The sequence below is a fragment of the Condylostylus longicornis genome, unplaced genomic scaffold, assembly GCF_029603195.1.
Source record: "Condylostylus longicornis isolate FDR11 unplaced genomic scaffold, ASM2960319v2 ptg000001l, whole genome shotgun sequence".
NCBI classification, from domain to species: domain Eukaryota; kingdom Metazoa; phylum Arthropoda; class Insecta; order Diptera; family Dolichopodidae; genus Condylostylus; species Condylostylus longicornis.
The window spans coordinates 4,788,384-4,840,668 of NW_026577970.1; the positions used below are offsets into that span (position 1 = coordinate 4,788,384).

Below are 52,285 nucleotides of genomic sequence, written 5' to 3' on the forward strand. Positions count from 1 at the left end.
TTTGTCGATTAATTTCAAATTTTTTGTTAAATTTAAGTTTTTAGTTGGTTAATCTTATTAATTTTTTACTGGTTTCATTTAAATTTTTAATTACTTTTGTTTTATTTTTTGTATTAAATATTTATTGGTTAAATTTTAATTTTTCAATTTATTATCGGTTAATTGATTAATTTTTCAAATTTTCAATTTAATTTTCATTTATCACTTCAATTTTTTTTAAATCTTAATTTTTTTAAAATTAACGAAGCTTCTATATTTTTAAAGCTTATTCAGTGAGATGCAGTTAGTTTCCCTCAGTTAAGTTTTTAAGATTAAGTGTAATGAAAAACTACTTACAGGAAAAAAACGTAATTCATCTGTTTGAGTCTTGGTGAGTAATGCGAATAGCGGTTGAGTTGTGTTTGTCCTTTTTAGACGTGAACTTTTATTCTCGTAAACGTCCTACTGCGGCACAATCTTCAACACTTTTTTGTAAGTACGGTTTGCTTCAGTTCCTTTTTCTTTTTATTTCACTTCGGATTTCCACAATACGCGCACTATAGTTGGGTACACTTTTATCGCGATATGCTTATTTTTCTTCTTTTCTTTTAAAATTTAACGAAGAGTTTTGCGATTTCACGATTCAAGTCACGTTGGGCGCCAGTTATTAAACTATCTTGATTCGATTATAAAAAAATAATTTTATTTCACACAATGTCACAACTATTACTTAAAAATTAAATTTTACAATTACTTAAATTCGAATTGATAGTTTAATTATAATATTCTATTCTTATTAACACCAATTTTAGACTAAATCATATCTTAAAATCTAACAGTATTTATAGTAATTAAAATTAAGTTCATTTCCGGCCTCGTGCAAAATTATAGACGTTTCGTCAGCATTTTTGATGGGAACGATAATTTCGTAATTTCTTCATGTTTAAACATGTTCGATTGCAGACGCTGTGTCAGCAATTTTCATGTGAACAGAAATTAGTATCGTACTGAAGATGTAATTTGATACCACTTGAATATGTAACTAAAGACGGTGATAACTTACATGTATAAATACATTATGTATATACATGTTTATTTATTTTGTTATATGTTTACGAACGAATTTACTAAAATAATAAAGCTATAATAAGGAGAAGAAGTGAAAATTCACCATATATTATTGGTAATTTTAATTATATTATTGTTGATATATACTAAATTTTCTACGTAGATTTATATATATAATGTCATATATATATAGATTTTTAATATGTATGTTGTTTTGTGAACATATAATAAATATATCGTGTACGTATATATTTATACGTACACGATATATTTATTATATATATAAGCATTCTTATACTTACACTCTTATGTATATCCATTTTACTTTCTATATGCGTTTAAATTTCATTTATAAAAAAGTGTACACACTTTTGAGAGGAAAGGTAGGATACTGCACCAAATTATATGTATGTGAATACATGTGAATACATATATAAATATATATAAAAGAAATATTCTTTTACTATACTATAGTTGTAAATATATATGTATATACAAACACAATAGATTTTACCATTTACACAACATAGTTAATTATTATTATATGTATAACAAAAGCAAAACACAACAAGTAAAAACGTTTCAGTCGGTATAAACCGATTGAATTATACCCTGCACCTTTCGTTATTATGTAGCAATTACACGAACCCGTGAAGTCATTCTATAGAAACTTCACGGATATGTCTGACTTTATAATTTTTCCAAATATTTAAAATTAGCTTTAGGAGTTGTATGGCAAGTACCTGAACCTGTCAAGCAATTCCATCAAAACTTCATATATCTGATCTACAATCGGACACACAACTGCCAAGTTTCATGAATCTGACTTTATTATTTTTCCAAATATTTAAAATAAGCTTTTAGAGTTGTATGGCAAGTACCCGAACCTGTCAAGCAATTCCACTAAAACTTCACAAATATATCTGATCTACAATCGGACACACAACTGCCAAGTTTCATGAATCTCACTTTATTGTTTTTCCAAATATTTAAAATTAGCTTCTGGAGTTGTATGGCAGGTACCCGAACCTGTCAAGCAATTCTTCTAAAACTTCAGAAATACATTTGACCTATAATTGGACACATGACTACCAAGTTTCACGAATCTGACTTTATTATTTTGCCAAATATAAAAAATTTGCTGTTGGAGTTGTATGGCAGCCACCCGAACCGATGCAGCTATCCCATTATAATTTTTAGAGCATGTGTAGAATATAATTGGACACATGTATACAAAATTTTATATTTATAGCTTTATTAGTTTTCGAAATATTTAAAATAAACTCCTTGAGTTGTATGGCAGCTACCCGAACCCGTTGTCCGAATTAGTTCAATAACAATAGGGTTCGTCCTTGGCACAAAAGAAAAAACTTGTGAAAGTTTGGTGTCGATAGCATTATTCGTTTTTGAGTTATCGTGCGATCGGATGGACGGACGGACGGACGGACGGACGGACGGACGGACGGACATGTCTAAATCGACGCAGAATTTTACGCTGAGCAAGAATATATATATATATGTCCATACCGCAGATGACTCCTTCAAGTAGTTACAAACTCCATACCAAAGTTAATATACCCTTCACGAAGTGCAGGGTATAATAAGGTGGTTTTTTAATCGATTGTTAATGATGAAACAAAAAAATAAATGAAACTCAAACCAATACGAGTATATATCATCTACCTAAACCTTTATACTCGTACATATTTATTTATACCACACTTTATATTTTAGAATAAATTTGCTAGCAATTTATTTGCATAACTTAGCCAAATATTTGATATTTTATGGGGACGTCAATAGATAATTTGTATGAGGAAATCATTTTAGAAAATACTGATTTTTAAGTAAGTTTAAATTTTACACATTACATAATGTACAGGTTAATATAAATTGGTTAATATAAGTATATATCTAACATCATAACATAAATGTATACATAGGTTCTTACTCAAATGCATTTCTAGATATTTTGAAATTTTTTTATTGGTAAACATTGGTAAATTTTGTAAAATTTGTAAAATTTTTCGTTTTTTACATACAAATTCTTAAAAGCCAAAAATAACGCTGAATGTTAAGCCCCTAAACTTAAATTATGGACCAACACAACAATGAAGCTTGTTTTAAAAAAATTTACCTATTACTCTGTCTGTCGGTTGGTGTGTTTACAAAATTTTTATATATCATTTTTTTCTATTCTTTTTTGCTCTAATTTTTTTTCTATAATAAAATTTCATTGTTTTATTCTTTCTATGCAAGTTATAGCTCTCCAAATCAATGGAATTACAATTGTTTTTACAAAATACTATAACCAAATTAAAAGCAAACTCAAGCTTTATAATTGTATTAGTCTAGACTTTTACAAATTTTTTCGGAAATCATTTCTCAAATATTCTGCAAAAATGTATGAAAAGTAATACGGTAATAATATACGGTATTAAAACAATCTATTATTTCAATAGATTGTGCTAATTTCAATAAAATTTTGAAAAAATTCTTATTAGATTCTGACTATCCATCCGTCCTTCCGTGACCCCGTCTGTAAAATTTTCTACACCCTTGAAGACAGAAATAGATTTTTGCTAGAAACCTATTTCCGTAGAAGAAAATTTTAACCTATCTCTAAAGTTATAGAGTTCTCCACTTTTAAGTTTATAGCCCCTCAAAAACCTAAAAATTCCATTTTCAACTATTTATTGTAACGACACCACAGCCATTTTTTAAAATTCTAGAAACGTAAAAAATAGAGAATGGTTTCTTCTACCTGATCATATAAAAATTAATCATTATTTGTAGGTCGTTTTTTTCAAGATTTTGATTTCTTTTTTCTTTTTTTGAAAACATGTAGAAACTTGAAGTTTTTGCAGCTTTTAGATACGTATTAATAGATAGTTCATTTCGTTAGAAGAAAAATTTTTCTACCTCCACCCCAAAGTTATTATCTCTCGAAGTTTGTAAAATTTGAATATTCGGTACCATATATTTCCAAAACTGCAAGCTTTTGCAAACTTTTGCAAATGCAGAAAGGTAACTATAAATGACATGAAATCAAAAGACATAAATATTTTTCTTAACTCATGCAATTAGCCTTTCAATTCTCAATGAAACCTTGAATTATATTAACGCTTCATTCAATTTTTGTTTTTGCTTCATCCGAAGCGTACACAATCTTTGAGACAGCATTTTCACCATTGGTTTGATCAAACTAAAATCTTGACTTAAATTCAAAAAGGTAAATTTTACCAATCATAGTTTAATCAACTTCATTTATTTTCTAAGTTTTTCAAATGCTCCTCAACTTCAATATGAAAATTTATAAATAATTTTCAAATTACTCTCTCGTGTATTGTGATCTGATGAATTGTTGGGGATTAGATAAATACATAAACATATTTTAAATATGTGCTTCTTAAAATAATAGAAAAAAATTTATTATGTTCAATTTTTAATTTAATTTCTAAATAAATTTTTAAATATTTTTAATGGAAATAAAATAATTATTTTACAATCAACCAAAGAATAATTTCAAAATAAAATTAAAAATTAAAATATTATTTACTTGAATAAAGAACATAGTATTGCAATATTAAAAATTTAATACCCCCTCTTTTTTACCAAAAAGGTATTTTTTATTTAAAAAAATACTAAATAAATGTCCTTTTTTTATACAAAAAGGATATAAAAACAAAAATAAATACACTTTAATAAAATATTTTTAATTTTTCAATTTATTTTTTTATTATTCTATTAAATTATATAAATATTATATAAGAAATATGACACAAAAAAATTTCTATTAAACAAATATTATAATAATTAAAAATATAACCCTTTTTAAACAAAAAAAAAGAGGAACAAATTGATAATTTTGCTATAAAATAATTAAAATAAGATGTCATAATTAAGATCCTCATTTACAACATTTTATATATATACAAATGTAATATAGATAGGACGTATAAATATGTATGGAAATATTATATTTTATTATCATATACAACATACTATATGCATAATATCTATGTTTTGTATAAGAAGAATAATTTTCATTTATAAAGGCACAATATCACATTTTAGAATGTAATTGTACCAAAATATTATAGAATATTTAGTATAAATGGAAATATGTAGATCTATCTATGAATATTAAAATATATATTTATATATAAAATTTATGAGGCAATCTGAGGTTAACATTTAATAAAAGAAATCATAAACCATATAAACAAAAAAAGGAAAAAAACAGACAATATATCAAACATTTGACATTTTATTCTAAAGATTTTACTTTTGATATTTTATAAAGAATATATGCAAAGAATATAACAAGGGAATATTACAATGATTATGGTACTTATTATGTATTGTGCTGTATCAATAACATGCATATATATATAAAAATATATTTTCTGTCCCATATAGCTATAGGTCCCATATAGCTTTTCATTTTTATCCTGTGTGTATACCATTCCCCTTTTTTGTTAAAAAATAACTAAAAGAAACCTACAATATTAATACATGTATATGTATGTTTCTTTAAAATAAGTTAAACAAATTTTTTTTTAATTTATATAAACTACAATTATATTATATTTACCCATTGAACTATAAATATATATTAAAACTTATAATCTATATCAAAGAATTTAATTATAGTATATATTATGTATTCCTATTTAATTACATATTATATGTCTAATATATGTATTTAGTTTTACTTATATACACTTTTACTTATTCACCTATGTATATTATAATTATATTATGATATTTTCCATAAAATAAAGTAATATTTTGTATATATGTATACATGTATATACACAAATAAAAAAATAATATACTTATGTAATTAGATTTAAAAAAAGGTATAATGTAAGATTTAACATACATGTGATCTTAAAATGCTAGTACATATTATATACATAATAATATATGAATTTAATATATAGTATAATTTAAAAACGTTGCATATCCTTTTATTAGTATAAAACAAAAAAAAAAAAAGAAAATTTCTTACAATATGGAAAAGAAAATCATTGAAAACCGGTATGTTTCATATATGTATATATGTATATATATAACATTATTTAACAATATATATTTCACATATTTCATATATATATATATACATATAACATTATTATATCTACCTCGTCATGTATACATAAATATTTATTCATCTTATAAATATATATGCATATACACATACAACTATGCGAATATTATATACATACGCATATATTATTCAAATTTATAATTATTTATTTAATAATGTGTACATTGATAACCCAAAACCTTGAAGAATTATCCTGCATTGAAGCATCTGGAATGAAAATTCCAGAATAAACGAATTTTGAAAATTTTTCTCCACAAAAAAAAAAGCAAAAATTTCTTCCTTCATAAATAAAACCCCTATTTTCCAAAGAAATAAAAACAAAACAAAAAAAAATTAGGATGAAAAAGAAAATTTTTTCATCTCTTCAACATTTTTTTTCTTACATTAACTTCTAAATCCACAAATTTAAGATGAACTTGCGCACAAATTCATTTTCCACAATAATAAGAGCTTTATTCAAGTATCAAAAAATTGTTTACATTCCTTTTTATCTTAAAAATTTATAATTTCGAATTTTAAAGTGATGCTAAAATTTTTCGAAATTTACGTACTAACAAACACATATATAATATGTTTATAATATATGCACATATATATGTATACGTATTAATAAATTATTTGAACAATTGTACACACTCTTATATTAAAATATGTGTGCATAATTATATGTGAAAATATTTAAGGACGATAATAATGATGCTTTTAAGCCACTGATGATGATGATGCTATTATAGTGCTAATAGTATATTGAAGGGTAATATTATTTTCTTTATACAAAAATTATTTCAAGTATATATAGGTGTTCCTTCGTTATTATATATTTATATAAAAGATTAATCAACGTTCTTATCGTTTTATAATATTTTCATTCTTACACAAATCTAGTGTACTAATTACGCCACATACTATACCATAATACGAGAATAAGACCACTGTATCACACTTATAATTATATAGAACATACTATACATACCATACATATGAACTCAAATATTATTTCATGTAATTTGCTTAGAGTAGTTGACTAAACGTAAATGGTATATATAACGTACATTTATGTGTATGTACATATCTACATACACTTAATATGGACATGCAATAGTATAAACCGTAATATGTATACGAAATATTACCTCTCACAAAAAGTCTCAGTCTCCCACGAAACTCGTTATTCTCCTTGTTATTTTTATACAAGCTTATATTCATTACTTTTACCAAAATATATTAAAATTTTTTATATACATACATTATGTATAATTCTTTTTTTTCTGATTCTATAATGTGCTTTAAAATATTTGACTTTTTATCTTTGAATCGCTGATGAATTAAAGACAAATGAAAAGTTACTATAGTGCGTCATTTTTTCGCTGAATTTAAATTCGACCTACTTTTGTTTTTTTCTTTATACATATATTTTAAGTGTAGCATTAACTACTCTTTAGGAATTTATAATGCATAATAATATGTTCGCCATTCCTTTTTTTTTAACTTCTTACGTAAACTGTATTCGTATTTTTATATACCAAATTTTTTTTTTTGTATTCGTGCTTAATTTAAATTCAAGATTTATATTCAAGATTTTTAAAAACTGAATTGAATTTCAATTTAAAATTTATTATAAAAACAACATATATGAGCACGTAGGAAAAGCAGCTCTGCTAATATGCATGTATTTAAATCTCGGAAACTACTGAAATGTACAAGTACTTATGCGTGTATTTTAGTTATGTACTTATGTAGGAGTACTAATAAAATTGGGATTCAGGTACAATAAAAAATATATATTAAGTCTTAATTAGATTAAAAAATAATTAACTTTTAGATTACTGTGCTCGATTAGAAAATTGTTTAATTAGAATGTGCAAGGATTAAACTAATTAGAGGAAATTTTTCCTTTCATTTAAAAATTTGTTTAAGAAAAATTTTGTATGATTTATACATAAATTTTTATTTAATTGTGTAGTTTAAGTTTTTCTTATTTAAAATATTAAGGACACTACTGACAAAAAGATTACTCACATTTATACAAGTATGTATGTATGTACATTTTATGAACAAAAATATGCATTATTTTTTTAATTAAATTCTGAAATTTTTCAAAATACGTTAAATGCATAATATCGATTATCGTTTAATGACAAAAATGTCACAAAGTTCGTTTGGAGAACAATCTTCCAATTTGTATTAGTCAATTTGCTTGGTTAATACAAATTTTAATTTTAGAATAAACTTTAAATAAATGGAATGCATGTAAATAAAAAAAAAATGAATTATTGCAAGTAAATCATACAAATGGCTAAAATTTTGCAAAATATAATTGCATATACATAAAAGATTTTTACTATTTTTACATTTCGTCAAAATAATTTATTAACAATTCTCTGTGCCACTTCAAAAGAATTCAAAGTAAAAAGATGAACACCATTACAATATGATTTTTTATTGAAAACTAGTTCCTTTATCATATTTTCGAAAGTTTTTGTTGAAAATTCTTTGAAACGTTCATCATCAGCCTTATATGACTCAAATTGTTTAAGTAAGCTCGTTTCCATTGATACTTTTGTTATTTTCACCATTTTTTCAAGATTTGACCATGAAGTTGGGACAAATACACCTGGAATTACTGGTTGATATATTCCAATTTCACGACATTTTTTAATAAAATTTATAATGCTATCAGTAGAAAAACACAATTGTGTTATAATGAAATCAGCACCAGAATCAACCTAATAAATGAAAATATTATTAATTATCTAATATCCCTGTATGTTTATATAAATACCTTAAACTTCAGGTTTTTTAAATCTTCTTCCATAGATTTTGCTTCAGGATGAATATCTGGATAGCCGCAGACTCCAATTGAGATATCTAAAACAAAATAAAACGTTTTAACAAAAATGTACATATTAGTACATACGTACATATATATGCATATACTTATGTATATACCATTTTTAATTTCTTTCAGCTTTCTAACCATATCACTGGCATATTTAAATTCTTGTTCCTTATCAACTAAATCTCCTCGGATTATTAAAACGTTTTTAACATTTGTTGTTCGCACTATATTCTTTAGCCTTTCTGTAGTCATTTGATAACAACTCAAATGCAATAAATATGCTTTATTCTTCAATTCTAATGATTTAATTAATGAAAAGGTCAAATCAGAAAAATTATCCCATAATACCGATACGAAGAGCGGATTTATTTTAAAATTTTTAAAATTTAATAATTCAATATGTTTTGCTGAAATTTCAATGCCATAAAATTTTTGACAATTTTGAAATTTTTCAATGATTTTTTTATTATTTTTACTATCATTTTCTTCACAGCTTTGCATTTTATTCTGATTCTAACTAAATGCTCAATTCTATTAATATTAATTTTTGAGATTCGTAATCTAAACGTGGTCTCTCTTCTGAGTAAAATAAACATCATTCAAAACTAGTTTTCTACATAAGTTAATTTTTTTTAATAAAAACAAAAAAAAAATTAAGAGGAGCGATTGAATCTGAAACATCCGAGAAGTTACACTGTGATAATACTGAGCAAACTACCTCTTATGATGCGTAATATAAATTGGACTTATTTACATGCATATAGTACATATTTTATTTACATGCAATACATACATACACATTATTTAACATTATAATGGGTGACGGGTGCTGATAGGGTTGGATTTCGCTCTTCAACACAATGTTTTTATTGAGACAATATGGGAAAATAAAATTAAAATATATAGCTAAATACTTTACATATGTTTTATTTTATTTATTTTTTATAATTTAATCGACTTTTAACTGAGTTTTACTAAAATCACTTTTTTCGGTAAACTATTTCTCTCATTTCTTACCAGTTTGATTTTTCCTATACTCAAACCTTGAAGTACATATGTAGAACAATGAAATGAATATTTTGCCGACAATATCGAAACCTTATAAATTTAATTCTTTATGCATGCATTATGAAAGAAAAAATACTGTTTTTAGTCATTATATTTTATTTTTCATTAAATAGGTACAATGTTTTTAATTTAAATTATTTTGAGATTTGTTTAACCTGTTTCTTTGCGTTTACCCTCTCAACTAACTCTTTCACTCTCCTTAAGCAATCCTTCTTTGTTCTATTAGGTACGCATTCGGCTATTTTATCCCATCTATCAGGTGTTGATATTGGATATGTTTTGATTGCCTGTTCTAATAACGCCTGCTCTTCTTTAGTCCAAACTTTAAACGTTTCATTTACATTGTTTTTGTTGATGTCTACCGAAGATTTATTGTTTTCTTGATGAGATATATCGCCTGAAATTTCGTCACTTACAGTTATATCAGCTTTATCCACTTTTTTTAAATCCTTTTTTTGCTTTTCAAAAGATTCAAATGCTGCTTGATTAACATGTTGCTTAAGCAGAGACTGGGAAAAGTCGGCACTTTGCAAATTTTTAGCTTTATTTAGGACATCTTTGGCTTGAAATTTTCTAGTTCCTGCAGTTAATGAATGTTGATTCATGAAGGTAGCGATAACCTCCCATCTCTGAGCAGTCCCAGCCGGAAAAAGATTTACAGATTTAATAAGAAGCTGCGTATTATCATTATTCCAAATATCGTTTTTATCATTAAGTCTGGAAGTTTCTTCCAAAGAATTACTATTTTTCTGCTTTAAAGATGAAAGCCTCTCTTCTTCTATTTTCTTGTTAAGGTCTGTCAAAATTTTATAGAAAGCTTCCGAACCATTTTCCTCTATTAACTTATTTGCGTCCTGTAATTCGGTCAATTTCAATAATTCACATATTTTTTCTACGTTTTCCATATTTCTAACCCTTTCATTTTCATCATTTGAAAAAAAATTTGATTCTTTAGCTTTGTCTCTTAAAGATTTTCTTTCTTTTTTGAGAGCTCTTTTTTGCTGTTCTTTTTCTATTCGTATTTGTTCTATACGTTTTTGCTCAGCCAAATCTAATTTCGCTTTTAATAACTGTGCTTCTTTTAATATTTTTTCTTCTTGGGCTTTAACTGCTTGTACAGCATCCATTTTAGCTCGTTTTGCAGCCAATTTTCTATCCTTGTCTTCTTTTTTGAATTTCAAAATTCTTGGGTCATTATTATAGCACAGGTCTACTAATGATCTTATACGAGCCATTTCCTCTTTTTTCCTTTTTATTCGTAGTATCTTATTTTGTTTTTCTATCCACCGACGTTCTTCCCTATCCTGTCCTTTCTCTTTGTCTTCTTCATCTAAATAGCTGAATTCCCTCCAAGATTCGAAATCGTACCAAAATGAATAAAAAGCATCAACCTCTTCTCTTGATGAGTTTTCGTTTCCTAATGATGGAACATTTTTTCTTTGGCTCCATCTGGAATTTAAGCTGAAATATTTTTGAAAAGTTTCATAAAAATTTTTCTCTATTTGTTGCAATGTTGGAAGTGAATTGTCAAATTCTGGATCTATAGAATCATAAGCTTTCCTAGTTTTTGTTGTTCCTAAAACTTCATACGCCTTTGTTATACATGTAAAATAATCATCTTCAATTTTGATTTCTTCACCCTTAGCTTTTCTTTTATCAGGATGATGAAGCAACACAATTTTCCGATATGCTCGTCTTATGTCTTCTTCAGTTGCGAAAAAACGTTTGTGTTTTAACCCTAAAACCGCGTAATGATCTTGGTCTTTCCATTCTTTTGGATCTAAACTTTTTAAATAACCTTCATCAATTTCAAAGTTATCTTCCAAAAATATAACCTCTTCTTCTCCACCAACGCAAGAAAAAGAATTTTTCAAGTCCAATTTTTGCTTTAATTTCAAATAAGTATAACCAACACGTTGGATTTTTCTTGTTACTAATGCAAGTGGAACGCAAATCGGATGCATTTTCTCTTTTGAATGAAAAACTAGTAAATTTAAAATATGGTTAAAGTTATATTTCAAAAATATTTCTTTGCGATTTAAAATTATTAATATCAATAATATACATAATTAATAATTACATACATTTATCAAATCAATAACGCACTGGCGGTTACGTGAGTAAAAAAAACTAAATGTATATGAAGTTTGACACTTTCAAGTGTTATCAGATCATGACAAATTTTGCTTTTTATGGAAATTTCGTGAGGCAGTGTTTACAAATCAAACAAAATTGTACGATTTGAGTAGCGATCAAAATTTGAAACACATTTCATTGTAAACAACCAATCTATTCAAACTAAATCATATAAAAAATAATCTATTGAATCTTGTCCTATTTACCATTAAATCTTTTACAGCTGCAATAGTTAAAAATGATGACTAATAAAATTTTTGATGTTTTGTAGATGTGATCAGCTGATTATTATTATTTTTAATCACAATAGCAAAAAACCAACTAAAGTAACAGAAACCATGGTAAATTAGAAGATTTGACCTAATCAAATTTGATTTGTAAACAATAATTCTATTGGTTCAATTCGATTTTTAGTCCAATTTTATTTGACTTTTAAACTCTGCCAGATATTTCTTTGAAGAATCAAGATACTGAAAATCGTCTGTAATTCTTTCACTTTTGTAACTATAGTCCGCTTTACGAGTCCGTATTTTTTAATTGATCTTAGTAAAAAATAGTATATTTTTTTCAGCAAGAATTCTTTTTTGATTCTTTTCATAAATATTTATGTTCCATTTACATTTTGAAACTTTGCAAATCGTCTTTTTCGGTTTATGAATAAAACATAATCTTACCGACCATGCCGAATTTTCGATAAATAAAATGCTTTTAAAGAGATTGATGGAATTTCTTAAAATTTAATATTTGGGTTTTGGTTGTTACCGAAACTAACTGGCGAGCGTTTCAGACTGAAATTCTACTAAGAACCAAAGCACAAGGCGAAATTCTAGTAAGAGCCAAATTTACACTTTTCTAGGTATGTTAGCTAAAAGCTCGCTTCTTAAAAATGAAAGGAAGTGATCAAAATGCATTTTCATAATCTTCCGTAACACTTTCGCTGAACTAGGCAATATACACTGCGGTCGGGCATGTGCTGTTACAGATTTTTTTATCTTTCAAATGTCAATTTAATAACAAAAGATATTTCAAATATTATAATGAAATGCGAAAATATCTTCGAAAACTAACGATCTATCTATCATAAATCAAGAACATGTTCTCCCCATCTAATAACGTAGGTCGCAGATAGTTTACGCATTTTTTCGTTATAATGTAATTGTGCTCAGTTTAACTGCTTATAAATATCTTGAACATGTAATTGGATGGCAAATATTAAATTAACATATTTTGACCTTGTCAAAAAATAACTCAATTATTTTTTAATCAAGTTTCTTTAAAACCAGTCTGTTAGCATATTTTTATTAAAATATAACTAAGTTATTTTTCATTTTTTAAAATCGTCACGCTGTACATATTTTTGAAATATACTTATGCGTTTGGTTAGAAGAAATAATTTTGTTCTTAACGTATTCATTAACTTTTGTAACCAATCTTAAAAACAAATTTTTTAAAATAAATTCAAATTTTATTTTTCTTTTATTTTAACTACTTATAAAAGGATATTCCATCTTTTAAACTTTATATTCATTCAAAATTAAAATTTGTTTTTTTTTTCAAATGATCTTTATTTTCATAATTTATCTTTTCAAGGTATTTCAATATTGAACGACTGAATCACTTGGCAACACCGTTTGCTGTACATTGTTCTATTCATTTGGCAGCTTCTAATATGACAATTAACTTGACAAATTGACAGCTTCTGTAAATTAAAATTAAAAATTGAGGAATTACTACAATAAATTGTTTTTATTTTAAGTAAAATGGCAGGATCAGCCTTAAGACGTTTAATGGCAGAATACAGACAACTGGCACTAAACCCCCCAGAAGGGATAGTTGCTGGACCTATTAGTGAAGATAATTTTTTCGAATGGGAAGCTTTAATTCAAGGCCCAGAAGGTACGTGTTTTGAAGGCGGTGTTTTTCCAGCAAAATTGGTTTTTCCACCAGATTATCCTTTAAGTCCCCCAAAAATGAGATTTACTTGTGAAATGTTTCATCCAAATGTTTTTACGGATGGTCGAGTTTGTATTTCAATTCTTCATGCACCTGGAGATGATCCAATGGGGTACGAATTGTCAGCTGAAAGATGGAGTCCAGTCCAAAGTGTCGAAAAAATATTGTTAAGCGTGGTCTCCATGCTAGCCGAGCCAAATGACGAATCCGGAGCAAATGTTGATGCCGCTATTATGTGGAGGGAGCAGAGAGATGAATTTAATAAAATTGCGAAAGGAATTGTGAGAAAGACATTGGGACTAAACTCTTAGCAAAAATTCAAATAAAGTCAAATTTTTAAATTTAATATTTTTGTGGATTGGATGTTGATTTAAGATTATTGACGTTTTGTTACTTTTCAAAATAAATATCTATTATAAATTTAGTATTTAAATTTATTAAATAAATTTACAAACTTAATGTTTTTGTAAAAATAAATGCAAACAGGTATTCATATCAAAATCACGTTATATCCAAAGTATTGGAAGACACTAATTATTTGAGGCACAAACGACAGTAACGGTTAATTTATTGTAGGCATTGCAACAGCTGGTTTTGAGTGCGTTACATCAGATTCACGCCATAATTGTGTAACAGTTTTTGTTTGTGTATAGAACTTGATTCCTTGTTTTCCATAAAAATGATGATCTCCCAAAAAACTTCCACGCGTGCCTGTGAAGGAAAACATTGGAAGAGGCACAGGAATGGGGACGTTAACACCCACTTGACCAACATCGATTTCGTTAATATATTTTCTAGCTGTAGCACCATTTGTTGTGAAAACAGCAGTCCCATTTCCATAGGGATTTTTATTTATCAAATCAATTGCTTCTTCGATTGTGTCTACAGAAAGACAAACAAGAACTGGGCCGAAAATCTCCTGTTTATAGCATTGCATGTTAGGTTTGACATCTGTAATAATAGTAGGACCAACGAAATTTCCTTTTTCGAATCCTGGAACTTTTATATTACGACCATCTAGGATAACTTTTGCACCTTCTTTTGTGCTTGATTCAATCAGATTATGTATTCTTTCTTTAGAATCTGGACTTATAACAGGCCCTACATCAGTGTCGGGGAGATGACCGGCGTTAACTTTTAGTTTTTTTGCGCGCTCAACTAAATCAGGTATCCAATTTTTTGCCTCCCCAACGAATACAGCTGTCGAAAGTGCCATACAACGTTGTCCAGCAGCTCCAAACGCTGCGCCTGCTAATTGATTTAAAGTATTTTCTTTATTAGCGTCAGCCATTACAACGCCATGATTTTTCGCACCCATATTACTTTGAACACGTTTACCATTACGTCCAGCTCTTTCATAAATATGTTTTCCTGCTTTATCCGACCCAACAAAGGATACTGCTTTTATATCTGGATTATCACAAATAAAATTTACAGCATCTTGTGATCCATGAATAACATTAACTACACCTGGAGGACAGCCTGCTTCGTTCAACAGTTCCATCAGTAACATGGTAGCCCCTGGTACTCTTTCAGATGGTTTTATTATACTTGTATTTCCACATGTAATTGCAACAGGAAACATCCATAAAGGAATCATTGCAGGAAAATTAAAAGGAGCTATTCCGGCAGTTACTCCAAGTGGTAAAATTAACGAATAAGTATCCATATCCTTTGCTACGTTGTGAACAGTTTCTCCCATTTGCAACGAGGGTATACTGCAACAATGCTCTACTACCTCTGCCAAATAAAAGGAAAATTTAATTTAAGCAAAAACATTAAATGTAACTCAAAAATTTACGTAATCCTCTTTGTACGTCCCCCCTAGCGTCGACTAAAGTTTTTCCTTGCTCTAATGTAATATTGCTTGCTAGCCTTTCCATATTATCTTTAATAAGAGATTGCAATTTAAACATAATCTGTTGTCTAGTTATTATAGATGTTTTATTCCAAGATTTAAAAGCCCTTTTAGATGAATCAACAGCAGCTTGCATTTCATCATGGGAGCATTTTGGCACACGAGAAATTACTTCATTTGTTGCTGGATTATGTAAGTCAATCCAATCTGATGTCTTAGATTCTATAAATTTTCCATCAATGAACAATTTTGTTGTCGAAGGTCCAGATGAATATAGTCTCTTAGAGAAGTGTTGAAACTGAAATAACATTTTTTTTATCTAAACATTTTACGAAAAAATAGGCAAGAACATCATATCTACAATTTGCATTAACATAACATGAATGTTGTATGCAAACATATACTGTTTAAATAAAATAATCCTTTATATATGCATGTATATGTTAAAAATATCTTTCTCATATCCATTAAAGTTTCGCAATATTTTCTTCAACATGTATTTAAATACCTATTTACATTCTACATATTTGCATAAGAGGATTTTCTGATTAATGATTTAGAATGAAAGGTAGCAGTGATAAATTTATAAAGCGGGTAGGTATGTACTATAAAATTATATTACCCTAGTCAATTAAAACAAATTGATTTGACCTTCAAGATTTTTTTAATAAATCTATACGTTCATATTTCATTCTTAATAAATACATATTAGAAAAACACATACTTTTTGTTTACATTTTAAAATTAGTTACAAAACCTCTTATGAAAATAAACAATATTGAAAATTAACTAAATTAAATCTTATGAAAGTTTAAATTGTTTGCGGATACGTATGTACTTAGATATACCTATCTATTAATTTTATGCATGACGACAGGCATATGGAATTAAAACGTGAAATGTACATTTCAAGATTTAATACGTTAATATTGTAGGTAAATACTACAATTTAAAGAATGCTCTTACGTAAGTTTATTGAAAAAATAATCGTTTTTTTTATCCAAAATTTACTTACATTTTTTGATAATAAATAAAAAGCCGACATTTCTTCTGATTTAAATATTCGATTTTAATAAAAAAACACACTTGACACCACCGAAGAATTTCTAAATGTTGCCAAATAAGAACTAAAAGCCACTACTGATAACACGCAAAATGATAATAGGACACCGTTTTTAGTACACTTTTGACTAATGCAACCAGATGGTAAATGTGATACCTTCTCATTTTGTTATTAAGTAGTAAATTGAAGTATTACAATAATTCGTAAAAAATATATTTTGATTTTCATTTATTTAATTTAATAATAATATTGAATTCGTTGGTTTATTTTGCATATGCTCAACTACTGAAAGCACATTTTCGTATGAATATTTGAAATTTAAATTTCTTAAATTTTCCTACATATCTCTCTCTGAAAAATTTAAACCAATTTGAAATTTAAGCTAAAAACAGAACAAGCTCAACTTGCCGCGGCGAAATGTCAAAATTCATGTAGAATACACATATATATTTTTAAATGGCAATGGCCAGAATCAAACGAAATTCCCGTCGCGAATTTAATCACTAGCGGGAAAATATTCTTAATTCCCATCTTACAACTGGCGGTTTTTTGAACATACTCTGTTTTATTTTAATGTTGACAGTTCATATTCCCGTTCCGCTGTTGTTCTGAATTAACAACGGAAATTACTCGCCTTTGCCGTTAACCGTTTTGATTCTGTTTTAATTATTAGTGTGGAATTATTGAATATTTCACGAAAATGGAGGGAACAAAAAAAATATGAAAAGTTTCAACTGTCAGATAAACAAAAATGTCCCGATTAGTTTTCCAAAAAAAAAAGAAAGTTGTTCACACAGTTGTTCGCTATTGTTACACATGTCAGAAAAAAAGAAACACACAGTTATTCGTTATTGTAACACATGCTAGACTGCCAATGTTTTTAGCTGAAGTATAAATACTTTGCTTTTTAGTAAGTATTGTTTTATTTTTAGTATATGGTTTATTTTGTATTTTGTATTTAAAAATAAAAGCACACCTACCATAACTATTATAAATAAATATTTTAAATATTTTTCTACGATTTTTAATAAAACTTATGGGATCAAATAAGCGAATTTTGAAAAATGGTGTAAAACAGTTTCCCTTTATCACAAATTGACAGATTTGTAGTCCTACAAAAAAATTACGATCTATTAAAAAAACATATAATCCGATCTATTATATTCTTGTTTTTACTATTACTGCGTTTATATCATCACGACTTCAAATAGTTATTTCTTTCGCAGACTTTGAGGGTTATTCAGCATACAAACGAAGTGTATGTGAGCTTAAAGGCCCGAAAGTGACGTTTGGCTATTACATTTCAAACAAAATTTTTTGATTGACTTGAGTAAAGCCGACTTCAAAGCAAGTAACGTTTATGCACATAACATATTTTACTACGCTTGAAGCTGACATGTAAACAGGGTAGAGCTATTTATGAGGTAAAGATTTATATATATAAGGATCGAACCACAATTCAAACAAACACAAGAAAAGACAATTTTATGTTGTTTTGTTTTTCTTTAACATTAATTTTTGGGCCAATAGTGTTAATAGTCGTCAAACATGCTCATAATATGTGCTCAACTTTTTGGTTCGTGTAAAATCAACTTTAAAGTCTGCAAACATTACTGCTAATGAAAATTTTATCTGCAAGAAGAAAGAATAATCAAAAATTAAATCTCTATATGCAAGGAATTTAAACCGTTTATCGATTTTTCTCAATCCATTTTGCAAATATTTTGAGATAATATAAAAACTGTTAATATTTATTTATCGTGCTCAAGAGAGTGGCCCATGAATTTATTTTGAATATTTAAATTAAATATGATAAGTTTTTTGTGAAAGTGCTCAAACACGAAGAATTGTGTATGAAAACAATATTAATTACAATGTTATCAATAAGTAGTAACAAAGCTTAAAAATATTTGACTCAAATTAAAATAATTTCATAAACGATTTATAAAATATATCTTTACCGTACGAAAAATTAACAATAAAAAAAACAAAATAATTTCAGAGTTCAAAAAGTAGACATAACTTTGTGAAATACATTAGGTACATACATACCTACACAAAAACTTTTCGACGGATTCTTCCGCTATGTATAAGACTATTAGGCACGGTGAAAATAGTCTTCAATATACAATATTACCACAAAACGACGATTTTCGAGTAGAAAATGGTAAAATAAGTAATGGTAATGGCATCAAAGGCAAATACAAAAATAAAGGCGAAAAACGTAAATCAATCTTTGCATATTTTGGCCTTCTATTCATTTGTACCGTTATTATTGGTGCAATTTTAATACCATTTTTAGTTTCAACACAGTGTTTACCAAACCCAACCGATTGGTTTACAAAAAATAAAAATTTATTGACAAATAAAAATCTTGATGATTATCATCTAAACAGTTCTCATCCAAACGGCAAGGCTCCTTCGTCTTCCATTTTGAGTAAAACTTTATTAGTCCCCTCGAAATTCAGTCAAACATCTGACAACACAATTTCAGAAAAAACTTTTTTGGAAAGGCAAATAGCAAATGATCCATATTCCAAGAAAAGTAATGGAGACGACTATAATTATGGGAAATACACCAAACAAAAAGAAGATCCCACCGTTAATATTGGCGCTGCCAATATTCCGCAAAGGCATTCAACCGACAAAAATAAAATGCATCAGGAATTCGAAGACGATTATAAAAAGGTTGAACAAAAAGTGTTTGAAGTAAAACCTAATTTTCATGAAACTGAAAGGAATACACAGCCAAATATACTCAAGAAAGTACAATCAATCACAGAAATGCAATCACAGAAAGAGTCGCTCCTTGATACACAGCAAAATGTTAACACAAATATAAAAAATGAAAAACAAATTTATTCGCCAGAAATGAATTTTACACAATATTTAACTACTTTAACGCCCTTAAGCATAAAAGTAAGTGTTCAACCCTATGTGGAAAATAAAGAAGTTCCTGTTCTTTCGAATTTGACCAAAAAAACAATTATTCTTCCAATTTTGGCCAAAACAAATTCAGTTTCTAAAAATAATAAAAATTTAGAGGAGCAAGGAGAATCTGAAAGCTGGATCAAATCTCATTGGCCTTTTATAGACCCATCAACATACTTTCAATGGACGGTAAGCTAAAAGAGAGGATTATTAAAATTTTATGTTGCGTACATTGTTTCAAAAATATATTTATAACATTTTAGGGATATAAGACGGAGGATAGTATTATTTTGCCTGCCATTTTAGGTGCGGCTTTAGTTAGTATAATATTATTCGCTTCACTCTGTTTTATTACACGAAATAAAAAAAATAGTAAATCAAAAGGAAGGAAAAGGAATCGGATAGTAAAGTTTTTTAACTATTTAATTATAGTTTAACTTAAAAAATTTCTTTCTGCAGGTTAAAATTGAAGAATCAGGTGATGACAATGCTACTTTACTTACAACATCAAACTTATCCGATGATGAATAAGCCCTTAATATACGTAATGTACAAATTTGATGAAAATCATATTTTTTTAGTGTAACATAAATAGTACTACATTTTGATCAATACATAAGAAACTTAAAATCAGTGTAAGGGTAGTTCCAGTTATATTTTTTTGTACTAAGAAATTTCATGAATGCATTTGTGCATACACATACACATATAATGCATTTAAAAAATGCAAAAAAAAATTTATAGATTTTTGTACATTATAAATATTATATGAATGATTTGATTTTATTGCGACATAGCGGCATTTTTATGTCCGGCGATTATCTGACATTTGTTATTAATCTGTTGGGAAAGCACATTAAATTAAGAACAACGCTTAATTGTAATTTTCATCCCAAATATTGTGGCAATGCAGGCTTTTGGAGTGTGTAGCATGAGCAAAAACTATTGAAGTTTTAATATAAATAATTATTGTAATAAATTATAATTTGAATGTATATACATATATGTACATATAATAAAAATCTTTAAATGATGAGTTGGGGAAATCAAAGGATATGGAATTGTGATATCTATAGTATTTATAAAATGAGGCACACGAAAAAGACTTAAAAAAAAAAGTTTAATTTGCGTTATTTAAATTTAACTGAAATTATCGGTGGAAAAAGAAAAAATTGGCTTTTATGGAATATATAATAATTTAGCGTAATAGATTGCTAATAAACTTCTTAAGCAATAAATAAACTGAAGTAAACAATTATATTAAATACATTTGTAAACGAAAATAGTAATAATTAAATAAAGTTTATTGTAGGATATTACTTATAATGTCAAGTATTTGTTTTTAACATTCTAATTCTACCTTAAAAAGCATGTAAATTATAACTTATTTTTTTTTTCAAAAATATATGTATTATATTTAAATAAATATGTAACTATTCATATCAAAAATGTTTAGACTTGGAAAAACTCTTCATATATCGTTATTGTCTTGTAACAGGGATAATTGACTCGTTATCTATAACGATAACTATTACTATGTTGGGCGAATCACATAATTATACAAATTTTCATTTCAGCTTTAGTTGTAATTAGTAAATTATTTAGCAATAATAGTTTTTGCTACATTTTTACTTACTGCAGCTTTCCTTTTATGAGTGATAGTTGCTTTTTATCACTTCATACTGTGCATTCAATAAGTATTCACCCAAAGATTTCTCACTTTATAAGTATAATAAAATAAACAATTCACTGAGTAGAAAAAGAAATTTTCAATTATTTTTTATCCGGTTGCAATAAAGATTGTTGTACATAAAACTATAAAAAGTAATAATCTTTTTTTAAATGATACACGTTATTAAAGAGATACTGATTTTCCTTTAAAGAAATAAAAGCTCAAAATGTTTGAGAAAGAAATGTAATTGTTAATTATTCTAGTTACTCTGTAAACATTTATAATGATCTAAAGATTCATAGTCATTTGTATCATATTTATATGATAAATAAAAAGGTTAAAATCTCCCATTTAATTAGGTAGGTACCTACCTACCTACATATATTGAAACAATATCATCAATATGTTTGAAATCAAGAAACAAGTTTGAGATCCTTATTTTAAGTTAAAAAGGAAATTAAATTGCTAATCAAGAGTTGTAGTAAATAACTCAATTAAAATCGCTTTTGAATTAAATTATTTGAACTTATTTTAGAACTCCTTCTTTTGTAGTAAAATGAGATATACAATTTTTCATAATTGTCAATTGTTCGTTAACTGTATGGTGGTTTAAAATTTATAGTTCATGTTTCTGTACTTGTAAATTAACTTTAGATAATTTATTACGTATATAATTTTTAACCTATATAAATATATATTTACCACTTGCAATTATTTATATGACCAAAGTTTCAATACACAAGATATAAAATTTTCCTGAGTAATATAATAATGCAAAAATTATATGCTTGATCTTTGAAGTACAAAAGTTCTATATATTTTTTTTGAACATTTCCAGAAATTTAGTTAACCAAGTTAAATTTAAAATTGGGTTTTCAATGTCCATTTGTTGTTGGCTCAAATAATGATAATTTTATTTTATAGTATTGATTTCCATTAAAACTTCTATTAAAAAGAAAATTTTATGTTGAAATCATTTCAACACCAATCAAAATTTGATTTGATTCGGCTAGGTAATTTATTTGTATGTACTAAAGAAGGTAATGTTTTTGGATCTGTTGTAATATGGCGAAATTTTAACATTGTATTTCGACTTTTGGCAATTTGTACTTCATTTTCAAAACGAAATGTTTTTTTTTTGCGCATCTCATTATATTTTATTAAATAAAAAATTTTCTGCAATTCTTCATCAGTGAAATGGCTGTACTGACAATAAGCTTCAAATCGACAATTTTTTCTTAAATAAAAAGCACATTTCCTTTTTGATTTCTCTTGTTTTAAAACTTCTTCCGGGTCTAAGTTTCGAAGCCAATAATTTGCATATGCTAAAAATTTAAAATCAATATCATCAATTATTACTATACTATTAATTGTTTTTACCTATTTTATGTATGAGTCCATCATTATGAGTTTTTCGTAAATGCAGCATCATTGCTTTATTGCAATATTCGCAAAAGTAAACCATTTTCTAAAAAATTCGTAAGTGTAGTTAGAAATTCCAAAGACAAAAATCAAACATTACAAGAAACGAAAAATGAATTTAAGGAAAACTGATGAGCCAATAACCAATAAAGGTAATAAACATTCACAAAACCATCAATGTTTTTGTTGTCTACTTATCAATCAGCATATGCTGCAGCAGCAAATTAGAAATACTAAAAGAAGGAGCATCATTGCTTTTATCTCGCTTGCACTCCTTAAAAGATCGTATTTTGAAAAAAAAGTAGTGAACTCAAAAACTTCGGAAGTCTCTTTCTTTGCTCTAAACATTGTCAAATTGAAATTGACATTAAATGCCAAATGTTGTTTATTTCTTCTTGGAAGAATACGCTGCATTGATATAAATAGTAAACAATGAAAGTTTTGTGATTTTAGTTGTAACATTTGCGTGAATTATAAATTAACTCTTGAAAAAAAATATTAAAAATATACAAATATATCGTTGCTTTAAAAAAAATTTTAAAAATGGAAAAAGTAAAAAAAAATGTTGCAAGAAGAAAGAAGTGCATTGTTCCAAAGTGTTGTTCTCATTTGAAAAAACAAAAGGACGTTTCCCTCCATATGTATGTGAATTAATATTCAATTACTTTATTTACTTTAATAATTTGAACAAATATTTATTCAATAGTAGAATATTAAGTAGAATTCGTAAATTTATTAAGTGTTTAATTATGGAAAGAAAACATTTGTTTTTGTTTTGTTTTGAACTTAAATTACATCGGATGATGTAATTCTAAGCAAAATCAATTTGAGTTTAATAAAATGTACTTACATACAATATTTAAAATGAACTATTTCATATATATTTACAGTTTTCCTAAAAATGAGGAGATAAAAAGAAAGTGGATTGCACTTATCAGTACAGAAGATTTCATTCCAAATGTTTTACCAAATAGTACAATATGTTCAGAACACTTTGATTCAAATTTTAAACAGAAATTACCCGGTAAAATTTATTTAACCCCAGATGCCTTACCTAATTTTGATGTAATAAATATACATCTGATTTTTTAAATGTTTTGTTAATATTTCTCTTTATAGAGTCAATATTTAGACAAAGAAATTTCTGAAAATGAGTCGGTGTCGTTGAATGCAGTAAGTAAAGTAAAATATTAGTATAAATGATACATAAAATTTATTGTTTTAGAATGAGTTAGTCAATGAGGAAGAATACGACAACACACCATCTATTTCAGTGAGTAATAACCAAAAAATTAATTAAAATTTGTTAAGTTATTTTTTTTTTAGAATCACTTTGTATCTGCAATTCAAAAAATTAATGAAACGCCATCAACAACCAATACATTGCAAGCAGAAACCAACGCAGTAAAGAATATCAGAAAACAATTCAAGAAACAAAAACTTGAAGCTAATGAATCAAAAACAATTTGCAAGAAAAAAATTAAAAATTTAAAAGTAATACAGCAAACAAGCCGTAAATATAAAAAAAGGGTAGAAAGCTTTTATAAGCTGCTTACGGAGCTTGAAGAAAAAAAGTTAATTACTCCAGACGTCAATAAAATTATCTCCTCCAGCTTACAAAAGATTATTGATTCGTTATAAAATCTTAATTAAATGAATACCAAATTTCCAATGAAAATCTAATACGTTATTTTTTTTTTAATTCAAATACTCATACGATATTAAACAATATTGCACCAACCACTTTAAGTTTATAATTCAATAAAATATTATATTAAGCACAAAATCGTATATTAAACCCCGTGACACAAATCGCTTTTAATTTTAGTTTTCTAACTTTTTAAAAAAAGCTATTAGTATAGTTTGTTAATTTTTTGACTCTTGATGGAACAGCAACATATAGAATATTTTGATTAATGGGTTAAAAAAAAGGAAAGAATTGTTGGTGCAATAGGAGCCTGGAACAATATGCAATCATTTTGCTTTACTTTTTAAATTAATGTGCCATACATATTTTAATATTAGATTAAAGCATGAACTAAAATTGTCAAAACTGATCATTTGAATTTTTTAACAAAGTACGTACATATGTTTTCAGGGATAGGAAAGAAAGTTAAAAAATTTTTTTAACTTATCTTGCTTACAAATTACACACATTTCATAGTTGAGGTCAAATCAAAATATGAAATAAATACGCTCCTGGTACGAGAGGCTTCATTATTTTTTCAAGATGTCCCTTTCTTTAGTATTTCGAATTCATTAGATTATAGAGTTTATAGTCTACAGAATTTTTGTTTTAATTTATATATGTATGTAAGTATGACATTCAAAATTTATTGCCAAAATAAAAGATTCAAACCATGGTCTAATAATTTACAACATCTGGTAAGCCGTATATATGGATAATGGATATGGAAGCCAAGTGCCAATTTTAATAAATTCAGAATTTCAGGTGCTGTTTACATAATACGAAAAAATCTAAGATAAAAATTATGTCAAACTTTACGTCAAAATTTAACAAATTGGTACTAAAATTATAAAAAGAAAAAAATCAGATGATTGGTGCTAAAAACTTTGCAAAATTAATTACATTTTACTTTTCGAAAATCTGACAGTAAAACTGAGAAGAATAGAGTAAATTTGTTATTTCCCGTGGAACAAAGTTTGATATCAAATAGGGTTTGCATATACGACTTTCGTCAGAATCAGAATCAACCGTATCTTATATGAAACTAATTTGTCTAATTTGCTGTCAGACAGCGATCAGCTGGTTGTTTGTTTACCGCTGTCGGTTTTTTTGACATTATTTGCTTCCATATGTGTGCAACATTATATGCAAAATACTGTACAGTTGATTTCGAGTGAAGCTCTTGTCTGCGTCGACACAGAAGTCGTTCTCCCTTGCCGTTTATCGCTTTGATTATTGTTTTACAACTAATCGTTGGTTTAATTTTAGATTTTGTCGTATTACAAACATTACAAGTCTTTAGAAGTAACATTTTGATTGACAAAACGTTTTTTTTTTTTTAGTTAATGTTTCTTCTTGTTACTTATTATTCTTTAATTGGTTAAAAACGCTCAAAGTATTATTTTCTTTTACACATATTTCCTTTCACGATTTCGTTGACCAATATTCCTCGAAACAGATTGAACAAACTATTAATAAAACATGTGTTTTCGCCACAAATGACTTCTAGAACTGTAAATAAAGGTAGTTTTTTCTAACAATATATGTATGTATAAAATTGACGTGTCAAAAGTTTTAAATAAAAATAATCAAATAAGATTTTTTTCGGAAAATTATTTTTTAAATATGTCTATCGAATATTTAAATAAACCGGACCAGTCAGAAAGTGATAAAAAGGATTATAGGTAGCACTTTAATTTAATAATTTTAAAATTGGTTCATTTTTTATTGACGAAATAAAAATCTAATTAAAGGCTTATTCGGTTATCAAATGGTATAAAAATTCTTCTGGTGTCCGATCCATCTCCCGTACCAGAATGCGACACAAGTGATTCATCTGATTCGAATTCAAGCGAAGGTAAGTAAATAAAACTACTATCTATTGTTAAATTATATTTATCTAGATCTAGAAAAATATACGTAAGTATACATAATATAATATGTTATAAGTAGTATATCTAGTCTATGAACTGAAGCAAATTAAATATTCAAAAAATCAAAAAACATTTAAAATATGTAAATGTATTTAGATTCTTTAGATGAAAGCGAAGAAGAAATGTCAATAAATTCCACGTCAACTGAAAGCGAACAGTCTGATGAGGATGACGATTCTGACGATGAAGGTGACGAAAGACTGGCAGCTTGTGCCCTCATGGTTGACGTTGGCTCGTTCTCAGATCCTCGACATATACAGGGCTTGTCCCATTTTTTGGAACACATGATTTTTATGGGATCAGAAGCATTTCCAGAAGAAAATGCGTACGATTCGCATATAAAGAAATGTGGTGGCTTCGATAACGCTGATACTGATTGTGAAGAAACCTCCTTTTATTTTGAAGTACCCGATGAACATTTGGAAAGTTCTATCGAGGTAAAATGGAAAAAAAGAAATTTTCAATTTAATGACGTAATTATGTAGGTAAGTAAGTATTTACCTACATAACAAATAAGTAATAAAGTTTTTAAATTAATATATTTCGTCTTTAGAGGTTTGTTTCCTTATTTGAAGCGCCTTTAATGAAAAAGGAAGCAATTACAAGAGAAAGAGATGCTGTTGAATCGGAATTCCAGCAATCGCTGCAGGATGATGAGCAAAGACGAAGTCAAATCTTAGCGAGTGAAATGGGAAATTCAAGTCATCCTTGCAGTATATTTACTTGGGGAAACTCAAAAACACTTAAAGATGATATTGATGAAGAAAAATTGTTTGAAGAGCTTCATGACTACAGAAAACGTCATTACAGCGCCCACAGAATGTATTGCTGCATCCAAGCCAGATTACCTTTGGATGAGTTAGAGCGCATGGCGTCCAAATATTTTTCCAAGATTCACAATAATAATCTTTCTGGTACTTACAATGGTACTTTTAATGAAAAGAACGCTTTTAAAAATGAATTTTACGAAAATGTGATATTCATTAAACCAGTTTCAAACATTATTAGGATTGATTTTACGTGGTGCTTACCACCTCTTATTGAGGTAATTATTAATTTAACATTATTATTTTTTTGGAAGAAAGTCAAGTATTTCTTATTGTGTTCTACATACTGTATATTGTACAATTTTTCAAATATTTCAGGAATATAAAACGAAACCTCACCACTACTTGGCTTATCTATTTGGTTACGAAGGAGTCGGAAGTTTATGTGCTTATTTACGCAAAAAGTATTTTTGTTATATAAATAATTTTTGGTTTAATTCTACATTTCTTTTGTTTCAGGTTATGGGCTTTAGAAATGATAGCTGGTGTTGACGATTCAGGATTTGAATTTAATTCCATGTACTCTTTGTTTAATGTTTGTATTTCTTTAACAGAAAACGGATTCGAAAATATAGAAAAAGTATTATCTGCTATGTATTCTTACATTAAACTTATTGCGAATGTTGGATGTAGCAGAAACCTTTTCAAAGAATTAAAAACTATTGAGGAAATTGATTTCCGTTATCAAACAGAGAGGTGCGCTTTTGATAATGTACAAGACTTGGTTATAAATATGAAATATTATTCTGCAAAAGATATATTAACTGGTCCAAATTTATACTTTGAATATAATGAAAATTCTATCAATAAACTAATAGAATTAATTTCAACTAGTAAATTTAATATAACTGTAACATCCTATTTAAAATATGATGGAATTTGTTATGATAAATGTGAAAAGTGGTTTGGAACAGAATATTGCAGTATGAAAATGCCTCAATCGTGGATTGATTTATATGATAATGCTCCGATTATGTCTGAATTACATTTTCCATTGCCGAACCAATTTATATCAACAGATTTTCGCATATTTTGGAAAGAAATGAATTGTCCAAACTTATCAGTTTATCCAAAAAAAATAGTGCATTCCGATACTTGCGAGCTTTGGTTTCGACAAGATAATAAATTTCTTCTACCAGAAGCCTATATGTATTTTTATTTTATAACACCTTTAGTTTTGCAGAATAGTAAAAAGTAAGTGTCAATATACATATATGGACTAGAGAATTTATAACATTTAATTTATTTTAGTGCTGTTTTATTAACACTATATAGTCACATTGTTAAATTTGAATTGGTGGAACAATTGTATCCAGCTACTATTGCGAGTCTAAATTATCAATATTATTGCTCAGATAAAGGCATAGTACTAAAGGTATATTTCAGATAAATGTAAAACAACTTGTTGCAGTATATTATATAATATGTAGTTATTTGAATGTGATGTATATGTACATATATATTTATAAATATTAGGTACCCATTTCCAATGTTTCATATACATACATATTTCATAACATAAATACATATTTAAATATAATTTTGATTTTCTTAAATTTTTTTATCTTAGTTACACATATAGTATATAGAAAATATTTATGCATGATAATTATGCAAGTTCTTAAAAGTGTCGTTGCTGTATAATTGGGTGTTATATCAAAAAATATGCATTTTTTCATAGTAACTTCTTATTTAGGTAAGTGGATATAACGAAAAACTTCACCTGATTGTAGACATCATAACAAAAACTATGTCAAATATTAACGAATACTTCACCTTGGAACAGTTGAATGTATACAAGAAGTATCAACAGAAAAACTATTTCAATTTTTTGATGAAACCTAAAAGTTTGAATAAGTAAGATTCTTTAGATGATTTAAATATATCTGCTCATAATCAGAATAATTCCTACCTATTTTTCTAGAGATATAAGGTTAAAAATTTTGGAAAAAATTCGTTGGTCAGTTCATGAAAAATACAACTTAATTGAAAGTATATCTTTAGAGGATATTAAGGAATTTGCTTCGAATTTGTTTAAAGAAATGAAAATACAAGCACTTATTCAAGGAAATTTAAAGGAAGAAGCAGCTCATAATGTAATGAATTCCGTGCTTACAAATTTAAAGTGTTCAAAAATTCAAAACGTTAGTAATTTTAATCTTTTTAAATGTAAATATTTTTATGTATTACGAACATATGTTTGTTTTAAATTATAGATTAAACAAATAGAGTCTTTGACTTGTCAATTACCAATAGGATCAAATTATGTTATTTGCAATGCAGTTAATAATAATGATTGTAACACAGTCGTAACAAATTTTTATCAAATGGGCCCTTGCACTTTAAAATTAGAGTGTTTATTAGACCTATTATTAATGCTGGTAGAAGAACCACTCTTTGACATTTTGCGAACAAAAGAACAATTGGGATACGATATTTCAGCCACAGTTCGCAATAATTCTGGCATATTAGGATATTCAATAACAGTTAATTCTCAGGAAAACAAATTTTCTTGTTCTTTTGTACAAACAAGAATTGAAACGTTTCGAGTTAAAATGATGACAATTTTGGAAGACATGGAAGATGAAGAATTTGAACATGTTAAACAATCTTTAATAAAAACAAAACAAGTTTCGGATACCGAATTGAAGTAAAATATTCTAAATTCAACTTTAAATTTTTAATTTTATACAAACAGAGTTTCTTTAATTTTTAGAGATGAAGTTTCTCGTAATTGGAGTGAAATTACTTCTGAAGAATATATTTTTGATCGTTTAAAGCAAGAAATTGAATGCCTTCGAAATATTACAAAGCAAGATATTATCAATTTCTGCTTAAACTATGAGAAAAATAACCTACGTAAATTATCAGTACAGGTAAATTCTTTATATTGAAAAACAATCACATATACTTTTTCGGAAGCATCACTTGAATTTATGGGTATTTCGTGGTCATTTTAATAAAAAGTAAAATTAAATTTGAAATTTGAGATTTTATATTCAATACCGAACGTCTAGATTATATTGCGTTTTTTAAGAGAATTCGTCGTTAGGACTCTACTAAATACATAGAAACATTTTTTGTAGCAATTTACAAATTTAGAACATACAAAAACAATGTTAATTTTTTAGGTTATTGGAAGTACGTCGTCAAACGCAGTTTCCGAAAATGAAATTGAAGCAATAGACAACAGAATCGAATTAAAATTGATCAAGAATGAAAGTTCAACTATTTTCGATATTGAAGATTTTAAGAAGAATTTAAACGTATATCCAGTAACAAAAACTTTAATTGATTTTCCAAATTAGTTCTTTATAAGTAGGTATATCAATTTATAGCAATAAATTGAATTACATACAACTATAAAATTAGAAGCAATTTATTTTATTTTAAATTTAAAATTTTTTAAAGCTTCATTTTGTCTTTTTGTATTAATTTTCTTTTTTCAAGGTAATCATTAAAATTTTCTTCTTCTAATTGATCATCAGCATAGGCTACCGGCTTATTCTCAACTCCTTCCTCGTCGTCAGAGCTTTCATTCCCAGGATGCTTAAGGTACACCTCACTGACATTTGAATTCGGATACTAAAATTATGATTGAGTACATGAAAAACATTTGTGTCATATAATATTGTAATATAAAACTAACATTTTCCACAAAAGAAGCCATGGGCACTTCCGCCCCTATCGACGAATTTTTTGTTACATCTGATACAAGTTGTTTTGCAAATTTATGTGATTTTTCCAATTCGAGTTTTTTAAGCTCCTTTTTGTAATCGCTAAAAATAAAATTAATAAATCGAAAGTCTTTTACAAAGCTTAAATTTTAGAATGTAAAAGTTTCCAATGATCACTTAAGGCAAAAAATTAAACTAGGATTATTAGTGGGTTCATCTGAACAATGTTACACTAACAGTTGAAAGCAATCATACCGAAAAAAAAGTATTATTGAACATTACTAGACAATTACTAGAATATTACTAAAAAGACTGACAGAAATTACTAGACAATTGGGTACCTACATGGTACATACCTTTCATATTCTTTGGAACATTCAGTTATCAATTCAAAAAGTTTATCAAAACCAATTCCAGTTTTTGATGACAAGCCACAAGATTTTAAATCACGATAGAATTCGTCTAAGGTTAATGACATTGTTCTAGCTAAATTACTAACGAACGTTTGTTCTTTCTCTAACGCTTCGTGAAAAACTTCAAAATCTTTCATCCATTCAATAGCAAAACTACAATCTTCAATATCAATCTAGAATTTTTTAAATTTTATTACAAAACTTTTTTAGTCAATTTGTATTATTAATACGTACCTTGTTAAGAACAATTATGAATGGTAATCTGGCTTTATACAAGATAGAACAAGCATATAACATGTTTGAAATGAAAGTAACTGGATTTCGTGATCTAACAACATCCATAACATAGACAATGATGGTGCAAAATGATGTGGCTAGGGCTTCTGTTATAATAGTTCCCGATGCTGACCACGTAAATACTTCTACCTGGCCTGGTGTATCAACTATACAAAGTTTTTGTCCGTTTTCAAAAGCTTTTCCTAATAATTCGATTACTTTATCAAATTTAGTTGCGAACAGATTTAAAGAAGTAACTATTCCGCCATTCGGACCCAATTTATATTGACTCATTACTTCTTTATAATTTACTGTATCACGAATATCTGCAAATAATTTGAAACCTTACTTAAAAACCCTTAGCTAAAAAAATATAATGATTACCTATATTTGCATGATAAGGTGTTTCAAGGCATGCCGGATCCAAATTAATAACATAAGGTTTATAGGAGTCATAGACAAGCTGGTGTAGTTTTTTGACGAAGGTTGTTTTACCCGACCCAGCCATTCCTAAAACTATAATGCAAACAGGGCTATTTTTTGAAATACTTTCTTCTGACATATTCGACCGTTCTCAAGTTTTACGTATAATATTATAATTACTTTTTTACGTATAATATTAACTACAAAAAAAAATTTGTTTTTGTTTACTAATACTTTCCTAAAAAAATGCTTTGTTTTGCAAAAGAACTTTAATGGAAATTAATGATATATTTTAAAGTTTCAAATTGACTGCAAAGAACAATAGTCATAATGAAAAATATGTATATGTATGTAGAAAATACAACTGACAACAGCAATACATATACGGGTAATAGACTATTTAAGCCTAGACGGGTAGCACAAAAATATTTTTAGTCCAAAATTGAGAAACAGCTGACCTTTTAGGAAAATTCACTGCCAGAAAAATTGAGTATTTTATAATGAAATTTCTTTCTCATTATTAACTGTATTTTTATTTTTGATATGAGTAAAGTGGTTCGTGAAAATAAAAATTAATGCAAGAAAAAACTTACAATTAAAATCAATAAACTAAAATAATACAAAAGCAAACATTTGAATAAGTGAAATATTTGAAATATAAACATCAAAAACTGATTATTAATACATCAAACAAAAAAAATATGATAAACATCAAAAAATGATTATAATTTTGTTTTAGATAGGCAAGTATGTTTCATATAATTACGTACAAAATTATGGACATATAAAATACAGCAAACTTTCACCTTATTAAATACCGTAAATGTATACATATTAGATGTTCTAGAATAGTTCTATAAAATTATCTAATAAAATTAATTATTGGAACAACAGAAATAAAACAGAACTTTCAAAAAAGTCAGACTATTTGTCTATTATTTATAGTTTTATTTGTATTTCTAATTTCGTTCCTATATTATAATATTTTTTCATGAAATCTGTTCTAGTAGTCTTTTTTCAAATTATATTTCTTTCCAACTAACTTAGAAAAAATATATATACAAATAGGATCTAAAAATGTCATGTCTAGCTCTATGGTAAGAACATAAATTCAAATTTCGAAGCACAGATTTAAATAAATTAGACCAAATATCTTAATTTTTTTGAAACAAAATCTTCAATTTAGAGATTCGATAAAAAAAAAAATCGTCTTGAACTCTTCGATATCTTCAATTGAATTTAAATTAAAAAAAGTAGGAAGCCAAAATATCGCAATTTCCAAATCAGACAGACACAAGCAAAAAAAAACCAATGACATGAATTTCTGCCATGGAAGTAGCGTCACCAACTAAATTTATCTATTATTTATTTTGTTCAAAATATTTTTTTGTGAACTTTGGAAAATATGGAAAAAAGTGTAAAAATTTCCAACTCAGAAAAACTTTATTCAATATTTATATATACAAGAATTTCAATAATTTCTAGTTTTACACAATCTTATTAAACCTTTTCATCAAATTTCAATTTTATTTAACTTCAATTGCTCAATGAATCAATTTTTAATATAAAGTCTATTTTCATTTTGTTTTTTAATTTTGTAGTTATTAATCCAAGACTTGGCTCCAATTTGGTTACCCCATTGACCAGCTTGAATATGTACGATTTCCCTCATATTTAAAAATTTATTTTTTTTTAATAACTTATTAAATTTACTTTCATACTTAAAACAACGTTTTTGCAAGGAGTTTCTCTAGTGAAAATCTTATTTTGAAATTTAGCACAAAAAATATTACTAAAAAAATTTCATTTTGAAGATAAATCTTCTCCTTTGGCAGCGCCGGGCAGACATATGATTTTCAATGTTTGACAATTCATCATATATTACAACTAGCATTACCATATTTTCTCTGAAAATTTCAAAAAATCTGAGAAGTCTGGCAACATAGAAAAATAAAACTGGAATAAGACCTGATAAACAAACCAGTTTTATATTTAAATTAAGCACATTTTTATTGTCATATACTAGATTGTGTTTATCAAAATCTATTCTTATTAGAGTCTAATTTTCAAAAAAAATTGATTTAAATACTTTTAAAAATGTATAATTTTCACTGATTCTAATTTTCTTTTTGTTGATGCTCTAAAAAAAAATTAATTATTTTGCTGGCTAATTATTTCTAAAATAAAGCTTATATGCTTTTTTTAACCAATTCTCCATTTCATTGTTGGCTTATCAGTACAAAGTTGCATATTACATGAAGCTTAATTTTTATGTCATAATAAGATAAACCTCATTGCACAAATAATATCAAAATATAGAAATAAGTATTCGGTTAGTCAAGAAGACCGTCGCCGTCTACCGATTTTCACAATAATATAATTAATATCCACCTTCAGCATCACCTAGATGTTAATTCATTTAAAATACATACATGCTTTTATATCTTGACTTTACAAAAAATATATATTTCTGTCAGCCTTGTTTTATATACCATTTTATACACTAGATTACCGTTTCAGTAATAATAATTCACAAAACAAGAAATTTAAAGTAATTTCACTTGGAAAAATTTCGGCATTTTTGGTCAGAAATCAGGTCATCTGGCAGACTTTTGCAAAATCTGAAAAATCAGACAGATCTGGCAATATGGGCACTTATTCAAATATTTAGTCACTTTCTTTAGTGAAAATTAAATGATTTTCGAAAGCAAGTTATTATTATTTTAATTCAGAAAACTTTTGTTTAAAATTTTAATAATGCCACTTTATGGGAGTGTGATGCAAGAAAAACTTCCTGTGGTGCTGGATATTGGAACGGTCTATACAAAGTAAGAAATTAACAAAACGTTTGCATTAAGAATGTGTGAAATCCCATTTTTTAGAATTGGTTTTGCAGCTGAAGCATATCCGAGACATATAATCCCAACGAAGGTTTTTGTGTCTACAAATGGAAAAACAAAAAATTTATTTGAATATGAGAAGCTTTCTGAATTTTACGATCAAATGGTTGATTTCTTGCAGGAAGTATTTTTTAAGTATTTAAGAAAAATATAAATCAGCAATTTCTTTATTACATACATATGCATATATTTTAGATATGTTCTCGTTAGCCCCAAAGATCGAAAGGTAGTTTTAGTTGAGAGCAGCTTTAACCCTACTGCCATAAGGGAAACCATTGCCAAAGTATTATTTAGACATTTTGAAGTTTCTTCATTGTTATTTGTACCAACTCACTTGGTGTCCTTATCTTGTTTAGCTGTTGATACTGCGGTTGTAGTAGATTTGGGATATAAGGAAACAACTATACTACCAGTTTATTGCGGTGTTCAAATATTAAATGCATTTAATTCACAAGAATATGGCGGCGAAAAAATACATGCAGAAATTAAAAAGCAACTTTTAGAAACAGGAGTTGAAGAAGAATATTTAACTGAAGAAGTTTTGGAAGATATAAAAGTTCGAACTTGTTTTGTAACTACTTTCGAAAGAGCTCAACAATATAGGGAAGAAAAACCACCTACCGCCCCGCCAGATGTTGAATATCCAGTTCATGGCAAAGAAATAATTAAAATACCAGGAAAATTGCGGGAGACAGTAATGGAAATATTTTTTGCAGAAGATAATGACAATTCCAGTTTACCCCATCAGATTTTAGATGCGATTTTAAAATGTAATATGGATATGAGAAAGATTTTAGCCGAAAATATATTTCTTATTGGAGGAACATCTATGATAATGGGATTAATGGCTAGATTAAAAAGTGAGCTATTGTACTTAAAGGATTCGAATATATATAAAGATAAGTTATATATTAAAACGATGAAATTTCACAAAGCTCCAGCAAAATCAAATTTTACCGCTTGGTTAGGTGGTTCCATTTACGGTGGCACAGAATCAGTTTTGAACAAATATTTATGTAAAGCAGATTATTCAAAATGTCCAAGGGTACCCGATTTCATAAATCTTGATGATAATAAGGCATGTTCTTGGTGATCTTCATTTTATATAATGAAATTAATTTTAACATGTATGTAAGTACGTGTGATATGGTAGATATACGAGTATATAAATGTATCCAATATATCACCCAATAATGAATTTAACTTTTTAAATGACACAATAATGAATTAAACATTCAATCAAATTTGTAGTTTTTTAAGTAAAACCAAGAGAAGAAACTTAAATTTTTTTTATTCAATCTTATAAAAAAACTAATATTTTTTGCAATTCAAAATTTCAAATATTGAAATTTTCTTATTTTATCTAAATAATTTCTATAAAGTCATACTATTATATTTATATCAATTATTTTTTTGTCTTGTTTAATCTGCAAATTTTGCAAGCAATATGAAACTTTGATTTACAAATCTACATTGGATAAGTAACAAAACTTTATTTAAATTTGTTATAAAATCAATCAACCTTTAAGAAAACACTAAAAAAAAAATGAAAAATATAAAAATTAATTTAAACTTTTTTGTGCTTATTAATCATATGAACTTTATATCCCTTTTCATTAGGGAAGATTATTAAACATTCTTTACAATATCTATTATTCCTCTGTGCTGCTGCTCTGTGACTTGTTAAATGTTTACCATATCCTTTTATGTTATTAAAATTCTTATGACAAATATCGCAATTAATTTTCATACTAAAAATTTTTAAAAAATAAATAAATTTATTGTAAAATTTAAATTTCTCACCCTTTCCTTGCAACAATATGACGTTTGGTGTGAACTTTCAAATGAGAATTCCCAAAAAACCATTTATAACAACCTAAACATTGAAACAAATGGTTATTGGTTCTTTGTTGTTCGTATTCTTTTAATTTATCACGATGACGCGTTCTTGTATGTTTACGCAAACTGTTTCTGTTATCAAATATGCTCGGACATATGAGACACTTATGTGCTTGGTCAATATTTTCAATGTCTGAACAATTTAAAGGTTTATTGGAGCTTGAGGAAGACGTATTCTGAGTTGATTCACTTTCCACATCTGTTGAAGTTGATAATTTCCGATTTACGTTGGTGTCAGTGTTTACAATAATTATTTTTTTGTGTGTTTTTATATGATTCTTTAAACTGCTTAATCGTAAAAATGTTTTACCACAATTTTCACATTCAAATATATTGTTTAAGTTAGAGTTATGTTTTGTAAAATTATGACTATTCCAACTAAATAGTGTTAAAAATGTATCTCCACAAATTTTACAATTGTATGCCGGCTCATCTCTACAATAATAGTAATATTTTTTACCTAAATTTGTTACTAACGTTTGATAAATAATTATGGATACTTACATTTTATTATCCAACTTTCTAACAGGCTTTGAAGGTGACCTTGTATACAAATGCAACATATAAATTATTGAGTGAATAAAATAAATAATATTTAGGTATATGTAGATAAAATTATGTTAAAGCTAAAACTCACTTATCATGTTTCTCTTCATGAACAATGAGGGATTTCTGATCAAAGAAAGTAGCAGGACATTGTCGGCATTTCCAAACACTTGCACGTTTTTCTACTGAATTATGAGCAGCTTTTTGTTTGCTTTCGACATAGCTTTAACAGTAATATTTATTGAAAAAAAATTCACATTTATTTTTTTAACTATGCAAATAAGTGGGTACCTTAATTTTTTATTATGTTTCATCTTTAAGTGCGTCCCAAAATCAGCTCGGCGAGCATAATGCGATGGACAATATATGCAATAAAATCTTCCATTGATCCTATAATTGCTGAATTAAGTTACATTTACAAATACTTTTGAAAGAATACCTACATCAGGTTGTCAGAGTTAGATTTTAAATGTGAATCTGCGTTTTTTCCATCTTTTTCAGCAGGTTCAGTTTCAGCGTTTGTCCTGGTAATATTTTTTTCAGGTTCTTTTTCAGTTCTTGTAATATTGATTGTTTGATTCCCATTATGAGATACCACGTTTTGTTGAATTACGTCACTAAACAATAAAATGTTATTAAGTGTTTTATTTATTAAAAATTCAGAGCAAACATTTTTTAGTAGATTTTATAAGATATTGTTGAAATTGAATATTTTTCACTTACTTTACTGATTTAGTATGATAACGACGCCGATGTCTAGCAACCTCCAAATATTGTTTAAATTTCTTGTGACAAATTGAACACGAGTAACTTTCCCTAGAATATTTATATTCATTTAAAGATCTACAACTGTTTTATAAATATTATAATTTATACTTAGACAATTCGCTCTTATGCTTCTTTCTTGTGTGTTTTTTCACATTTTGTTTATATTTATAATGGGCAGGACAATATGAACAATAAAATCTCTGTTCAACGCTATAAGTAAGAATTATTTTAAACGGCAAAAAAATTAAAATAATACCAGCATACCTAACTTGCGGGTACGGAGTTAAAATAGGCATTTCTTGCTCAGATAATACATTTAATTTTATATCATTAAGCTGCGAGGATTCTGCATTTATATCAGATCTAATAAATAAAATTCTTAAAATTTGCTCAGAAAATTAATATCTCATATTTACGTATTTTTTTCAAGATTTTGTAAATCAATGTCAAAATCTCTCTGCGATGTAAGTTCTTCTGAATATTCATTTTTATCCTTTAGATTCTCCTCCAGCGAAACATCAAACTTCGGTGATTCGCTAAAAATTATGGGTGAAAAATAAGTTATCTACAAGTTAAATTTTGAGGATTAAAATATATACAATTACCTCCTTAGATGTCCGTAATTATTTTGAATTTTATGCTGAACAATATGCTTCCCCAAATCGGACCAGGTATCAAAACAGTTCTTACAAAAAGTACAAATAAATTTACTTTGACCCTTGTCATTATCTTGATTATGTTGCAGTACTTTGTTCTTGCTAAATATAAATTAAATTAATAATTGAAATTTTTAAGGATTACATTTATTTTACCTAGGAAAGGTTTCAAATATTTCATTAGATAATTGACTTGAACTCTTGTTACAAGAATCTTTCAGATTTATATAGTCCTCTTTCTCTTGTATTGATCTTATTTCCTGACTGCACCGATTTTCTTGTTGTTGATGGGACTGGTTTTTGTCATTTAACGTAACAGTCATTGAAACTGATACTTGTTTTTCTTTATCCTCCAAAATAGAAACTACAATATCAGAGATTGAACTTTTATTTCCAGCACCATTATTTGTACAATCACTTAATTCCAGCTCATAATTTTCTGAAGATTTTTTTAAATCGATTTCAGAAAAACCAACTAGCGAAGAATCCAATTTCTCCGTTTTTAAAGCAAGTTCTTTCACGAACTCTGTTTCTTTATCTAATGGACTTGAAATTAAATTATTTGGTTCTGTCTTTAGAGTAATTATTTGCTTATTCAATGTATTTTTTAGTTTTATATCTGTTTCTATACATTTCAATTGAAAGCTAAATATTTCTATCAAACGAGTAAGACACTTTCGGCATACGTGTTTTGGCAATTTATCTTCAGGGCTAGTTTTAACTCTGCCACCTAAAATTAATACCATTAATTTTTTCATATCATATTAATATTATTATTGCGAATAAAATGACATTTTTGTATACCTAGAAATAAAATTTCAGAAATGGTAAAACATTTTTCTCCAAATTTTATTTTCGCGCCTCCGAAAAGAGGAAACAGTTCTCTATTTTTTTTCATGCAAGCTCTGCAAATTCCACGAAAAATTGTTGGCAAATCTGTTACTTTATCTTCATCCATTATATTTGCAACGCGTTTTTATTTTACATATAAAATGTTGTAATATTAACAACAATTAACAAGAATTAATTTGCTCGTAGCTAAACAGTTGGCATAATTTTAAATTTTAATTTTGAAAGCTATTTTTTTAACTCAAATACAAGCTGACATAATATACAAAAGCTATCTGCAGTAAACACGAAATTGACAGTTATAATCGTACTTAGCTTTTTTTTTTTGTTTTAGCTAGTTTGGAAATTTTTTCTTTGGCAAAGGAAAAATTTGGGATTTTGAAATACCTATTTTTTTCATCTCAGCAAATTTTTTTATAGAAAATATTAGTCAAAAACTTTTTTAGTATCCTTCACAATATTTTAATAAGTACCTATTAGAAATATATTTTTTTGAACCATAAAGGGATTCAAATTTTTTAATAAGCAAGAACGATTTTTTCTTTATTAATGACCTATCCGTATGATTTAAAAAGAGTTGTTAATATATTTATGTGTAAACATATTGAACATTTTCTACTGCTTACGTCTTTCTTCAAAATCTTTGGAATTCAATTTGACCTAAAAAATTAACATTAAATTTGAATCACAATGTAAGTTTCTTATTGCATCACAGCATGTAGAGGAGAAGTGGAAACGTGTAAATATTACGCGTTTGTATTTCTGCTTCAAACTTGTTATAAGATTGAAAAAAACCTCCTGCTTAGGCATAATTTAATTAAATTTTTTGAGACAAAAAGAAAAAAAGGTGGATCTAAAATAAATTTCATTTTCATTTCATACAAAATACATCAGCTCGTCACGAAACCGACACCAGCTTTATCTGAATAGTTACAATTTTCCCCGCACTGAAATCGGACAACATATTTTGACGTTTATAAAATTTATAATGGCACACTTTAAGCCATTTTGACACATTCATAAATTTAAATTTAAAGACCCATCTCTATGTCATTGTTTTGAAAGTGTCAAAATTATTTCATTGGTTTCATATTCCCCAGCTTTCGGTTTTGGTTTTGTCACATTTTACCTTCAGCAGTTATTAAAGTTTTAAAAAAAGGAAATTTCTCAGTAAAATATAAAGAAAATGTCGTCAATTAGCTTGTTGAATCCTAAAGCGGAATTTGCCAGAGCAGCTCAAGCTTTGGCCATTAACATTTCAGCAGGAAAAGGTTTACAAGATGTGATGAAAACCAACCTGGGACCTAAAGGAACTATGAAAATGTAAGTAATTACAGATTAAAGATTCTTATATTTTTAACAAAAAATGGCTTATCTGAAGAAATTTTATATGTGAAATAATTATACAATCGGACTTGAAAGATTTTAAAATTCAAACTTAGTACAATTGAAGTATAATACACCATTTGTTATTTTTGAGGTTAAGTTAATGATTACTCATTATTAGGTTGGTTTCGGGTGCAGGTGATATAAAAATTACCAAGGACGGCAATGTTTTATTACACGAAATGCAAATTCAACATCCAACTGCATCTATGATTGCAAGAACCAGTACAGCTCAAGATGACATAACCGGTGATGGAACTACAACTACGGTTTTATTGATAGGGGAGCTTTTAAAACAAGCAGATATATACTTAAGCGAAGGATTACATCCTCGTATATTAACAGAGGGATTTGATCAAGCCAGATCGAAAGCACTGGAGATTTTAGATGCAATGAAAATACCTATTGAAATAAATAAAAAAAATTTGACTGAAATCGCTAGAACAAGTTTAACCACAAAAGTTCACCAGTCTTTAGCTAATTTACTTACTGATGTTTGTGTGGAAGCAATTTTAGCTATTCGGCAGGATGAAAAACAAGTTGATTTGCATATGGTTGAAATTATGGAAATGCAACATAAAACTGATACGGATACAACGTTAATTCGCGGTATTGTCATGGATCATGGTTCTAGACATCCTGACATGCCAAAAAGATTAGAAAAATGTTACATATTAACATGCAATGTCTCCTTAGAATATGAAAAATCTGAAGTTAATTCTGGATTCTTTTATAAAACCGCTGAGGAACGCGAAAAGTTTGTTAAAGCAGAAAGGGATTTCATAGATCAGCGAGTACAAAAAATTATTGCGTTGAAAAAAAAATTATGCGATGGGACTGATAAAAATTTTGTCGTTATCAATCAGAAAGGAATCGATCCAATGTCTTTAGATGCTTTAGCTAAAGAAGGAATTATAGCATTGCGGAGAGCAAAAAGGAGAAATATGGAGCGATTATCTTTAGCTTGCGGTGGAATAGCTCTTAATTCATTGGAAGATATTCAGGAATCCAATTTAGGGTAAAAAATATAAAATAATTTCTAGTAAAACCAATTTGAATTATAAATATATTTTACTTCAGGTATGCTGGAGTTGTTTATGAACATGTTCTAGGAGAGGATAAATTTACGTTTGTCGAAGAATGTTTAAATCCGCGGTCTGTTACAATTTTGATTAAAGGGCCAAATAAATATACTTTACTTCAAATAAAAGACGCTATTCATGATGGTCTTAGAGCTATTAATAATGCACTTGAAGATAAATGTTTGATTCCTGGCGCTGGTGCTTTTGAAATTCGTGCATACAATCAATTAATGAAATACAAGGATACAGTTAAAGGAAAAACTCGGCTTGGTATTCAAGCCTTCGCTGAAGCATTACTTATTGTTCCAAAAACTTTGGCTATTAATAGTGGATATGATGCACAGGATACAATAGTTAAACTGACGGAAGAAGATCGTCTTAATCCTGATCCAGTAGGAATCGATCTAGCTTCGGGGGAAGCAATGAATCTTAAAAATGCAGGAATTTGTGACAATTATATTGTAAAGAAACAAATTCTGAATTCTTGTGCAGTCATAGCAAGTAATCTCTTACTGGTTGATGAAATCATGAGAGCTGGTATGACAAGCCTTAAAGGGTAAATTATCAATAGCAATAAAAAGCTATGGTAATTTTCCCTTACATTATTTTCAGAATAATGTAAATCTTAAATAATAAACTTATTTTCAAATTCAAACAAAACTTCATCTAATGTATTAACTTTCATAAAACTTTCTATTTTCACCCATTAATAATAAAAGTTTTTGAAACTAGCCGTTGTTTTATTTTTTGAATTATTCTTTATTGTTTTAATAAATTTTAAACTTTTTATATAAGCTACTCAAAACCGCAAATTCTACATAAAATAAAATTATTAAAACCTAAATTAAAGAAATTGGAGAAATAAATCCTAGTGTTCTGTGTGATGCTATTTTTAAATTTAAATTTAAAAAGGGATTTTCGATAATTCAGATACGTACACAAAGTTCTAACTTAAATCTAAAAGAAACTTTTGCATCATTAGAGATCTGCGGAAACTAATTATTTTGCTTTTTCAGATTTTTAGTATTTTACACTTCTTTATTCTCATTCATATTTAAAATATTTTTGCAGTAAAAAAATATTTAAAAACGCTTAGAAATTTTCATTCTTCGATTTTTGAAAGTGCTTCTTTTGTAGTAAAGATTTATCGAACATGTTAACATCTAGGGTGGAATTAATTTTGAAATTTCGATACAATGTGTGCAAAACATCTTACTAGGAGTATAGAACGGGCAACAGATAGAATAATAGAATTGTTCTAAAGACAAAAATATCTAACTATCCCGAGTAAGAGCTGGAAATAAGTTGAAATTTTAAAATATTTTGAATAATTATTATAAACTTAATAAAATATTTCCATTGATACATGTACAAATCTTTAACACAATTTATGTTTCTGTAATAACTAAAAGGACACAAATTGTTATATGTATTGTCTGGTAATTAACTGAGTTTAATTGGTTTAATAAATTTCAAGTTTTAAAATGTTAATAATTTATGATATTGAAGGAAAGACTGAGCAGATCAATTTTTGATTATTTTTTTAATATAATGTAAATAGGAAAAAAATAACAACAATAAAATTATGAAATAAATTCTCTTTATTATTTTTTTTTGTTTTAAGTTATTTAATAAATATATATACTTTTATAGTGATTATATAATATTTAAGTAATATATATATATATATATATATATATATATATATATATATATATATATATATATATATATACCATTTTTTTTCATCAATATGTATGTATATATGCATTTTGATATTTTTTTATTTTATTTTTAATACAATATTATTATTTATATTATATATTATGTAAATTTTACAACACTCTGCAACAACATACATTCGTACCCGCATAAATATGCATATATATATATATATATATACATATGTATATGTACATAGTATATATAAATATGTATTACAAACATAGTTAAATGACTATTTATATATACTTATGTATATATATTTTAAAATATACTCTTTTTTTTCAAGAAATCTATTGATATACCACCATATATATACGTCAAATACTTATATATATATATATATATATATATATATATATATATATACATATATATATATATATATAGGTATTTTATATTCCATGAATAATATTGTATGTACGTTTATACCAATAAAAATATAAATGCATGTAAGTATGTATGTAGGTTATAGGATATTTTATGATTAGTTTTTTTATTTATTTTATTTTATTTTATTTAATACGTACACAACATTTTATCAATTTATTTTTATATAAGTATCATTTTATTATTATTTCTTTCAATTTTTTTAATTTTAATTTAATTGTTATTATAATTTTTATTTACTTTATACATATGCATAAGTATTTTTAACATAATATACATATATTGGAGTACAATATAATATTTACAATACATGCTCTTTAAATTATTTTACTTTAGAAATGTTCTGTAATTTAGCTCGAACACATGCTTATGATTTGACAAATTAGCGATTTTACATCGGCTAACAACAAAATATTGTAACTAAAAAAAAATCAAAATTGATTTGCTATTCAAGAAAATGACCAAAAAATAGAACCACATTTTTAACATAAAATGGAGAATTAAAATAACACAATTTCATAATATTGTATAAGTATAATTAAAAATAAAATATGTATAAAATAGATTATTGCATCATCACCCTGTAATTTATAATTCAGTCAGGAAATTACTGTTTAATACAAAATTCAATTTACTGAATTAATTCGGCAATGCGAATTTAATTTCATTAACATCCCTAATTTTCAAAATTGCAGTAATGCGCTGTATTAATACACAATTAAGCTTATAAGTTGCCAATTACTGAATAATATACTAATACAGTTTTAATGAAATTTTGGAATTCATGATATATTTGTCAGTTAGTATTTAAATATTTTTAGTAGACATGGACTGTTCTTTTTTTTTATCATTCTAATTAACTATCATAAGATTAGATTAGATAAGATTTTTCAGGGAACCAAGTGGAGCAGTAGCAACCCCTCGAGCCACCGCAGTCATTCTCGACTTATTGTAATATCCCCACTATCATAAAATACCATAAAATTCCCTTTTAAATTTTCTTTAAAATTTTATAATACAAGGTAATGTCAAATACCGGCCGACAACAATTATTGCATTTGACGGTCATCAATCGGCAATATTAACAATTCATGCTAATAAAATTTTTGTATATCAACTTTCGTATAATTTTTGCATGCAACCGGTTGACAACCGCTTTAGAAACAAATTATTTTTGATAATTTGGGTTTACCATATTTTACTTTAATGTTATTTAACTAAATAAAATTAACTTATCCTCTTCAAAATTTTCCATTTTTGTACAAAAAACAAAATTGGAAGTTAAAATTTTTTTTATTACAAAAATGCAAAAAAAAAAAAAAATTAACAATACACGACAGGCAATTATCATTATTAATTATTACGTGACGTATGTCTTTTGCATTATCGTAAACACTACAAAATATAAAATACCTCTGACAATATTAAAAGTTAAAAAACTACAATATCGATTAAAATGCAAAAGAGTTCAATGCGCATTTTACATTGTCGATTACATCTACAGAGTTTTAAAATTTTTTTTTTTTAATATTTATATTTCTTTATGCTCGGAATAAGTTTATAATAGAAAATGTAATGAGAAAATATTCAATACATAATATCGAGGTTTATATAAGTTAGATTTTGTATATAATATGTAGGTCAAGAAGAATTCAATAATTTTATTTTACTTATAATTTTTGTTTAAGTAGTTTTTTTTAAAATCCTGCTTTTTCTTTTTTATTAAATTTTTTTTTATAAATAATAGTAAATTTTGTGTAACATATGAAATGGTAATATACATACATACATACATAATTATGTATCTATATATATGTGAAATAATTTTATATAATATTTATGTAATAAAGTATATATTTAAATAAACAAAAAAAGAGTTGATATTTCTTTATCTTTATTTAATTTTTTAAATATTTACCAAGGCATCATAGTTTTTTGTGTGTTATATAAATACTTAGGCTTTATTATTTATTTATTTTTTTTTTTTTTTGGTTTTTATTATAATTTAAATTTATTCTAATTCTCATATTATATGTATGTATGTACATATATGTATATATTATTTTTCTATTATATATTTCATCTTTTACACTATTTTTTTGATTTCATCATTTATATTTATAAAAATTTTTTTAATTGCTATACTCTTGCTTTTTTTTCAAATAGTTTTTGTTTTTATTCTCGTTTTGTTTCGTTCATTTATTATTTATTTATTTTTTTTTTGATTTTAATGTTTTTACTATGTGAAAAATTTAGAAAGAGAATCTAATAATATTGCAAGTATTGATTGTTGAAGAAAAAATAATTATTTGATTTTTGTTCCTTTTTTTAAAAATTTTGGGTAACAATAGATTAATTAGTGTTATATAAGCATTAGCCATTGTCATCATTGTCGCAAAAAAGGAAAGAAAAATTAGTCAATAATAAAAGGGCCATATCTCATTCAAATTGCTGTTATCGATGTCACCGATATTTTTTTCCATATAAAAAATTACAATGCACAATGGCAACTACTTTTTTGACAGTTCATTTTTTAATGATGACACAAAAAAATTAATGATACCGCTTACAAAAATGTGAATAATAAAACAACGACGACAAGCCGGGCCCCTTTAATGTTTTAGCTAATTTACCATTTTTTTTTGAGTATTGTTAATAGCATTTTTTTTTGTTTCTAAATATTGGGTATGTATAAAATTAATAATATTATGTAAACAATTAAAATATGTGATTCGAAAATTTTTTTCTGGTTAAAATTTTAATATCACTAAAATTGTTATTAGTTTTTGTTTTTTTTCATAAACAAGTCTGTGTTACAAGCTTAAATTATGATCCCGAAATAGCGTGTTACCATTGATACATAACTACATACTTATTCAAATTATAAATTACTACTATTATATGTATATACATATTTATATTTTTTTATATAATATAAATCCATACTGTATTTATAATATACAAATGTACTGTATTAAATTTAATTAAAAATATATATATATATATGTACATAATATGGAATCTATGGAGATATGTATATGTATATACATATATACATATTATAGTTTTTACAGGACATGACTATTTTTTTTATTTTAGTAATTCTTATTTTTATTATTTTGAAAAGCAAGTCATTTAAAAAAATAAAAGAATTTTTTTTTTGTTTTTGAAATTTTTATCATAATATTATGTAAATGTATGTATATTTATGTAAATATTTTTACATAAATTTAAATATGTTTTGAATAATGTTTGTTTGATTATGCAAAATCTTTTTTTATCTTTGAAAAAACTCCTTCACCAGTATGCGGTTTTTGGGAATAAATCACTTTTTTAATGAAAGTAACCATATCTTAAGCAACAGAAAAAAAATATAAAATTCACATCATTGAAGTTCTAAAAAATTACGATAAAATAAGTTACGAGTATAAACAAATTTTTAATATTTTGAAAGAAATTAATTTTTCTTCAGTAAAATTCAAATTTTTTATTTTTTGTAATTTTATTAATAATTAGTAATCAAAGTCAATGGAATTTAATGTACTATTTTATAAAAATTAAAATTTGTATATTAGGACCTAATAAAATCTTAAAGACATGAAAATTTTTTTAATAAATAATGCTCATTTCTTTGTTTATTAAGAAAATCTCAAAAATGTTTGCTTTCTTTATCAAGTAAAAATAAAAAAACAAAATTGTTTATTCATTTGTTTAAAGTACTTGCAAGCTTTAAAAAACAAAATCAAAATAAAGTTCTTTTCAATTTTCATTTTACACTTTTGAGACAAAAATATATTAATATATCGTTCATTTGCTGTAACAATGATATAATTAAAAAATGCAATTTGAGCAGAAATAAATGATTAAAACGTAATGATTTTTTGTGCAAGAACACCATTTCTCTAAAATAACACTGCAACGAGAAAAATATGTATATTAATTTCAACACTTTGAAATTCGTTTTTCACAAATGTGTCAATTTTGAGGTATGTCAGTATTGCAGTAAACAAGCGTACAAGCGTAATTTTGTACGGAATCTTCATGAGCGCATACTAAAAATTTATTCTTCAAAGATCTATCATCCTAATTTGGATTTGATTTTACTTGAAAATTTAGGTAAACATTACTTAAATTATGTATTTAATGTATGTTATGTTTATAATTTAAATTAAAACCTTATTAAGCTTTCAGTTTTCATTATCAGAGAAGAATCAAAAAATCATTAAAATTTTTTCTTTACTTTGTTTGCACATTAGATTTCTTAAAAAATGCATTAAAAAACTTTACAAAATTTCTTTTGATAAAATAATAAAGTTTTTCAAAAAATTAATTTCTACATACATACATACATACATATAAAGACATATAAAAATTAATGCAGTTTTTTAAGAAATATATTCAAACCATATATTCATACTCGTATTACATTTACATGTTATCATAATGGTATATCGCTTAACAGGGCCCTGGCTTAGAAATGTGCTTTAAATTATTTTCTCTTTTCAATTTCAAGTTAAAATATTGTAGCTATAGCTATGAGAAGATTTCTTAGGCTTCAGATGTTTTAATAGATTTTAGATATAAAAATATTTTTTTTTAAATATTTTATCTTTAGAATATTTATTCATATTTTTTTTTTATTTAAGTTATCGCTATCCGTAACCGAACCAAAAAAAAAATACTTTATTTCAAATTTCTTTTAAAAATTAAAAATTTCTAAATTACTCTTGTATTAAATTGTAGTAAATTATATACGAAATATATATACATTTCATAAGCTGACTCTGCTAGTAACATATATACATAATATATTTCATAATACATATTTCTGTGGCAAAAAGGAATAATCGCTAAAGTGGATTTTTGCTAATTTTCACAAGAATAAAAAGAAAAATTTTCATAATTTTTTGTCATCTTTTTTATAATTTCTACGAGTTATTTATAAGATTAAGGTTCAAAAGCGGTTTGTTAGATCGCAGAACTTACTTCTATTTATAACTGTAATTTTAATTTTTGTGTATTTTGTACAATTTAAACGACTTTAGCCTTTATTCAAAATTTTTTTTTTGTATTTATTTAAAGGCTAATACCACTTTGTCCCTTTTTCGAAATTGTTTCGCAAATTGTTTATTTAAATTTTTGTTGCAAAATTTTATTTTTATCTAAGTTAGACTTAAGATATTAGGACGATATGTTTTTAAATTTTGCAATTTGGAATAAAAGCTAAAGTAATTTTTGTTTATTATTCCTTGATTATGTAAGGAACGATTTTGAATAAAATTTAATATTGAAATAAACAGTTCAGCTATTTTGGCCAATTACGTTGTAAATTAGGAAATATTAGGAAGTAAGAAATATTTTAATAACTTGGTTAAATTAAATGATAGAGACATCAAAAATTTTTTGTGACATGGATTTGAATGTCTAATTTTTCGCTACAGTCGACTTTAGCGATTATTCCTTTTTGACACAAATTTATATGCAAATATTAAAAATTTCATTTTCACAACTTGCCTTTCAAGTACAACAATTCCACAAAAAAAATTTCTTTTATATAAAATTAAATACAATATATTATTTGAAAAATCTTTTATATCTAATTTAATTCTAAATTTTACATTTATAATTTACATTTAGACTTTTTGATCATTTTTTTTTGTGTTTTTTTTTTTTTTACCTAAATTCTGAATAACTTTTTAATTTATTATTTAATTATTGCAAATATAAAATTTTTTTTACATTTGAAATTTAATTTCAGGTATTTTATTTTATTTTTCTTTTTAATATTAAGTACTGATTTGCGTACTTTAAATTTTATTTTAATAATAGAAAGTAAAAAATGATAAAAATTAAAATAAGTTTTTTTGTGGAAGATATTTTTCATTAACATAAGTAAATGAGCGTCATTTATTTGATTTTAATTTGCAGTGTGTATCGTTATCCTTTCAGTTTGCTATTCTGTTCTGTGATTCTAAATTTATTTGAATAAATACAATACATACATATGTAAATATAAAAAAAGAACAAAACAAAAGTTTTATAAATAAATAAACCATATCAGCTGCAAAGCAGGATAATAATAATAATAATAATAATAATAATAATAATAATAATAATAATAATAATAATAATAATAATGAACTTCATAATGAGTTAAAATTAAAGTTCTTAAACTTACCACAATTGAAATTCTTATCACTGTTAATTTTTTTGTATGCATTAAAAAATTTTTAAAGAAATCAAAATTTCAAGATCAGTGTTTGCCAATGTGACATAAAATATATGAAATACATATTTAGAATTTACTTTTCTAAAATTCCTTGCTTTGAATAATTACCATGGATTATTTAAAAAAATAAAAAGGTATCTATCTTCATATTTTGTAAAATGTTAAATTGAATTGAGTCGAATAAAGTAAGGATTAATATTCTATTTAGGATGCTAGGAAGAAAATCATGTATGTATGTACTTTGACTTCAGTATATAAAATAAAATACTTCTATTGTAGATCAGGTTATATTTTCTAAAGATTATTTTCGTAAATTCATGATTTGAAAAAGCAATCCGCATTAAAAAGGTCACCCTATAGTATAATAAGGTATAACTGTGTGAGAAGAATACAGAAATTAGCCACGACTCATTATTATTATTCAAAATAATAATAATTAGTTTAAAATAATTTGAATTATAATTATTGAAAATGTAATTTTCTGGGAACATTTTTTCTGGAACGCATGCATTAAACTTATTAATCAACATTATCTTATAAATCTTAATTAAATTGATATGAATATTACTAAATTGGAAATTAGACTTAAAAAAAGTTTTCTTTTCTTTATTTAAGTATATAAAATTAATAAAAAAAAAATTTTTGAAAAAAGTGGTAAGTAATAAAAATAGCAGTAGCAATGCTTAGCTTTAAAATAAAACAAATAAAATTCTTTTTCAAAGTTTAATCATATTATATTTTTTTACTTTTCATATTTATTTTTAAAATAAATAAGTTTCATTTTACAAAAAAAAAAAAAAAAACGAAAATATAGTCGAACATAAAAAAACAAAGAAATCATTTTTTATATATATATAAAAAAAGAAGGTAAAGAAGAACGGAAAATTTATTTAAAATAAATAATAATTTTTCATCCAAAACTATTCAAAACGAAAAAAAAATTAAAAGTTAAAAAAAAATTAATTACCATTATTGTTTTCTGTTTAATTTTTTGTAATTATTACAATTTTTCTTATTTTTGCTTTGAATTAAAAAAAAAAATGCCTGTTTTTTATTTGAATAAAATTTTTATGATTGATTTCTTTTATTTCTTTTTAATACGATATTTTTAATAGGATATTCAAAGATTGTGTTAAAATATTTGCATTTCTATAACGAAAGAAGTATTAAGTAAATTAAAATGTATAAAATATAGATACACTTATTATGATTTAAAAAAAAAAAAACAAAAAATAAAAATTTTAAAAACAACCCAAAATATTTAAAAGAATACATTGATTGATTGATACTTTGTACAATATTAATCATATTTTAAATTATATTATCTTTTATATTTCAAATTTTCAAAATCAATTTTCGGTATTTTATACTTGAAACTCTTGTTTTATAACTTTATGTAAAAATGAAATAAATTTTAAATCATATAAAATATTAAAGTTTCATATAAATATATGATTTATTTCTTGTTTTTCTTTTTCACAATTTTATTAATTTCTTATGCGAATATCCTTATTTT

At 26.0% G+C, this 52,285-nt stretch overlaps 12 protein-coding genes across 17 annotated transcripts; 6 read left to right on the forward strand and 6 right to left on the reverse strand.

Annotated features, from left to right (window-relative positions):
* Positions 1 to 8,513: 8,513 nt before the first annotated feature.
* Positions 8,514 to 9,682, reverse strand: LOC129618422 (methylenetetrahydrofolate reductase (NADPH)-like). The gene is made up of 3 exons (XM_055533160.1): positions 9,113 to 9,682; positions 8,946 to 9,031; positions 8,514 to 8,889 (listed from the first exon to the last, which is right to left on the reverse strand). Exons 1-3 carry the CDS (start codon positions 9,501 to 9,503, stop codon positions 8,521 to 8,523), a joined length of 846 nt encoding a protein of 281 aa, XP_055389135.1. The 5' UTR covers positions 9,504 to 9,682; the 3' UTR covers positions 8,514 to 8,520.
* A 451-nt stretch (positions 9,683 to 10,133) lies between these two features.
* LOC129610857 (dnaJ homolog subfamily C member 2) lies at positions 10,134 to 12,222 on the reverse strand. Its single transcript, XM_055523653.1, has 2 exons — positions 12,155 to 12,222; positions 10,134 to 12,054 (listed from the first exon to the last, which is right to left on the reverse strand). Exon 2 carries the CDS (start codon positions 12,032 to 12,034, stop codon positions 10,205 to 10,207), a length of 1,830 nt encoding a protein of 609 aa, XP_055379628.1. The 5' UTR covers positions 12,035 to 12,054; positions 12,155 to 12,222; the 3' UTR covers positions 10,134 to 10,204.
* A 1,654-nt stretch (positions 12,223 to 13,876) lies between these two features.
* LOC129619383 (ubiquitin-conjugating enzyme E2 G2) lies at positions 13,877 to 14,586 on the forward strand. Its single transcript, XM_055534639.1, has one exon. It carries the CDS (start codon positions 13,967 to 13,969, stop codon positions 14,468 to 14,470), a length of 504 nt encoding a protein of 167 aa, XP_055390614.1. The 5' UTR covers positions 13,877 to 13,966; the 3' UTR covers positions 14,471 to 14,586.
* LOC129619376 (probable methylmalonate-semialdehyde dehydrogenase [acylating], mitochondrial) lies at positions 14,573 to 17,171 on the reverse strand. The gene is made up of 3 exons (XM_055534627.1): positions 17,033 to 17,171; positions 15,961 to 16,315; positions 14,573 to 15,899 (listed from the first exon to the last, which is right to left on the reverse strand). The coding sequence occupies exons 1-3, from the start codon at positions 17,060 to 17,062 to the stop codon at positions 14,722 to 14,724; spliced, it is 1,563 nt and encodes a 520-aa protein (XP_055390602.1). The 5' UTR covers positions 17,063 to 17,171; the 3' UTR covers positions 14,573 to 14,721.
* Positions 17,172 to 18,744: 1,573 nt separating this feature from the next.
* Positions 18,745 to 21,683, forward strand: LOC129611491 (uncharacterized). Its single transcript, XM_055524695.1, has 3 exons — positions 18,745 to 20,200; positions 20,275 to 20,415; positions 20,471 to 21,683. The coding sequence occupies exons 1-3, from the start codon at positions 19,166 to 19,168 to the stop codon at positions 20,540 to 20,542; spliced, it is 1,248 nt and encodes a 415-aa protein (XP_055380670.1). The 5' UTR covers positions 18,745 to 19,165; the 3' UTR covers positions 20,543 to 21,683.
* Positions 21,684 to 22,410: 727 nt separating this feature from the next.
* On the reverse strand, positions 22,411 to 25,210 carry LOC129615292 (uncharacterized). 3 transcript variants are annotated; one of them, XM_055530630.1, is made up of 3 exons: positions 25,192 to 25,210; positions 23,064 to 23,151; positions 22,411 to 23,008 (listed from the first exon to the last, which is right to left on the reverse strand). In XM_055530630.1, the coding sequence occupies exons 2-3, from the start codon at positions 23,146 to 23,148 to the stop codon at positions 22,662 to 22,664; spliced, it is 432 nt and encodes a 143-aa protein (XP_055386605.1). In that variant the 5' UTR covers positions 23,149 to 23,151; positions 25,192 to 25,210; the 3' UTR covers positions 22,411 to 22,661. The 3 variants fall into 3 exon arrangements, with proteins under 3 accessions (XP_055386605.1, XP_055386518.1, XP_055386437.1); XM_055530543.1 differs by lacking the exon at positions 25,192 to 25,210 and adding an exon at positions 23,206 to 23,318; XM_055530462.1 differs by lacking the exon at positions 25,192 to 25,210 and having other exon boundaries at positions 23,064 to 23,291.
* On the forward strand, positions 23,487 to 24,908 carry LOC129615206 (uncharacterized). Its single transcript, XM_055530345.1, has 5 exons — positions 23,487 to 23,746; positions 23,996 to 24,170; positions 24,225 to 24,278; positions 24,331 to 24,378; positions 24,432 to 24,908. Exons 1-5 carry the CDS (start codon positions 23,649 to 23,651, stop codon positions 24,744 to 24,746), a joined length of 690 nt encoding a protein of 229 aa, XP_055386320.1. The 5' UTR covers positions 23,487 to 23,648; the 3' UTR covers positions 24,747 to 24,908.
* Positions 25,211 to 26,312: 1,102 nt separating the features above from the next.
* LOC129617874 (nardilysin) lies at positions 26,313 to 31,143 on the forward strand. 2 transcript variants are annotated; one of them, XM_055533086.1, is made up of 13 exons: positions 26,313 to 26,477; positions 26,547 to 26,650; positions 26,823 to 27,163; positions 27,280 to 27,771; positions 27,872 to 27,957; positions 28,013 to 28,747; positions 28,805 to 28,928; positions 29,250 to 29,410; positions 29,478 to 29,697; positions 29,770 to 30,203; positions 30,270 to 30,429; positions 30,685 to 30,871; positions 31,004 to 31,143. In XM_055533086.1, exons 1-12 carry the CDS (start codon positions 26,341 to 26,343, stop codon positions 30,859 to 30,861), a joined length of 3,171 nt encoding a protein of 1,056 aa, XP_055389061.1. In that variant the 5' UTR covers positions 26,313 to 26,340; the 3' UTR covers positions 30,862 to 30,871; positions 31,004 to 31,143. The 2 variants fall into 2 exon arrangements, with proteins under 2 accessions (XP_055389061.1, XP_055389188.1); XM_055533213.1 differs by lacking the exons at positions 26,313 to 26,477; positions 26,547 to 26,650 and having other exon boundaries at positions 27,071 to 27,211.
* Positions 30,825 to 32,646, reverse strand: LOC129618501 (GPN-loop GTPase 1). The gene is made up of 5 exons (XM_055533333.1): positions 32,304 to 32,646; positions 31,878 to 32,245; positions 31,587 to 31,816; positions 31,203 to 31,332; positions 30,825 to 31,138 (listed from the first exon to the last, which is right to left on the reverse strand). Exons 1-5 carry the CDS (start codon positions 32,479 to 32,481, stop codon positions 30,959 to 30,961), a joined length of 1,086 nt encoding a protein of 361 aa, XP_055389308.1. The 5' UTR covers positions 32,482 to 32,646; the 3' UTR covers positions 30,825 to 30,958.
* A 2,377-nt stretch (positions 32,647 to 35,023) lies between these two features.
* Positions 35,024 to 36,543, forward strand: LOC129607425 (actin-related protein 10). Of its 2 annotated transcripts, none has more exons than XM_055518484.1 (3): positions 35,024 to 35,170; positions 35,225 to 35,377; positions 35,438 to 36,543. In XM_055518484.1, the coding sequence occupies exons 1-3, from the start codon at positions 35,100 to 35,102 to the stop codon at positions 36,333 to 36,335; spliced, it is 1,122 nt and encodes a 373-aa protein (XP_055374459.1). In that variant the 5' UTR covers positions 35,024 to 35,099; the 3' UTR covers positions 36,336 to 36,543. The 2 variants fall into 2 exon arrangements, with proteins under 2 accessions (XP_055374459.1, XP_055374516.1); XM_055518541.1 differs by having other exon boundaries at positions 35,031 to 35,170; positions 35,239 to 35,377.
* Positions 36,544 to 36,659: 116 nt separating this feature from the next.
* LOC129607322 (zinc finger protein 878-like) lies at positions 36,660 to 40,190 on the reverse strand. Of its 2 annotated transcripts, XM_055518364.1 has the most exons (14): positions 39,916 to 40,190; positions 39,268 to 39,841; positions 39,061 to 39,213; positions 38,872 to 38,991; positions 38,720 to 38,818; positions 38,564 to 38,665; positions 38,411 to 38,503; positions 38,131 to 38,304; positions 37,979 to 38,077; positions 37,779 to 37,910; positions 37,646 to 37,684; positions 37,046 to 37,576; positions 36,887 to 36,993; positions 36,660 to 36,777 (listed from the first exon to the last, which is right to left on the reverse strand). In XM_055518364.1, the coding sequence occupies exons 1-14, from the start codon at positions 40,067 to 40,069 to the stop codon at positions 36,767 to 36,769; spliced, it is 2,388 nt and encodes a 795-aa protein (XP_055374339.1). In that variant the 5' UTR covers positions 40,070 to 40,190; the 3' UTR covers positions 36,660 to 36,766. The 2 variants fall into 2 exon arrangements, with proteins under 2 accessions (XP_055374339.1, XP_055374260.1); XM_055518285.1 differs by having other exon boundaries at positions 36,708 to 36,993.
* An 860-nt stretch (positions 40,191 to 41,050) lies between these two features.
* On the forward strand, positions 41,051 to 43,159 carry LOC129611121 (T-complex protein 1 subunit zeta). The gene is made up of 3 exons (XM_055524109.1): positions 41,051 to 41,283; positions 41,468 to 42,364; positions 42,427 to 43,159. The coding sequence occupies exons 1-3, from the start codon at positions 41,147 to 41,149 to the stop codon at positions 42,986 to 42,988; spliced, it is 1,596 nt and encodes a 531-aa protein (XP_055380084.1). The 5' UTR covers positions 41,051 to 41,146; the 3' UTR covers positions 42,989 to 43,159.
* The last annotated feature ends 9,126 nt before the right edge of the window (positions 43,160 to 52,285 follow it).

Coding starts and splice junctions, on each gene's coding strand:
- LOC129610857 (XM_055523653.1), bottom strand. CDS start 12,034: ATGCATCCGATTTGCGTTCCACTTGCATTAGTAACAAGAAAAATCCAA.
- LOC129611121 (XM_055524109.1), top strand. CDS start 41,147: ATGTCGTCAATTAGCTTGTTGAATCCTAAAGCGGAATTTGCCAGAGCA. Junction 41,284..41,467: donor CCTAAAGGAACTATGAAAAT/GTAAGTAATTAC, acceptor ACTCATTATTAG/GTTGGTTTCGGGTGCAGGTG. Junction 42,365..42,426: donor ATTCAGGAATCCAATTTAGG/GTAAAAAATATA, acceptor ATTTTACTTCAG/GTATGCTGGAGTTGTTTATG.
- LOC129607322 (XM_055518285.1), bottom strand. CDS start 40,069: ATGGATGAAGATAAAGTAACAGATTTGCCAACAATTTTTCGTGGAATT. Junction 39,842..39,915: donor TTCTGAAATTTTATTTCTAG/GTATACAAAAAT, acceptor TATTAATTTTAG/GTGGCAGAGTTAAAACTAGC. Junction 37,577..37,645: donor AGAAAGTTGGATAATAAAAT/GTAAGTATCCAT, acceptor CTATTATTGTAG/AGATGAGCCGGCATACAATT.
- LOC129619376 (XM_055534627.1), bottom strand. CDS start 17,062: ATGTCGGCTTTTTATTTATTATCAAAAAAT. Junction 16,316..17,032: donor TTTATTTATTATCAAAAAAT/GTAAGTAAATTT, acceptor ATGTTATTTCAG/TTTCAACACTTCTCTAAGAG. Junction 15,900..15,960: donor GGACGTACAAAGAGGATTAC/GTAAATTTTTGA, acceptor TTTATTTGGCAG/AGGTAGTAGAGCATTGTTGC.
- LOC129619383 (XM_055534639.1), top strand. CDS start 13,967: ATGGCAGGATCAGCCTTAAGACGTTTAATGGCAGAATACAGACAACTG.
- LOC129617874 (XM_055533086.1), top strand. CDS start 26,341: ATGTATAAAATTGACGTGTCAAAAGTTTTAAATAAAAATAATCAAATA. Junction 27,164..27,279: donor ATTTGGAAAGTTCTATCGAG/GTAAAATGGAAA, acceptor TTTCGTCTTTAG/AGGTTTGTTTCCTTATTTGA. Junction 30,430..30,684: donor TACGTAAATTATCAGTACAG/GTAAATTCTTTA, acceptor TTAATTTTTTAG/GTTATTGGAAGTACGTCGTC.
- LOC129607425 (XM_055518484.1), top strand. CDS start 35,100: ATGCCACTTTATGGGAGTGTGATGCAAGAAAAACTTCCTGTGGTGCTG. Junction 35,171..35,224: donor ATTGGAACGGTCTATACAAA/GTAAGAAATTAA, acceptor CCCATTTTTTAG/AATTGGTTTTGCAGCTGAAG. Junction 35,378..35,437: donor TTGCAGGAAGTATTTTTTAA/GTATTTAAGAAA, acceptor CATATATTTTAG/ATATGTTCTCGTTAGCCCCA.
- LOC129615292 (XM_055530630.1), bottom strand. CDS start 23,148: ATGGTTTACTTTTGCGAATATTGCAATAAAGCAATGATGCTGCATTTA. Junction 23,009..23,063: donor TGGACTCATACATAAAATAG/GTAAAAACAATT, acceptor TTAAATTTTTAG/CATATGCAAATTATTGGCTT.
- LOC129618501 (XM_055533333.1), bottom strand. CDS start 32,481: ATGTCAGAAGAAAGTATTTCAAAAAATAGCCCTGTTTGCATTATAGTT. Junction 31,333..31,586: donor TGTTCCAAAGAATATGAAAG/GTATGTACCATG, acceptor TTTTATTTTTAG/CGATTACAAAAAGGAGCTTA. Junction 31,139..31,202: donor TGGCTTCTTTTGTGGAAAAT/GTTAGTTTTATA, acceptor TCATAATTTTAG/TATCCGAATTCAAATGTCAG.
- LOC129611491 (XM_055524695.1), top strand. CDS start 19,166: ATGTATAAGACTATTAGGCACGGTGAAAATAGTCTTCAATATACAATA. Junction 20,201..20,274: donor CAACATACTTTCAATGGACG/GTAAGCTAAAAG, acceptor ATAACATTTTAG/GGATATAAGACGGAGGATAG. Junction 20,416..20,470: donor GAAGGAAAAGGAATCGGATA/GTAAAGTTTTTT, acceptor TTCTTTCTGCAG/GTTAAAATTGAAGAATCAGG.
- LOC129615206 (XM_055530345.1), top strand. CDS start 23,649: ATGGAAAAAGTAAAAAAAAATGTTGCAAGAAGAAAGAAGTGCATTGTT. Junction 23,747..23,995: donor AAGGACGTTTCCCTCCATAT/GTATGTGAATTA, acceptor ATATATTTACAG/TTTTCCTAAAAATGAGGAGA. Junction 24,171..24,224: donor ATGCCTTACCTAATTTTGAT/GTAATAAATATA, acceptor TTCTCTTTATAG/AGTCAATATTTAGACAAAGA.
- LOC129618422 (XM_055533160.1), bottom strand. CDS start 9,503: ATGCAAAGCTGTGAAGAAAATGATAGTAAAAATAATAAAAAAATCATT. Junction 9,032..9,112: donor GCTGAAAGAAATTAAAAATG/GTATATACATAA, acceptor ATTTTGTTTTAG/ATATCTCAATTGGAGTCTGC. Junction 8,890..8,945: donor TAAAAAACCTGAAGTTTAAG/GTATTTATATAA, acceptor TTCATTTATTAG/GTTGATTCTGGTGCTGATTT.